Below are 68519 nucleotides of genomic sequence, written 5' to 3'. Positions count from 1 at the left end.
AACTAATTCTATTTTTGCCAAGTAGGTACATGAAAAGAAATTATTTTTAAAAAAAATAAAAAGAGGATATATGAACTTAACATGACTTGTTACTTATTGTTGGAATCTAATTTTAAAACCATTTTCTTTGTTTTTTTAACTGTAAAGCTAATTTACTTCAACCATATTATAAATAAAAAAAAAACTAAACTAAAAGCCATTAGTCAATAAATACAGTTATCATTGAGGATTGAAACAATGAAATGATTATCTTGCTATTTTAAAAAAACTATTCTTCTTAAAAAACACTAACAAAACTTGCAATTGAAAGTGAAAACATCTTTCCTAGGGATCATTAGACATTACAAAACTGACTTGGGAAAAATTAATCTATATTTTGTTGGTATAGTAAATGATTTTGTTGTTCTTAAAAGAAAAAAAAAAAAAAAAAAAGCTTTAGTTCAGGGGATTTTTTTTTTATTTTCAATATTATTTGCATAGCAAAATTATCCTTGTAACTTTAAAAGAAAAAAAGTAATAAACATGCAAAGAGGGAACTTTTTGTCTTTTATTTTTTATATTAGTGAAGTGATAGGATTGCCCTTGAAAAACATTACGGATGGTTCTAAGGGCATTATTGTTTTTTCTTTACCAATCCTTTCAAAAATTAATTATATCCTTTAAATTCTATTTCTATCATTTTCTGCCATTATTTTTTTTATTACTACTTGTTTTGCTTTTAATTTTTTTTAAAATTTTTTTTTTTCAATTTTATCATTAGGCATTATCTAATTTGGTTTTAATTCTTTTGATTGCTCTTTTTTTGTGTTTTACCATTTTCTTAATTTATTTGTTTTTCAATTTCGTTCTTCATCATTTTATTTTTTTATTCAATTTTGGTCTTTATTTTTTTTTATTATTTTCTTATCATGTTTTTTATTTATATATTTTTTATTATTTTGCCCCTCAATATTTTATTTTATTTAGTTTTTTTATTCAATTTTGGTCTTTATTTTTTTTATTGTTATTTTTATTTTTTAAAAAAAAATTTCAATTTAATCTCTAATTATTTTTTTTCATTTAGTTTTCATACTAATTTTAAATAATTCATCACATAACTTGGCTTAAAAGTAAACTTGGCTTGAACCTAGATTTACAAGTCATCAAAAACAACCTGTCGTGCCGTACTTAAAATGAGAAACCTAATGCAAGGGCAAAGTTGACAAATGGGCCTAAATCAACAATTGTTTTGTAATTGGTTGTTTATCTATTACACAGTCTATATCAAGTGTCTAGCTTGTTTTACAATTATTTGGTCAAGTTATTCTTTTTCTTTTCTATATTATTATTTATTAGTTAGTATATATAGAAAAAGAAAAAAATAATGTATTTTTTTTCATATGTTTAATTTATTATATTTAAAAAAATCCAAGTTTTTTATAATTCACAAAAAATAAATAGAATTTTATATTTTAAACAAACCATTCTTTATGTATACTTACAAACGCTTCTCTATCTTGATCTTGACATTTTATCTCAATCGTTTCTCTTTTAGATGAGAGGGTATGGCTTAGAATTTTTAACTCTAGGAGATTATTATTTCCCAAAATAATTCAATTAAAGTTTTACTATACAGTTGGACGACTAATTTACGATTTGCCTTGATGCAGTATTAAGTAGAAAAGATTGAAATAAAATAATTATAGGACATGTAGGCGATCCACTCATGTTGCGCTTAGGGCAATATGAAGAGTGTTAGGATTAGATTTCTGAACTACTGTGGTTTGAAATTGTAATGAATAACAAGATATTATCAAACTGTTAATATTATATGCTTGAATATTGTAATTGTCTTTTAAAACAAGCATTAAATAAAATAAAAATGCTAAAAAAACCAAAAAAAAAAAAATGCGGACAAAACATCAAGAGATTTCTTGTTCTTATTGATTCAAGTGGCACGTTTCCGAAGATAGTGCTCTTGGTTCTTTGATATCCCGGGGCTAAAATTTATCCAAAAACGAGATTGACTTTATATAACCTATCAGCCAGGGATACATGCTGGCTAGCATGTTAGCTTATAGATTTTGACCAATTAAAACTAATGTTAGTCGCTGCATGCCTGTTCTTTGGCCTTGACGTCTAGCATTCCATGAGCTATGCTAATTTGTTGTACTAGGTGTTTTTTTGTCTTGTTCATCGAAGGTTTTTCTTCAAGAATCCTCTGGGAGCTGCTCTACTTCTTGCCAAAAGCTGTTTCTACTCACGGACTAGTACTGTTTCTGCAAATAGCTAGGCTTTTGTCATATAGTTTCAGTATTAGAGTAAATATGTTATTTCTCATTTGAAATATGTTACTCCAGGTCAAAACAAGATTGACATTACAGATGCGGAACATGCCCATGATACGACTCCAAACCTCTAACATCATATTATCTTTCCTAGGATGTTTTTTCAGTGCGCCAAACCAAAGTGGCAACAGAAGGGCTGCCGGTAACTGGGCATTGGCTTATCGAAATGTTCTCAACCATACATTTCACAGGAAATTAAATAAATCTCCTTCTGAATTGCAAAACACAACAAACAAGATTAAAATAAAACGCACTCGCATATGTCAAATATAGGTTTTGAAAATATAAATATATCGTCAGCTATCCATTCGAGGGAGGAGACGCTCAAGAATAATCATTTGGTGCTTCAAGTAATAAGAAGCAAAATAATGGGAAACATGGAAACTCAAACTTAGATTTCAGATAAAAAAAAATAAAAATTAAGTACTATGACCATGAAGTTGGCATGCACAAGGAGGGGAGAGTGTTCCATGATAAGTAGTAAAACAATCCACAACTTGAATCTCATCATCCTAAATTTTATTACTAAAGAAGAATGATGCAGAAAAAAATGAACCTCGTAAGACTATAGAATCGGGTAAGCATATACAAGACACAGTTTATGTTGACATTATTGTAGAGCAAGTCATTATCAAAATGTGTATATACATCTAAATCCCAACTTAAAAAGATTTTCTTTAAATACCAATTAATATAAAAAATAAATGGCTGCTATGGTCCCCTGCAAGTTGATAAAAACCCATATCACTGAAACTTTCCATCTACATCACCAAGACATCTTAAAACTTATCATAATCATAAGTCAAGACATCTGCTCGGGGATTATTTAAACACATCTGATGTTGTTCGATAGATACCTAGACTGGCTGTTAACTAACATCTGATCCAATATCATGTTCGATGAAACGGTGATAGGAGGCATTCAAGATACCAAACCAGACATTTCTCCGCAGATGTGGAAATAAGAAAAACAGCTTTACACGGGAAACAACTACTGAGCATTTCTAGGACACTTATGCATTGACCTCATTGTACGGTTTTCTGGATTAATACTTTTGTAGATTTGTTCTCTCGAGCATCTTGAGCAACGGAATCTTAACTGAACTTCCAATCAATATTTCAGGGCATTAATGACAGAAATATGACACTTAAACTCCCAAGATCCTTTCATGTAGTGGTGTGGATAATGCCACTTGCTACCTAGGAACATTTTCAATTTCTTGAAATATTGTCAGGATTGACAGAGAGTGACCTTATGGCAAATGTAAAACCACTACCGCAGTAAACATTCAAGGAGGCTTCTTTATTCTGAATATCAGGGCTTAGACTGACTGTTTGCGGGATAGTTTGATCATTTGTATTCCCCAGGCCAAGTTGACCGTGTTCACCCCAACCCCATGTCTTTATTGCTCCATCCACTGTGAACAAAAATTTAAAATGTCATCAACAAAATGAAATGGCACAATGACTCCGTAAAGAAAAAGAAGATGGGTAGCCCTTCATAGTAAATAAGCTTGCCTGTCACTAAAGCAGAGTGCTCAGCTCCGGCCGCAATCTTCACAACTTTAACCCCATCAAGACCGATTACTTCATTCAAAGCAGTTCCAGGTGAATCTTCTGGAACATGAAACAGAGAGGTGGTGACATGACAACTAACAGTAACTAATACATGAGATGAATATTTGGTGTGCATAGCTTAAGTGGTTTGATAATGAAAGTTCAGAGTAACAGGAGCATTGGGAATTAGCCATCTACACTATAGAAACTGAAGCTCCTTACCCATCGTAAACACAAGGAAACCCAAAAGGTTCTTTCTTCCAGTTTTGGAAGTGGTATAGAGCAATCATCATCACTTCATCACATGTATTTGAACAACAATGCTAATGCAGGTTGAATATCTAAATGCTTACCAGGACGATGCTTCACTGCACTCATTTTCTCAAGATCACAAAGAACCCCATGGTAATTACCGCCAAGCATAAGTACCTCCTCGTCACCTGTTCGAGATATCCCATCATCATTAAAATCTTAAGAAGACAGGAGCGGGATGAGGGGTTGTTAAACCACAAACAAAGAAATTGGATATGAAAAGAAATGCATTTACCTGTCAACAGTAAGCCATGATTCCATCCAAGAGCAGCTTTGGTGCACCGCAAAGATGAAAGTGATAGCTGAGGAAAGTTAGCATCTGAAGCGCCAGCAAAACCCCTTCCCCACGTGTATAAATGACCATCAGCTGATGTGAACAGTACGAGGCAACATCAACAAGAATGATAAACGGCTTGAGACTAGATGCTATGAATTGCCAACAATAGATTCAACTTGCAATACGAAAATAATTCACAAGTCTTTGAAGATTTCATGTTAAGTTATCTCAAACCATTTCCATTACAAAAGTTTATGAATGGTTTTCTGTTCTATACGTATATGAACCTATGGTCCAAAATGTTTATGCTAGAAACTTTCTTCCTGCCTTCATTGCAATAGTCAGAAATAGAAAGTATGTCAGTCCCTCACCAGATATTGCAGCACTGTGATCTCCATTTGCACTGATGCTAACGATTTGGACATCTTCTAACCCACAAGTGACTTGAGGAAGATTAATTGATTTGATTTTATCTCTGGAGATACCCAGTTGACCACGCTTTCCAGAACCAAAACCATAAACTTGATTTCCTGGTACAATCCAGATTGCAATATCACAAATGAAATTAAGCTCCTTCTAAAAACAACGAACCTTAGTGATTTAAGCATATGTTAAAGCGATATTAACTTCGCAGCACAGATGCATCTCTGCATTATAACATTGTGATTAGCAATGAAGGAAGAGGTTTGCCACAGCAGTTACCATTAAGCAATACAAGTGAATGGCGCATGCCACAAGCAATCTGATTAACAAAATTATTAGTGAAGTAGTCGACTTTAACAGGAGTACTCTGCGACCTGTAATCCCCTTGCCCAAGCTGGCCAAATGAGCCATCCCCGCAAGTAAAAAGCAAGCCTATGTCTGAGAATTGGCAAAGACCAAAAAAACCTTAAAACAGAGTTTTAAAACAAAGATGGAAGAAAAAATTATAATCATGAATGAGAAAGAACCTGAGACAAACCCAGAATGGCTCCATCCAGCTGAGACCTGAGTAATGACATAACTCTGCAAGGAGCTGACCGGCTTTGGGTGTAAGCTGTTGAGCATCTCTCCATGGCCCAACTGACCAGTTGTGCCCCTGCCCCATGTGAACACTCTCCCACCTACAAACAAGAATTTGATTAATTGTGATTTGATAACAAGAATTCAAAGGGAAAATGCAGAAGTCAACGAGGGTACCAGAGGTTAAGGCAATAACATGAGCACCGCCGCAAGCAAGAGTGGAAATGGATTCAGCAGAGGAGAGAAAGGGAAGGTGAAGGAGTTGAGGGAGATACTCATCTTCAAGCTTCCCTGTGCCTAGCTGTCCCTCCGTTCCTGCCCCCCAACTCCATATCTGTTGCTGTTTTGATTCTTCTTCATCCCTTTTAGCTTCTTCCATTATTTTACACTCTTTGCTTTCCTATAGTGGATTAACAAAAATTAAACCCTAAAATATGCAAATTCTTCTATTTTTCATTTGATTAAATAACTAAGCATTTTGAATTGCAAAAATAATTATTAAAAGTAATAATTCATTTTGTCTTCATTGTTTTGTAAATTTTTTAAAAAAATCTCTATTAACAAAAAAAAAAAATTTCAAATCACGCCAAATAATAAAACTAATGTTATTTATTATATCAAAAAAAAAAAAAACTAACAAGAGACAAACACAACTCTATCCTCCTAGCAATTTTTTAATGTAAACAAAAGCTCGTTATAATTTATAAAAATTTGGATTAAATTTAAAATCCAACGAAATCAAAGTTTTAGGAGTTTATATTCGATCCTCTTTGTATCTGTTCGTATTATTAGATAATGAAATCTATTTTTGTATTATTGTTTTTAAGAATGAAAAAATAAAAAAAATATCATTTTATTTATTTTCTCGAATTAAAACTTAAATAACCAAGATAATAAGTGTGGTTGTTTAATTGTTATTATTTCATTAGAAAATTGTTTAGCTTACAAGATTAAACATAAAGAAATAGCATAAAACTTGGGTTAATGTGAAGCTTGTGGATTTCTAAGTTGATTTTTGTTCAATCTTCAATGTTCTACTCAAATGGGTTTATAAGAGTATGGAGACAATCTAGATTGTTTTCGAGAAAATCTAAAAAATCCACACATTAAAAATTAGTGTTATTATTCATTTAACTCTAACTTTGTATTCTTTTACTATAACAAGTTTAATTAGTGTTTTAATTTTGTAAGAAATAAAATGCTTATCATTATTTTACATCAAGGAATTGTTTCATATGTTATGACAAATTGCTTTTATGAGTATGTTTTGCATGGAGCCATTGTTCATTTGCAAGCAAGTTTATGACGTGGACTTACATTAGTTGAGTATAAAAAGTGATAATGGTAATAAAATAGTTGTTGATATATCGACAATGCATATCTTGAATATGCATGAAGTAAAAGAAGTTGAAGAAATTCATGTTTATATTAATGTTTATCATAATGTTGCACCATTACAAATAAAAATATCAAAGTGTTATTTATGCAAATCAAATGATGTTAATAAATTTCTCAAAAATAAAATATTTTTCAAACAATAATGATAATGAAATTATACTGATTGTTTAAGAAAAATATTTAGATTTCAATAAAGGTGGTTGTGGTGGTGGTGGTGATAACAGCACAACTATAACTATGAGTACTAGTTATTGTGAAGGTGTTAATGTGGGTGTTAATAATTCTAGTGTGAGTGGTGGAAATTCATATTAAAATATGAGAAGTGATAAGGTACTAAATAATTATAAGTTTAAACAATCATAACTTATTTTTTCAATCACACAAATTTTCAAATTAACATATTGAAATCAAAAGAATTTCTTTAACAAAACCTATTCATCAAAACAATTCTCAAACACAACTTCTATAGGACTTTAGGACTTTAATTAAACACTATATATGCATCTCTAAACCATTCTTATCCAGCACTTTAAAGCACATCGTCTCTCAATCATTAAAAAAAAAATTAATTTCCCAATCTTATTAAGATCTTCTAAATAAACCAATTATCAACTCATTCAAACACTAATTTGGATAAATATGCAATAGATTATAGATTCAACAGAACATTTATTGCAATAAGAGCACGCGCACAATCCATAATAGAATTTTAAACTCTAAGCAATTTCATTTAAATGGAACTACATATTAAAATATCAAGTAACCCTTATACACAGTTTTAATTTTGAGGGTTTTTTTTTGGGAAAAAAAAAACAAACATAAAGAAACATAGCGAATTTTGAATTCTAAGCAAACCGTTATGCATTTTTTGAACCCACTTATAATATCCGTTTATTTGTTGTTGTTTTTTTTTTTTGGGATTTCAAATCTCTTAGTTTTAAGAATTTATTTAGAAGTTTGCTCTTTATCTTATTTTTTTTTAAGTTTGGAACCTAAAACTAACAATATTCAAGAGAATTTATTTTTTTTAATATTGACCCATGTGATAGTATGCCTTTAAGATTATTTATGATTGAGATTTAGTTTTAGTTTTTGTTTTAGTTGATGCATATGCTAATTTGAAAATATCTTTAGGTTTTAAAATGATTTTTTTTCATACATGATGTCAAATAAAATAGTGTTTAAGATTCGCTCAAAACCTTCTCATTTTCCATCTTCTTAATTTTTTCCCTTTCCCTTTTAATTTATTTAGTTTAGGGTGCGTTAATATATAATCCATGTTTTGTTGTTTAATGCATTATGTTTCATTTCTTTTTATCTATTTCCTATGATATTTTAAATGTTAAATTAGGTGTGAATAAGCCAAATACTAGTGTTATCTTTTTAATTTTAGTTTTTTTCTCCTTCGATATAAACAACAACGTCAACAAAAACAAATTAAAAAATTTTATTCTTTAACATATTTGATGTTGTAATCCTAAATCATAATCTAAATAATTACAGTATTGAATGATGGCCATTCGAAAGGGAGAAAAGAGAATTGTGAACTGATAATAAATTCTACACTAGTTAAAAAGTACAAAAAGAATTACGAACACATTTCCATCGAAGAAAATAATTTGCAATGCCTTTAATTCTAAAGAAGCCAAAAAGAAAAATATGAAAAATCTCAATTTAAAAAATAATATATATATATATATATATATATGCAATTAATTATTAACTAATAAAATATAATTTTTATCCCATATTAACACAACAACAAAAATTATTTCCTAGACTAGCACAGCTAGGAAAACAATTCCCACAATAACACACAAATAATCATATTTTGGCATGAACCACCAACCAGTTATCTTTTTTTTTTCTTCTTCTTTTATCATGACAATTAACAACATGCATGTCATCAAGTGTGTCAATATTATTAAGTATGTGTTGATGCAATCCAAACAAACACATTACCCAATCAAGACAATGCACCTTAACAATGACAAAACAGTGTATAAAGATCACCGTTATCCATAAATTTCCGTGCATAATGGATATGCACTTTTAATTAAATCGCCGATGTACGGTATTCATATGAAACTATAAAAACATATACATTTATAACACTTATTACACTTATAACAAAAAAAATAAAGTTAAAAAAATGAATAACTTAGTTCACACATACCTAGTGATGCTCATGTTGAATTCAACCCATGAACTTAAGTATGATTTTGTGTATAACGCTTATGCCTTTTCCCAACCCAACTAACATGTTCAAGACAATTACATTGAAATTTTTTTTTTTATTGAAATTTTAAATTTAACAATGTGTTCATAATTATTATTACCGAGCTCCAATTGAAAGTTATCTTCCTGTAATTATATCGAGCATCTGATTTCTCTAAACATCAAGACGACTAATATGAAGATGCTCCCATGACCATAACTTTATATTTAGAATATAAAAAATTAGTTAATATTTAAATTAACTATGTTTAATATTTAATAGGATATAATATCAAATTTTATTTGTAGAAATATTAATAAACATTTGCCAATTTGTTTCCCGTATAATCAATACCATATAATTCATTGATTTTTCTTACTAAATAAAACAATATACACACTAAATTTCATATCTAATTAATCTTCAATTAAAAAAAAAATTCTAACCTAAACCCTAAAATTTTTATCCTAAAAACCAAGTAAAATAACAACATATAGATGCTGTGAGTTAATGACCAGAAAAGGAAGCAACGGTTGAAAGAAAAAGAAAGGTCAAGTCTGTCATAGACATGAGAGGGAAAAGTTTTTTGTTCTGAAGACTTAGATGATGTTGCTTAAGTTGAGAGCATCGCATAAGGATGGAGAGGTAGTGGGGGGCAAAAAAAAGATTAGGGAAAAAAAAAAGGGAAATTACAGAACTAATTAATTCAAAGGTCATGCTAATACTAAATGCACAACTAAGAGGTCACACATATCTCTTTTTGTTTTTATATTTTAAAAATATTTTAAAAAAAAGCTAAAAAAAATTTATATTTTTTTTTGCTTTAAATTAGTATTTTTTTTAGTATTTTTAAATTATTGATATACTGAAATTAAAAATAATTTTTAAATAATAAAAAAATTATTTTAATATATTTTTAAGTAAAAATATTTTAAAAATAATAGTAATTACTTTAAAAATAATATTAACGCGACCAATAATTACACATAATTGCATAATTTAGTACATACAAAATATAGGTTGTGAATATATTACATGCGCTGTATGTGTTATTGTGATAATTATTTTCATAAGTGTGTTAGTTTGAGAAATAAGTTTTTGAAATTTGGAAGAAAAAAAATTAAGAGGAAGGACGAAGTAAAAGGAAGGGTACTTGATAATTGTCCAACCCAGACTGAACAACTGACCCATAGCTAGAATCCAGCAGAGACTTGACGTGTCACTACTGGATTGGCAAGTCCCAGTACTCTCCAGGTTGACCAAAGTTTTCCCGATTCTGAAAAGAAGATAAAGATACAATTATTTGTCACACATCCTGATTGGAAATTATTTACATCACTCAAGGTGTTAAATCCCCAACCACTGCAGAGTCGACACGTAGAAGAAAGTAGCTGCAAAACGCAGAGTCGAGCCACACATGTTGATCTGAAATGTTGAAGGAAGTAGACATGGGAGCATTTGATTACGACACATAATGAAAGAATTATGTGTCGTGTTGTTTTTATCAAAGTACGAAGCAGCCTTTTTCCAGGGAGGGAAAGAGAGACCTTCGACAACTGATTCAGCTGTAGCCTCACCTGCGTGGTTCTTGTACTTGCCTTCTTTTTCATTAAAAAACAACTTTGGCCCATGATGAACAGTGATGCACTGTTCCATTAGTGTCCTTTTATCGCCTAGATTGACTGAGGTGCCCCGCCCCCTCGAGAAACTTGGCTGGCAATGAAGGCTGCAGGTTTTCCAGGCTTCAGTCACACAGCGAGGCCTTTTCAGAGGCTACGCTTAGCCTGAACCTGAGGGTTCTTCGTACTCTTTGTTACTGTTGGGATTCAATGTGAGTGAGATAGTGAATGTGAATCCTTTCGCTATGGTTCGTGGAGGAGAGCATCTAATCATCCTGGCGGAAGAAGCTCCGATCTCAATATTGATGATGCAAGATAGAATAATTTATGTTTTAATTTAATTACTCCAGTTTAGATGGATCAACAGCTTATCCCTGTGGTTCTTAGGACAAACAATGAAGACCATTTATTTCTTTTAGATGTTGTCTTAATAGTTAGTTCTTGAGCCAGGATTTCATCTTGAATCTTCAGTTTTCTATAGGAGATATTTGTCAAACACCTTGTAGGCATCTTCAATAATTGTTAAAGATATCACTAGGAGTGGAAATAGAAATTTAGGGTCGAGGGTGCAAATACATGTTTTTTTTTCAGGGGTGCAAACGTGCTTTTTTCTATAGAATAAGCTTTAAATAGAAGGGTATAATTATAATTTTTTAAAATCTTAGGATGTGAAGGTAAATTTGTTTCAAATTTTAGTTATGGGAGTACTCACATCACTATCTTTTATCAATTATCATCAGTAACCTCTCCACCATATCGTGGAAAAGAATCACGCAATCCCAATTAATCAACTAGCTACTCTAGCAAAATCCACATAAAAAAATATGAATTTATATATTAAAAAAAAACAAGAAAACAACGAAAACAACAAAGCTTCGATTACAAAATCCAAACTAATTAGGTCAGCATAAATAATTTTTTTTAAAACAACATAATTTAAAAAATATTACAGTTGACCAGAAATTATGATATTTTAAAAAAATTATAGTTGTAATTTTATAGTATTTTAATTTTCACAATCAACAAACATTAAATAAAAAAAAAAAATAATAAACAAATAAAACTTTGTAACAAAATTATGTTAATGATATTTTTTATGATTAAAAAGAAATTTTAGATACTAATTCATGAACATTAAACAAAGCTAGCATATGGAGTGAGCCATCCGTCATTTTTATGTGGCTCGCATGGCTCACGTCATTCACTAGCTTTCTTTGATGTCTGTGATTTAATTTTGTAGAGCTTTTTTTTAATGATCTATAGTGTGTTTTTATTTGAGTTTTGGTTTGACTTTGATATTTTATTTTATTTTATTTCCTATTTATTATTCATAAAAACTAAAATAACCTCGTTTTCCATTGTGATATTTAAAAATTATTTTTTCCAACTACACTAGTTTTCAATTTTTATGTTTTTTTCTTTGTTAAGATATACCAATATTTTTTTTTAAAAAAAAAACAATTTTCTAACCATGCAAGCAAAAAATTTGAAACTCTTGACAAGCCGCCATGTTTGTCAAGAAAGACATGCCACCGGCCTATTTTCACTGTAGTCATGCGTATACATTCACTACAATCATTACGCCCACTAGATCATCACCAATTCATAGCCAACAGCGCAACAAGTTTGTTGAATTTGGCTTGTTTTCTTTCTTTGTTTTTTTTTTTTTTTGGCTTGTTGAATTTGGCTTCTTTTCTTGATATTTGAAGAAAGATTATATAAATGAAATAATGAAATTAAGATTTTGGTACGTTATTATATTTTTGGAGAAAAAGGTGTAGATTTTCCTTTGTCTAGTTCAATAGAAACTAAAGAATCTGTTTAATATGTTGTTGTTGTTCAGAAACTAACAAGTAAAATTAGACAAATAATAAAAACATATTTAGTTTATAATTATGCATATATATAACCATTCAATCATCACAAAAATCTAGTATATATACTAAATAAATATATAAACCCATAACAAATACAGGAAAAATAATCATAACATGCAAACTAAACAAAACATTAAAATAATACTTAAACAAAACTAATCTAGAATATTTACTCGTTGAAATTTTTAAAAGATAATTATGACATAACCATGAGACACTCTATAAACCTTTCTAAGCTTTAAATTGATGCCAAAACATTTTATTTTTTATTGCATCATTAAAGAATTCAAATGCATCTTTTATTTTTTTGTAAAAAAATAATAACAGAAAAGCAAGTTTGTAGAAAAATCAACAAAAAAAAAACTCAGGAAAATTCTTGGATCCATTGCCACCCATCAAAACAATTACAAGGATCCTTCGTGTTTAGGCTAAACAATTAATCCCAATATTACGGGGATCAAATTATTTAATTCTTAACAACACGAAAACTAAAGTATAATTCACTCTGCAAAATGTAATTACAAGGATCCTTCGTGTTTAGGCTAGTTTGAAGATGTCTGTGGTTGAAGACCGGAGAGATAAAATTACTGTTTTTTTACAGTAACATGTGCTCAAGTTGCATGCATTTTTCGTACCAACAAAATACATGTAATTATATCATCATCCATTAATCAAATTGCAATGATTCATAGCATATGCATAACGCATGTGTCTGTGCATGTCTTAGCTGGTTCATTTCTTCCAGATTGTACTGCTAAATGTACGTCCTAGCACCTCAAATCACAGTGACCTCCCAAATATTGCACAGACCTCTTTGTTTACAATTTTCAAGCATCCTAATCTCCCAAGTGACATCTGGTGGCCGTGTTGCGGCCCTGACAAGCAGCTGAGAAATTCTCCAACATTAGAGGGATTCAATGTTCTGTTCAATGTTTAGACTTTAGATACATTGATTGTGCATCGCTACGCTAATCGCGATCTGTTCTCCGGCGAGGGGGAAAAGAAACAATGGTCAGGGATAAGGCAGCGAATGTCTGGTGAAAACAAGGGTATTTTCATACTTTTCTTCCAGGTTCGTGTGTGTAGTCAGCAATGAACGAAACCAGGCAAATCCAACCAAGTAGAAAAACCTCATGAGTAACGAGAAAGTCGAGGAGACAGTATCTGGCACCCTCAGATGCATCATACCTTGCGATGAGCCAGAAACTAAGATGATTCTGGTGACGTCTAAATCATCAATCCCACGGTTAAAAGGACACCATAACCCAAGCCACTAGAATATCTGCTTACGCAGTAACCACACTGCAAAGCCACGACGAAAGAACTACAAAGATACGGATATAACATGATATAAATATATTAATACTTAATTCTTCAAGGTCTTGGATAATGATCTTTTTTGTTCATATTTATTTTATTATATTGAAAAACTCGAGATAAATAAGACGATTATTATAAGAATTCTTAAATTATGTTTTTCAAATTTTGTTATATGCTATCCATGATATTATATAACACTAGTTTGATATTTTAAAATTAAAATATACATAAACTATTAAAAACAATTTTCAAGTCTTTCCACTTAAAGAGCTATGATTTAATAATAAATCGATCCATTAATTGTGTGCGGATTAATTCACCAAAAACTTAAACGAAAATTAGTAAGTTTATCAAAAGGAGCTCAATTACCCTTGATGATAAAAATTGGACGGCAAAAAATATTTTGAATGTTGAAGTAAAAAAGTGAAAGGGAGGTAGTAAAACAATACACGACCTAACAGCAGAGGAGTCCAATCAAGTAGATCATGTGTCAAGAGATGAGTGGATAGAAGAACTTCAAGTGAAGAATGTATGCAGGGAACCAAATGTGTGAATGACACAAAGATCTGACTAGTTCGATTTCAACTGTCCAGTTCCGAAGAAACATCAAAACCCTTTAATTCTGTTAGCTTCCTAATACATACAAAAAAGAAAAAAAGACAAAAAACTTGTCCTGTTAAGGGCAGTTTTGGTATATAAATAAAACAAGAAGCTCACTTGTCTTTATATATCTACCAAATCCAAGACATGCACCAGTGAAAGATCACAGAGAGAGAGACAAGGGGGCAGATAGATATGGATCCGGAGGCTTTCACGGCGAGTTTGTTCAAATGGGACACGAGAGCAATGGTGCCACATCCTAACCGTCTGCTTGAAATGGTGCCCCCGCCTCAGCAGCCACCGGCTGCGGCGTTTGCTGTAAGGCCAAGGGAGCTATGTGGGCTAGAGGAGTTGTTTCAAGCTTATGGTATTAGGTACTACACGGCAGCGAAAATAGCTGAACTCGGGTTCACAGTGAACACCCTTTTGGACATGAAAGACGAGGAGCTTGATGAAATGATGAATAGTTTGTCTCAGATCTTTAGGTGGGATCTTCTTGTTGGTGAGAGGTATGGTATTAAAGCTGCTGTTAGAGCTGAAAGAAGAAGGCTTGATGAGGAGGATCCTAGGCGTAGGCAATTGCTCTCTGGTGATAATAATACAAATACTCTTGATGCTCTCTCCCAAGAAGGTTTGGTTAGCATTGATTCTACCTTTTAGTGTAATTAAGCTAAGCTCATACTATTACTAGCTATAGGAGGCCATGGCCGTTTTATATTTCCCTTTTGGTTGTAGTTTTATAGAGTAAATTAATTCTATGTATACTTGGATAAGATAATTAGCTTATTATAAGTTGTTACTTGCCAGCTTATAATTTCCATATACAACAATCATTTTCATTCCCTTTTCTTTTTCTTATATATGGAATTTAGTTCAAGTATAAGTGCTTGTAAACCATTGTATGTTTACTCTAGTCATATCAATTCTACTTTGCAGGGTTGGTTTCTTGCTAATTAATCACCATGCTCAATATTAGAGTAGTAATTCTCTTAACTAAGTCCAGGTTAGCTAGCTTTTGGTTTCTTGTTAATTGCCATACATACTTAGCTTAAATCAGTTCTCAAGGTAATAGTTAGGTTAATAGCTTTGAGCTCATGCTGGTTTCTAGAAAATAAATGAACAAAATCTGATTGTTTCGAAAAATTAAATAACATGAACTTATTAAACTTATTTTCCTTTCCTTAATTTTTTATTTTTGCTTGTTTGATCTTGGGTGGTTGCGTGTTCAGGTTTCTCTGAGGAGCCAGTACAGCAAGACAAGGAGGCAGCAGGGAGCGGTGGAAGAGGGACATGGGAGGCAGTGGCAGCGGGGGAGAGGAAGAAACAGCCAGGGCGGAAGAAAGGCCAAAGAAAGGTGGTGGACCTTGATGGAGATGATGAACATGGCGGTGCTATCTGTGAGAGACAGCGAGAGCACCCATTCATTGTAACAGAGCCTGGTGAAGTGGCACGTGGCAAAAAGAACGGTCTTGATTACCTCTTCCATTTATATGAACAGTGTCGTGATTTCTTGATCCAAGTCCAAAGCATTGCCAAGGAGAGAGGAGAAAAATGCCCCACCAAGGTATGAAGAATCCGCTTGGTTCGTTTTTTATTTAGAAGTAATATTTTTATTATTTTTTAAAATTTATTTTTAATACTAATATATTAAAATAATATATATCAATACTGAAAAATAATTTTTTTCAAAAATATTTACAAAACAAACTGTCTAAAGAACACATTTAGACCGTTAATTTCTGCAAATCTAAACATTTCAATGGTTCTTGTCTTGGACCCACATAGACCAGCCATAGTATTCTGGACTGGACTGGAGTTATGCCCCCACCTGAATTTGCCTTTCACAGCTGTCCCGATAAAAACGTGACAACTCATGTACTGGTTTCTGGTCCCTGTCATTTTTGACCTGCAATTTGCAGTGGGATACTTATTGGTTTCTCTTACTAGTTGATCATCGTTATTTGAATATTTCAAATATTCTGATTTTGGAAGTTCGTACGATGTCGTGTCACGTGGATCTTGTGAAACCTGGTTGATGTCAACTATGGTCGAACTGGACCAAAATCCATTACATTCTGAGTTTCTCAAGTGTTTTCCTGCCATGGAACCTGAAAGCCCATGTTGATGGTTAGGACTTAGAATCTGATTAGCCCTAAATGGAACAGTGAGTAATTATGCTAAGAAAAATGGTTTTTTTTTTTTTTTGTGTGTTTGGTTATAGGTGACAAATCAGGTGTTTAGGTATGCCAAGAAGGCAGGAGCAAGCTACATCAACAAGCCCAAAATGAGACACTACGTGCACTGCTATGCTTTACATTGCCTCGATGAGGACGCATCTAATGCACTTAGGAGAGCGTTCAAGGAGAGAGGAGAGAATGTTGGGGCATGGAGACAGGCTTGTTACAAGCCCCTTGTAGCCATCGCCTCTCGCCAAGGCTGGGACATAGACTCCATTTTCAATGCTCATCCTCGGCTTGCCATTTGGTATGTTCCGACCAAGCTCCGTCAACTTTGTTATGCAGAGCGCAATAGTGCCACCTCTTCAAGCTCTGTCTCTGGTACTGGAGCTCACCTGCCGTTTTGAGTTTTTAATTATGCCAAGATAAATACTCCTATCTCTATAAAATTGTCAAAATGTATGTTTTAGCAGGTCAGGACAAAGTATTGGTTGATGGAGGATGGTTCATTAAATCTCACATCCTTGAGTATTTATATATCATGATATGCTTAAAGGCTCTAATCATTGTTTACGTCGATGGAACTATTATATTTCTAATTTAGTTTTCAGGGAAGTCTAGGCTGCCGGTGCCTACAGTGTCCAGAAATTTGAGCAAAATGGCCAAAAGGGGCCAATTGGGACCCACTAAATTAATTTGGTGGTGCAGTCCCCCTTACAATACTACTGCATGTAATACTTGTCCAAAATTTGAGTACAGTTCATAGGCTGTTACTTTAAACAGACAAACACATGATGACAAGATAGAAGGCATGGATAATTCTTGTCTTCTTGAGGTGCCAACATGCAAAATGCCATGTCAGGTTGTTGATTTGATTTCTAATTGCTAACCATTACTGTTTTTTTTTGCCATAACCATGCAATGGTGCTAAAGTTAGATGCTATAAAAGATGTATCATGGCAGCCTGCAATGCAAAATAAAAACGGGGAAACAATGGAAAGTTGCCAGAAATTTCAATTACTAAAAAAACACAAGGATGCATGCTTAACAAATGGCTTCTCCTTTGTAACTAAAAAAACAAACAACCAAATGGATGCACAAAAAGGGCAATGGCTAAAAAAACATCTGGCGTCCGGTGGAATAATATTGGAAATTGGGCGTGACAGCATTCCTATGGTGCTTAAACCAGAGCTTAACCTTTGAAATTCAATCTTCTTTCGAAGCTTGATTATCTGCAGGCAGAGAAACTGTAGTAGGCATATAGCATATTGGCCCTTGTGCTTTGGCCATCAGAGACCTCTTTTACTACACTTGATGCTTCCTCCACATCAACATGGATCTGAACTTTGCTGTCCTTCTCTCGGACGGTAACAGATGAAGTTGAATCCACTGTTCTTGCATTTCGATTTCCTATTGATGTACGTGCTAGGAAACTTGACACGTGAGCATAACTTTCTTCTGGACTAACCTCGAAGCCATAGCAGGATTTCTCCGCACCACAGCACTGGTTCTATAGTAATTCATAAGATATCAAAACATAGAAAAATGCAAGAGCAGCCAAATGTGCATTAATTCACCTCCCATTTTATAGGTGCCACGCGATTGGAGGGAAACGGAAAGCATTCAACTGCTCATCGCCTGACTTACTAGGCCTAGGGTAGAAAGAATGTTCATAAAGACAGTAAATGATCCGCCCAATACCAAAAGATGGCTCAAGCACTGCATATGGCATTTGTGTATGTTGAACAAAAGAGTTGCTTATAGCTGTAGAAGAGGCTTGCTTACGTGGTTATGGGCTCTTTTGCCTGTTATCTTAGTGTCGTAAACTGTATGAAAATAGTGTAAAATTGAGCTTCTTAACTTTTTTTGTTACAATGTTTTTCTTAATAGTATGAAACTATTAAACTTCAATATTCATATAGAGTGAGCACGATTATTTTACAGGTGAAATTTGCTAATGTTATCCAGTCCTGAACATTCTATAATTATCCAGAGAATTAATTGCAAGTTTGTAAATAGAGTATCTATGGTGATGTTGCATGACAAACCTGAGAGTATGGCATTGCTGTTAAGTTCACTATGTTGCTGGCTGCTGCATCACATGGATAGGACTGTGATAACAGATCCTATAACTATGTTCAATTAATACTATGGTATTTTGTGATAAGAATAATGTTCAAGAGAAGAATTCTGCAACTCCCTTTTTTTTATTATATATTTCTCATTCCATATTCTTTTTTAATAGCCTTTGTGAGTATAGTCTTGTGACCGTATGTGAGAAATCTCAATAATCTCTGCTTCCAGTTTCTCCTTGATAAAGTGTCGGGTTGATTTCAGCATGCTTCATTGGATCATGTTGTACTAGATTTATGTGCTATATCACATGCTGCCTTGTTATCATAATATAACATCATGGGATGTACCTCTGCAATTTGTAGTTCATGTATAGTTTTAAGGATGAGAGTTTTAGACAAATGTTTTAAGTTTAACATCTTAACTAACCTAAATGAAACAATTTAGATGAACTCTCCAACCGTAAAACTTGCTGGAAATTTAGCCAGTACATTAGAAAATCCAAGAGTCCAGACAAACATTCTTTATTTCCTAGAACATCTATAATGTTTGTTTTATTTCTCTAGAACTTTCTAAACTTAGCTTGACACTAATTTATAATTTATAGTATTTTCTAGAATTAGTCTATGAATCTTCTTTAAGTACATTAATAATTTAACACTCTTTCTTAATGCACTTAACTAGTTCTTCAAGTTGATCTCATAGTACTTTCAACTTGACTCGTGAAAGCGCTTTCATAAAATATCTTTTAATTATTCTTCAACCTTACAACACTCGAACTCGATTTCTTTGTTGCTAATTACTTGTAGAAAATGATATTTAATTGATATATGCTTAGTCTTGCTATGGAATATAAGATTTTTCATCATAGAAATCATTGATTTATTATCACATAATATCATTATAGGTCTTTATTGGCTTTCTTCCATATCTTATAATATCCTTCTAATCCATATAGCTTAACTTGTTACTCCAGCAATCCTGCAATTGTCAAGTACTATGTTTCAACTTATAAATGTGCTACAAACTCTTGCTTTTTAAATGCCTAAGAAAATATTCCAAAATCAAGTGAAAATATATAGCTTGAAATGTTTCTCATATCATCAACCGATTCAACTCAATCAATCAATCATTATTTGTGTATTCAAGTATTCTTGTTTTTGTATTTGGTTTGCACCATATGTCATACTTCTTTGTTCTCTGTAATTATCTAAGTATTTTTTTAGCAACTCCACAATAGATTTAGGTTGGACTTTGCAAGAGCCTCGATAATAAACTTGTTGCATATATTATATTTAGTCTTGTTGTTGTTAAATATAATAAGCTACCATTTAAACTTTTGAATGTTGATGCATTTACTTTTTTTTTATCCATCTTCCTTTTGTAATTTCTCATTAGTAATGAGCGGAGTAGCAACTGCTTTGCATCATTTCATCTTAAATTTTTTCAGGAAGTTCTTAATGTATTTTTTTTAGATAAATATTCCTTTATTTTCTTGACTTATTTATATTGTAAAGAAACAATGCATCAAACCCATATCTATCTTTTTAAAAGTCTTCATCATATTTTTTTTGAACTCTTGAATCATCTCCTTGTTGTTTCCCGTATAGATAAGATCATCAACATACAAAAAGATAATGGGAGTGTCAAAGTTACCTTGGGTCTTGATGTAGAGTGTTGGCCAACTTTTACTTTTCCTGAATCCTTATTTGTTGAAGTAATTGTCGATTTTGTTATACCAGGTCGTTGGTGCTTGCTTAAACCCATACAATACTTTTTTCAATTTTAATACTTTATCTTTGTTACTTTTTACTACAAAGTTGAGTACTTGCTCCCCATAGATTTCTTCTTCTAAAACTCCATTCAAAAAAACAAACTTCACATCAAGTTGATAAATTCTTCATTTATTTTGAGCAGCTAAAGCAATTAATACTCAAATAGTATCTAGCCGAGCAACTAGAGCAAATGTTTCATTATAATTGATCCTAGATAGTTAAGAGCAACCTTTTGCTAATAGTCTTGCTTTTATATTTTTTAATTGAGCTATAAAAGTTAAGCTTTGTTTTATAGATCCACTTAATTATAATGACTCTTTTATCTTTTGGTTAATCCATTAGCTCTCATATCTCATTTTTCTTAATCATTTTAATTTTTTCTTCTATTATCATCATCAAACTTCTTCTTTAGATGCAGTTTCATAGCTTTCAAGCTCTATAACTATGAAGTTGTAACTTTATAAATGTCAATTAGCGATCTTATTTTATTAACTGGTGAATTGGAAGATTTTTTTCCTTACCCTATAGTTAATGGCGATGTAGGTGAACTTGGAGAGGTTAATGATTAGCTTGTTAATGAAGAGAATCTTTGTGGTGATGATGGATTTCTAATTTCTTCAACATCTCCTCCATCAGCTTGAGTTTGGTGAAAATTGATCATTCTTTTTTCAACTTTTTCTTCATGCTAATTCTACTTAGCATTCTTATCAAACTTGATACCTTGACTGATAATTAGCTTCTTGGTTTACAGATTAGATACTAAATAGCCTTTTAATGTTGAACTATAGCTAAGAAATATTCATTACTTAGTCTTGTCATCTAACTTACTCCTTTTTTCATATGGATTATGAGTGTAACATATACTACCATAAATTTTGAGATGTTTTTCTTAAGGCTTTCTTTACGAGCATGCTTCAACTTGTGTTAATTTTATCTATCACTGCTTTTGTTGGACATCTATTTAGTATATATACAATAATGGATATTGTCTCCGCTCAAAATTTATTTGGAAGATCTTTCTCCTTTATCATTGATCTTGTCATCTATATTACAGTCATATTCTTTCTTTTTAATACTCCATTTTATTCGGGAGCATATATGACGGTAAGTTATCGTTTGACGTCTTCTTCTTTATAGAATTTTGTGAGCTCTTTTGAGTTGTATTTCATACCTTTATCACTCCTTAACACTTTGATACATCAGCCACTTTTTTTTAGCATATTTTTAAGATTTTTTTAATAAATGGAAAACTTTATGTAAAAAAAAATTTGTTAGAGGAGAGTGAGTATTCTCCTACAAAACTTGCAAGAAAAACATTATAATACTTAAGTCAATTTAGTGTTTGTACAGGTGACGAGAAAAGTGAGTATTCTCTAAACTTAAATGTTACTTAAGCCTTGTTAATACTTCTAGAAATATATTTATATAGACTTGTTTAAGATAAATATTTTAAGTTTCTCAATTATAAGATATTTAATATAAGTATTTTATAAATATCTAGGATATTTATATATAAAAAAATTATAAAGATGTGTATATTGTATAAAATACTATGTAGGTTTGATTGTACTAGGCCCAAAAATTAATATTACTATGTAGTTTTTTAATGTATTGTAAGAAAAAAATTGATAATATCTCATTTTTCCATCCCTCCGAAGTTCACAGGCCTAGAGGAAAACCAGGCAAAAGATGACAAGCTATTGTGGGAGATACTGAAGAAGAAAAAGAAAATATTGAGTACAAAAGAGCCCGTTGGACCTGAAGTGCCTTTGTTTTTTGGTTCCACTAGGGAGCACTAGAAGTCCAAAGGGGTGAGCCCACTGTTCAATAACAGGCCAAGTAGAAGGAGCCGCATAACGAGGCTGAGTCCACAAAGTCCATTCTTGAATGCTCTGATACCTTTGGGCTCATTGCCTTCAGCGGTAAATAACCAGAGGCTTCATCGATGCACATTTCATAAAAATGTTTTAGATTAATCCAATTAACCCGTCTACCTTTGAAGTTTTGATTTAGTGTTTGTTTTACAGGGTGTTTTAAAAATAATTATAAAAAAATTTAAATTTTTTTATTTTTATTTTAAATTAATATGTATTTTATATTTTTAAATTATTTTAATATATTGATTATAAAAATAGTTTTTAAAAAATAAAAAATATTTTAAAAAATAATAACAATCAGACTCTGCTGTAAAGAATATTAAATATAGTCTTAGATTAAATTGATGATCATGATTTATGACCTAATCAATTTAATTACATTGATGTTGACCATGATTTAGTCAAGATTTATCCTAGTTAAAAGAAAAAAGAAATTCCATAAAATCTTAACCTGATAATCGGGGTCATTTTCTACGAGCAAGCAACGAATCTCAAACAAGAAAAAAATAAAAGAATAAAAAAAATATTTAGTTAAAATGATAGAGATAACATGGCCAGGGAATAAGAACAAACATAATTAGTGTATAGATTAATTGGAATCTTACCAAAGACATACAAGAAATTATTGAGCTGATTAAAGATCAAATCAGGGCATTTTAACAGGTAGGGAGACTATAATAAACTCAACCAGAATTGTTATTTTGCAAATATAAACAAGAAAGATCCCAATAAAACTTATTTATATAACGATAAAACTAGGGATCATTCTACATCGTGATCAGATCATTATTTAAGAGACACCTAAGCGAGGACGACGATGATGGTGATTGTAGTCAAACAGTCTGGATCTCTTCTGGGTCTTCAAAGTTAGGGTCCTTCACGTCCACAGCTTCCTTCCCGAACCCAATCTCAGCATTAGAGTAGCCATCACCAACCCAAGTGAACTTGCCTCCATGGCCTCCTTTCTTAGGCGATCCACTCATTCCAGTCCCTGATTTCCTATCTTTCCTCGCGTCGGACTTTGGATTGTTGTTGCTGCTGCTTTTGCTGCTCCTCTTCATTCTCTCAGGGATTTCTCTCTTCTTTCAACAAGTGTGGCCTCTAGAGTGTGAAAAATGGTGGGTTTTACAGTGAAGGTGATCTAGGTTAGAAGTTGGGGTGTAAGATTTTGATTTGTGAATAGGAAATAGATAAGATCGAATAATGATCGATCGTGTAAAAAATATTATAATATCACGCAAATTTGTGGGTCTCTATCGATTGATCTGATAGCCCATGATCATGGCTACGGGAGATTCTTATATTTTGCCAAAACTTTAAATACCATCTTCGGCCCAAATTTATTAAACTTCATTCCAGTCTATCAAGTTAGACACAACTGAGGTTTTAAATTGAATCAATTTGATATTGACTCCCTTAAATTAATTTGAATGCTCTACTTCAACTCGAATAAATATTATTTAAATATAATTACTGAAAATCAAGAATATGTTTTTGAAAAAACTACATTTTGATAAATAATAATAATAATAATAAAGCGGACTCGAGTTGGTACGGTGACTCCCAAGTTAATCTAATGAACAGTGACACGAGGTTTTCCTCAAATTCATGCCTTTTTATTTCACGAAGCACACAATTAGAAGGATTTTATTAACTTATCGAAGAAAATATGAGACTTTAGGGATCCAATCGATAAATTTCATACACTAGTGACTCAAATGAGAATTTGTGGATATCTGGAGGACTAGTTTAAGATTCTCTATTTCCTAACACCTTTTCTCGACCCTAAAGTTTGGGCCCAAAGTAACCGCCACACTGGCGGACCTGGCGGTTACTTTGACCCGGCCTTTTTTTAGCGTTCTGGAAAGATTTGTTTTTATCGAGACTTTAAGACCCTGATTTTTAATCTCCCTTCAGCAAGAAACCAAACAACCTCAAACGAGACAACCTGCTTTGTCGCAGCTTCAAATTCTCTCCTGTAAGAATTTCTGCTTCTTCTATCTAATCCAGCTTTTAAAAAAAAAAAATTCTTGGCTCAATCAGCTGAATCTTTATGTATACTTTACACGGTAATGATTATTTCAATTCTAAATGCTTCAGGAGGCCGCTTGGATTGGTTTAGCTTCCTGGGCTGCTTTTAGAATTGGTTTTCTCTGCGAGACAATTAATCGTAACAATATCTTTGTGGGTTATTGTCCTTGTTTTGTTTTTTCATTGTCATTCAAGGAATTTTTTATAATTATGTGCAAAGCAGTGTAAAAGGATATGTTTTGTGGTGTATTTTCAGTTTTACACACTCTTCTTATCTTGAGAGAATTATTGTTGGTAATTTGAGTTTTTACTTTTTAGAGAAATGACTTGTTTTGTCAAATTTTGATTTTGCTCTTCTAGTTTATTGACGATGTTTGTCATTTATGGTTTATTTAAGGTTAATGATAAAATCTATTGCATAACTACATTGGTTTTTTTTTTTTTTATGGTTAACTGTTTATCTTCTTAGAAAATATTTGTTTTTTTTTTTTTTATCTTCTTTTATGGTTTGATTGTTTTCTCTTAAATATGCAAACGTTTATTAGCATGGAAAGCCTTTACATTCCACCTTGCTTGAGGAAATACATCTGTGTTTTGACTGCTTGCTATGGCATTGTAGGTTTGTTGAATTCTTAAATAATCTTTCTAGCCTTTCCTGTTCCTGGAATTGTACATCTTCTCAACTGATGGTACGTTTTCTATGATCATGTTATTCTTTTTTTCTTTCTTATCTTCTTGCATGCATTATATTGTTCTCGTAGATAGGTATAACGGGGTTTGTTACAAGTTAAAACCTTCAAAGACCAAGAACACCGTAACATAACTTTGGGGGGACTCCCAAATATTTAGTTTTTATTCCTCGGTATCTCCACTTACCAAATAACTATTACAATTTTTTATATGGAAAAAACTATAAAACCCTAGTAATACTGAATTGGAAAAATAAACTAGGAAAAGTTTTCATTCAAATAGGAAGAAAAAAACTAGAAAAGCATAATAATAAATAATAGGAAAAAATAAAATTAGCTGAGGAGGATTTTTATTTTTTCTAAAAAAGCTCCTACATCATGTTTTCACATTTTGTTTCCCTATCCATCCTTGACTGTTGATAACTTTATTGTGGTATTAGCCTGTTGATAAGCAAGTGAATGACTTGCTGACAAGAGCCTGGTTCGAGCACCTTAGCTGCTGCTTCCTAGAGTCGCCTAGCCAAATCCACTATCTAGTTATCGAGGAAAGATGGCCTGCAGCAGTAGGTTAGGCCATATACCTGTATTTATACTTTAAGCTAATACATTACAAGCCCAATGTACGTGTCCAGTAGGGTAATACTCCTCTTATAGATACAATTGTATAATCAGTTTGTAAATATAATAGACAATTGCACACATTAACATCTAGAGATGTTACCAAACTTTGGTGTCTATTTTGTGTTCTCTAGTTTAACATAATATCAGAGCTTTAATAACAAAACGGTCAGGAATCTAAATCTCACCACCTTCATTCTATATAAAGTTAACTTTTGGTGCAGGGTTTTTTTTTGGTGAGAGATAGAAGGCTCCCTTATGGAAACTTCTTGGTAATTGGCATGGCACTTTGGAAATAACTTGAAAAATATAGATGCTTTGAGATTGAATGCATGTGATATGTTGCTAAATGTTTTACTTCACTCGAAGCATAGACACCAGATATCGTAGGGTTATGTTAGCTGCAAATGAAGCCTTCAATTCCCTTGATAATCTCATCTCAGTAAATGATATAACATCCAGTTTGTGATTGGTGTTGCATGTAGTTTGTGCTAGGTTGAGATGGACCCTCTTGCCTTTTTGTAATTGTTATATGTTGACATCATTTAGGTATTTTAATCACTTTAATCACTGTACAGTCAGATAAGACAGGTTCCTTGTGCTTCAATTTGATAGTCTGTTGCAGAAACCAAGAGATGATTTGATTTGATTTGATTATGCTATTTAACTGATATATGCCTGGTCTAAATTTTGGATAATGCTGAAGGCCTCATTGTTCACAGCAAGACTGGTTGCTGGTTTATTATTGTAAGCCAATGTTGTATGCCGTTTGCATGGAGAACAGTAGTAGAGATTGCTATGTGGTTCATTAGACAATTCTGATTGGCAGGGATCTTTTGCCCAGTACGCCTCAAGTGAAATTGAAAAGGGGATTATTAAAGAGAAATGATCATGAAGCTAACATACCTTTATGTGTTTATTCAGGCTGCCAGGCTGCTTGCTAATTTACTTGTTATGGGCTCTGGAATTATGGTGAGGGCATTTGCCCAAGCATACCGTCAGGCACTTGCAAGTATGGTTTTCTTTCCAGATTCAGCACTTGGAGATGCTTAGATTAGGGGTCACCAACTTCCAAAAGCCTCACTTTTAATTATTTTCATAATTTATTTAGCTGCCTTGATATCTGGTTCACAACTTCTTTGACCAATTGCAGATGCTTCAAAATCTGGTGTTGCCCACGAAACAGTGCAGAATATTAGAAGAGGAAGTAAAATGATGGCTGAACCAGAGGCCAGGCAAGTTCTAGGCATCACTGAGCATTCAACATGGGAGGAGATCTTGCAGGTATGTTTTCAGCCCCTAGGAATGCATGTCCTTGGTGGAAAACAATACTAGTAACCATAACACTATAAGTAGATATTATTTGTGAACAATATGTATTCTAGGAAGTTTAGAAATCCTATTTCAATCTCTTTGTTCCGCATTACATGTCCATTTCTGAGAAAGCAAATCCATTTGGATCAAGCATTTAAGATGGTTAAAAAGAAGTGTTATTTGTATCTTAGTTTAGCTTTTATATGTTGCATGGAACCTAATCTCCTGGAAATATATATGAGCATCATAGGATATTAGTGCTTTTTAAATGTAATGTTCCAAAATTCTTATGACACAGTGAAAATTAGGGAATTAACATACAAGTTAGATATCATGCCTGGTTCTCCACCAAGACATGAAATATTAGGAATCAATATTTAGATCAAACTGTACTCCGACTTTTTGTTGCAGCATCAGATCAGATCTTTCATGATTGCTAACAATATGTCAATTGCTGCTTGCATGTAGAAATATGACAAATTGTTTGAGAATAATGCCAAAAATGGGAGCTTTTATCTGCAGTCAAAGGTTCATAGAGCTAAAGAATGCCTTGAAGAAGTATATCAAAAGAAATCCGAGGGAAATTCATGAATTATTTAGACGTTGCCTTGGTCTTGGCATGATCTTCAATGTGCTGATGCACCCTCCTGAAATTCATTTTAATTTCATAGAATTATCTGCTATGAAGTTTTGTTTTTGACTTCCTTGAGTTAGTCTAGGATCAAATAGACAATGATCCAATTTTTCAATAGATCGTGTACACCATATGCCATTTTGTCAACTTTAATTGTAATCTCACCAGTGCAATAAATCTTTGTGGACATTGTGGTTTCTATTTATTGGATAGGATACTTTTGATAGCCTCGTAGGTAGCTTCTCCAATGCCTCTGGTGAAAAGCCGAGGCAATTAGTCTTCTAATATCTCTTCAACGATTTCCGCTTTGGGACAGCCGTGTTCTTAATGTATTCTGGAATGATCTTGACGTTTTGTGACTGGAAATATCCGGTCGATCGCAACAACTAACGACCAGATATTCAATCAAGGCAATCCCCTATGATTTTCAAACAAGGGCATTGGAATTAGTTTTTGGGATTGACGGGGTGCACACGCTGCTGGAGGTGTTTAGTCTCTATGAATGCTGTTTCATTTTCAAAGTTATTTTTGAAACAGGCCGAGTTTATTTTTTAAAATATTTTTTTTTGTTTAAAAATATATTAAAATATTTATTTTTATTTTTTAAAAAATTATATAAATACATTAAAAAAATTAAAAATAAAAAGATTTTAAAAATTTTTAAAATCATGATTGGAATTTAATACCAAAATCTTGACAATCGAAATTTACGTTTGGAGATGAGGGCAGCAATCGTTGATTTGTGCGTCTGCCTTTTGACCTAGATTTTTGGGGGCCTGCAGCCTTGCACCTTCCACCTTGCAACTGATGTCGAGATGACTTGTTTAAGATAGAATGAATTTGTTGGATTTAGGTAGCTCCCACTGCCATTCACTCTTAGTAAGGAGGACAGAAAAAAAAAACATATAGTTTGAGGGTAAGAACTGATCCGGGTTGGATTTTGTACAGGTGAAGTCATGTATTGGGAAGAATTGGGTTGACTAAAAATATATTTTTTAAAATGATAAAAACAATTTTTTTTCCGTGGGAAAAGGTTTATAAATTTTGATTATGTTTTTTTATGGATCGATTAGATCACTGTCAATTCTAGTTTTTTACATGATCACCAAATCAAAATAAAATATTTTTTTAAACTTGAATCAGTCTAAATCCTGAACTGTTTGGATATCGAATCAACCTGCAATTCAGGTTTTATAATTAATGATTAAGCACGATTATAATTTAAAATTAACAAGTTTTTATGATTTTATCAAAACAATTTCATCCGACAAAAAAACCAAAAAAAAAGTTCTATGAAAATTATTACATGAATCTGTTCTATTCCATCATGGTGTGACTCTCCTACACTGGTCTGAGTCCAACCGATTAAGGATGTATCGTGTTGTTGTTGTTGTTGTTGAGATTTGAGAATGAAGGTTTGCCTGGTTAATGGAGAATACAAGATCAATGGGGAAATACAATGAAATAGTCTAGTTACTTTGGACCGCTTATTGGGCCTTAAACATCAGTCTTTAGCCCAGCCAACTAGGCTGGAGCATTGCAGTATTGGACCTGAGCCAATAATTCTTAGGCCCACATTAAACTCCACTAGGCGTCTCGTTTTGCATTAGGGTTTAAAACCCTAGCTATAGACGCTCTCCCCTCTTCCCCTTTGTCTGCACACCATACACAAACACGGAGACTGAAGAGCTGATCTGAAGATGGTGCAGCGTCTGACTTACCGGAAGCGTCACAGCTACGCCACCAAGTCTAACCAACACCGTGTGGTGAAAACTCCTGGTAAGTTAGCAACATGTCCATTACATCACATGTAATGTTGTTGAATCTGCCTTTTTCTTCTTCTGTTTTTTGTTTATGCTAAAGAAAATAGCGGGTTGGGTAATGAGTTTTTGTTTCTGTTCCGTTTATGGTTTGAAGGTGGGAAATTGATTTACCAAACCACCAAGAAGAGAGCTAGCGGACCCAAGTGCCCAGTTACTGGCAAGAGGATTCAAGGGGTATTGTTTTTCTATCATCTTTTTTTTCTTTCTTTTTATGCATCTAACTGGGATGTTTTTTATTAGATTGAATCTGCTGTTATCACTACATTGGATTGCTAAGTTTATTTGATCTTGTATGGAGATATGTGTACCGTGGATTATTTTGTCCTTCATACTAAGGATTTTGTATGAAATGATACACAGTTGGTGTAGATGCATCAGTTTTTTGTTTTTTTTTTCTAAGGAGTTGGAAATATAATACTTCGGATCATTTTGAATTACTTTCAGTTCTAGCCATAGGTCTGTCAATGCTTGTATCGGGAGAGGAGTAGTTGGCTAGGAGTTTAGGATTTAGAGATGAATTTTTTTGTCGTGTTGGTTGGTTTCCCCCAGAAATTTGGGGTTGCAGATTACTGCGGTCCCTATCTTGCAAGTGTTAAAAATTAAATGCTGAGTTTTTACTATACTTTGTGGCGAGCAGTTTCTAAGTCTTTTCTTGAAGCCAGCCCTGCTTAAATGCACTTCATTGCTATTTTCCATTTGCTTGAGAATTTAAGCTACTTCGTCTAGTTGTCTAATAAGATGAATTGCTGTAATCTTGATGATGATTTTTGCTGGTATATAAAGTTGTTATTGCTTATTTGATACACGGTTTCCATTTATATGTGATTGGTTAATGGTTTCATCCATATTGTGAAAGCTTTCTTTGTGAGCTATGAATGATTGTGTTGGCTGCAGTGTTTTAAACTCTGCTTCTCTTTACAAAGCTCAATCCAGTGGTGCTCGTTTTGATGGAATCTTTACTTTCATTTCAGATCCCTCACTTGAGACCTGCTGAATACAAGAGGTCTAGATTGTCTAGGAACCGCAGGACTGTGAACCGTGCCTATGGAGGAGTCTTGTCTGGAAGCGCTGTTCGGGAGAGGTACGATACCCTGATGGTTTCTTTCTTTTATTCTTTTTTTTTTAGGCAATGAGACCCGCTTTAAGTGGTTTTGGTGTGTTTATTATGCAGAATAATCCGAGCCTTCTTGGTGGAGGAGCAAAAGATTGTGAAGAAGGTTTTGAAGATCCAGAAGTCGAAAGAAAAACAAGCCTCGAAGAGCTAGATGAGAGGTGTATGAAGTGGAGTTTTCCTACTTAGAGGATGTTCCAGTAAACTTTTGTTATTGCTTAATGGCCAGTCAAATGTGGAATTGATTATTAGCTTGCTTGATACTCTCATGACTTGGATATGTTAATTTTACTTATTGTCAATTTGATTTCCTTGCCTATATTTGGATGGTTTTGCCAATTTCCTTTCATTCCATGTTCTTGCATAGGGCCTAAATATATCTAAAATCAGCATGTCTCCAGCAAGTCTGAATTCTTCCAATTGCTCCCAGTCTCATCATGATCTCTCATCTCATTTTTTTGCCACAACAATTTGACAATACTTTTCAGTCCTGCATATTTAACATATAATTTTAATAATAGATCATAAGTGAAGTTCTTGTTTCTGTCATCTTTAGCACTTTTAAAGTCAATTTTATTACTGAATTCTTATGAAAATTAAAATTTTAGGGGGCAATCCCCTTTGATTTTCAAACAAGGGCAGTGGAATTATTTTAGGATTGACGGGTGCTCATGCCGCTGGAGTTGTTAGTCTCTATGAATGCTGTTTCAAGGTATTTACATATTTTGAAATCTTAAAATATTTTTTTTAAAAAATATATATTAAAATAATACTTTTTATTTTTTAAAAAAATATTTGTAATATCAATTCATCAAAATTATTTAGATAAATTAAAAAGAAATTAAAACTAAAAAAAAAATGATTGGAATTTAATACCAAAATCTTGACAATTGAAATTTATATTTGGAGAGCAAGCATTGATTCAATGATTTGTGCTTCTGCCTCCCAGATTGTGAGGGCCTGCAGCCCTGCACCTTGCAACTGACGTCGAGATAATTTGTATAAGATAGAATGAATTTGTTTGATTTAGGTAGCTTCTAGTGCTATTCACTCTTAGCAAGGAGGATGGACGGGGGAAAAAAAACATACAGCTTGAGGCATACATTTAAAACTTGACCTCGGCTAGATCTAGTACAAGGTACAACTCATGTATTGAGAGGGGTGGGTTGATTAAAAAAATATTTTTTAAAATAATAAAAATAAGTTTTTATTTCATTAAAAATAATAATTTGTGATCATATTTTTATGTAGATCGATCAAGTCATAGCTAATCCTAGTATTTTACCGGGTCAAGATGAGTTATTTATTTACTTTCTTTATTTGAATCAGTTTAGATCTTGAATTGGCTACATCTCAACCGGACTTGCAGTTCAAGTTTTATAATTAGTGATTGAGTACAATCATAGAGTGAAGTAACAAGTTTATATGATTTTATCAAAATAATTTGATGTGATAAAAAAACCAAAAAAAGAAATTCTATGAAAATTATTACATGAATCTGTTCTATTCCATCATGGTGTCTCTCCTACACTGAGTTCTAAGATCTGCGGTTTAATCTGTGTTTTGTAAAATTTTATTTTTTTTTTGATTAATTATGGTTTGAGTTCTGATATCAAAAATGATTTTTAAAAATGAAAAAAATATCATTAGCATGTATTTTGACACGTTTAACTCAAGGTTGTATCATGTTGTTGCTGTTGAGATTTGAGAATGAAGGTTTGCCACAAGATCAATGGGAAAATACAATGAAATTGTCAAATTAGTTTGAACCGGTTATTGGACCTTAAACTCCAGTCTTTAGCCCAGTCTACTAGACTGGAGCATTGCAATCTTGGACCCGCCCAATGATTCTTAGGCCCATCTTAAACTCCATTGAGTGTATCGTTTTGCATTAGGGTTTCAAAGAAAACCCTAGCTATAAACGTTCTCTCTTCTTCCCCTTTGTCTCCACACCATACACAAACACGGAGACTGAAGAGCTGATCCGAAGATGGTGCAGCGTCTGACTTACCGGAAGCGTCACAGCTACGCCACCAAGTCTAACCAACACCGTGTGGTGAAAACTCCTGGTAAGTTAGCAACATGTCCATTAAATCACATGTAATGTTGTTGAATCTGCCCTTTTCTTCTCCTGTTTTTTGTTTATGCTAAAGAAAATATCGAATTGGGTAATGAGTTTTTGTTGCTGTTCCGTTTATGGTTTGAAGGTGGGAAATTGATTTACCAAACCACCAAGAAGAGAGCTAGCGGACCCAAGTGCCCAGTTACTGGCAAGAGGATTCAAGGGGTATTGTTTTTGTATCATCTTTTTTTTTTCTTTTTATGCATCTAACTGGGATGTTATTTATTAGATTGAATCTGCTGTTATTGCTACATTGGATTGCTAAGTTTATTTGATCTTGTATGGAGATTTGTGTACCCTGGATTATTTTGTCCTTCATACTAAGGATTTCGTATGAAATGATACACAGTTGGTGTAGATGCATCAGTTTTTTAGTTTTTTTTTTTTGGTTATGAGTTGGAAATATAATATTTCGGATCATTTTGAATTACTTTTACAGTTCTAGCCATAGGTCTGCTAATGCCTGTATCGGGAGAGGAGTGTTTTGCTGGGAGTTTAGGATTTAGATATGACTTTTTCTGTCGTGTTGGCTGGTTTCCCCCAGAAATTTGGGGTTGCAGGTTACTGCAATCACTATCTTGCAAATGTTAAAAATTAAAGGGGTGAGTTTTAACTATACTTTGTTGCTTTGTGGCGAGCAGTTTCCAAGTCTTCCCTTGAAGCCAGCCCTGCTTAAATGCACTTCATTGCCATTTTCCATTTCCTTGAGAATTTAAGTTACTCTAGTTGTTTAATATGATGAATTACAGTAATCTTGATAATGATTTTTGCTGGTATATAAATTTGTTATTGCTTATTTGATACAAGGTTTCCATTTATACGTGATTGGTTGATGGTTTCCTCCATATTGTGAAAGATTTATTTCTGAGCTAAGAATGATTCTTGGCTGCAGTGCTTTTAACTGTTCTTTTCTTTACAAAGCTCAATCTAGTGGTGCTGGTTTTGATGGAATCTTTACTTTCTTTTCAGATCCCTCACTTGAGACCTGCCGAATACAAGAGGTCTAGATTGTCTAGGAACCGCAGGACTGTGAACCGTGCCTATGGAGGAGTCTTGTCTGGAAGTGCTGTTCGGGAGAGGTACGATACCCGGATGGTTTCTTTTTTGTTTTGTTTTTTGAAGTGATGAAGACACGCTTTAAGTGGTTTTGGTGTGTTTATTATGCAGAATAATCCGAGCCTTCTTGGTGGAGGAGCAAAAGATTGTGAAGAAGGTTTTGAAGATCCAGAAGTCAAAAGAAAAACAAGCCTCAAAGAGCTAAATGAGAGGTGTATGAAGTGGAGTTTTCCTACTTAGAGGATGTTTCAGCAAAATTTTGTTATTGCTTAATGGCCAGTCAAATGTGGATTTGATTATTAGCTTGCTTGATACTCTCATGACTTGGATATGTTAATTTTACATTATGTCAATTTGATTTCGTTGCCTATATTTGGATGGTTTGCCAATTTCCTTTGATTTCATGTTCTTTGATAGGGCCTAAATATATCTAAAATCCAGCGTTTTTCCAACAAGTTTTAATTCTTTCAATTTCTCCCAGTTTCATCATGTTCTCTTATCTCATTTTTTTGCCACATCAATTTGACAGTACTTTTTAAGTCATGCATATTTAACATATAATTTTAATAATAGATCATAAGTGAAGTTCTTGTTTCTGTCATCCTTAGCACTTTTAAAGTCAATTTTATCACTGAATTCTTATGAAAATTAAAATTTTAGGGGGGTAAAGCTACCCGGAAACCTCCTTGTTGAAACTTTAGGATGGCCAGCTGATGAAAAGGTAGGAATAAAATGGGAAAGGAAAAGCATATTTAGATGGTAGAAGCTTCTTATAATTCTCACACCAAATGATGTTAGGTCTTCTCTGATGACCATAGATCCCAAATGGGATCCACGATGAACATATTTAGATAACAGTTGTGACCTTGTTCATTGCATGTCCTTCGGTTTTGCAAAAGCATGCTCATGATTAGGGTCTTCACTCTTCACTGAAATTATCCTAGTTGGTTCCTATGTATCAATTCTTCAGCAATATGGTTGAATCTTCCATTAATCCTTCAAAACGAGTGAAAAAGCTCCACTATTTCAAGCTGGGAATCAACGTAGATTTTTTTCATTTCCTTGCCAATAACTCTCATATTCAACGAGGTTTGGACGGTTTGCAAATTTCCTTGCACCCCATGTTATTGCTTAGTGTTTAACAACAGCGACAACAATGCTTAAATCCCGAACTAGGTGGGATGCTCAAAAACCGGCGTGTCTTGGAATAAGCCTAATTTTGTTCTATCTGTTTGCTGTTTTTAATGATGTTTGTGTTTGATCATTATTTTGGGATAGAAGGAAGATAGGAGACAGTGGAGAGGAAAAATATCTTCATGTACATTAAATTATTTCTGTCGTGGGAATTTATCATTTTAACAATGTGATTGACAATACCCTACGTTCCCATGTATTTAGCAAATCCGCCTAATAGAGGATCATGACGTCCTGTTTCTTTAGCGTTTTCAAAGCGACGCTTTCGACGGCAAAACCACCGAGCACCTTTTGTTTTTGACTAGCCAGATGATGAAAAAGGAATAAATCGGCCAAATAATTCTCACACCAAACAGTGTTATTACACTTGCATCGAGTCCAAGATCAAGAAGCACAAAGTGGCTTGAAAACAATCGTGTCAAATAATGAAGATATGACTGTTACAATCATGACATAGTTCCTCGCATGTCCTTCAGCTGATATGGTTGAATTGGATTAGTTCGTTCTCCCATCTGCCTAAGTAGGACTGGTTGGTTCCGGAATCCATGAAAAGTTCTTCATCAATCCTCTCAAACATGTTTCAAAGTCGTGAAACGCCACTGTTTCAAGCTGGGAAAAACCTTGGAACTTGTCCAGCCAATGAGCGTGGCGAAGAACGCGCTGCCCAACTTCTGCTGTTGATAAATCTTTAAGCTCAAGTATGGGAACGCATTTCTTACTACCTCTTCTAGCAAGATGAACAAGGCCTAATCACCTAAGAGCCAAGATGCATTTGGCACCATTTGGCCTACGCAGGAAAACTCGTAGCATGAATCCACAAATAGAAAATTATATGTACACTTGTTTACATAATCAAATGTTTGGTTGGATGTCGTCTCTGGATCGCATGTAGGATAAAAACTGGGTAGGCAGTTCTGCCAAAAGTGCTTGAACAACAGCAATCTCTCCACCTGCAAATATTATTTATGTTACCACCCAAAAAAATATCATTGAAGGTTCCATCTCAAATCGATTTACAAGATATATACTTACTTTGTACATCCCGAAATGGCATAAACTGGACTATATCACGTGAAGCAACACGTCCACTTGAACTTTCTAGTCTCTCTCCTTTATCAGCATCTAAAATCTGGGCAGCAATAATTAAACTTCAGAAAATCGGAGGTGGTCGATAAAATAACTGAGGTTTACACAATCAAATATTTCCACTATGGAGAGGTATTGATGTTAAGAAAGATACCTCCATTTCTTTGAAGTCAGCTCCTCCAACTCCAACTATGAGGATTGATAACGGTAGGTCAGATGCTTTCACTATGGCATCTTTGGTTTCCTGAAGATCAGTTACAACTCCATCCTGAGACGGTCACGTTTCAGTGCAAAAAAAAAAAAAAAATTATAGATATTAAACACGAAAGTCATATTCCTCTGAGAATATGCTAAATCCATCCCGAAAAACAAATAATTAAATTCTACATCAAAATGGAATGATATTACATTACAGAATCGGAATAAGCAATTCCTGAATAGAATGTTTAGAAAGGAAAAGGGTGCTAAATTGTGAAATTGGTGAACTGATCAGCATAGCATGTCTGACAGACAAAACCAGCTAGAATTTCAGTGTCATTCTTACCGTAATTATTAGCAAAACAAAGTATTTTTTTCCTCCATTTGCAGGAGACTGGCTAGCAATTAGTGCAGCATTACTGATCACAGGTCCAAAAAGTGTTGGCCCTGCCAGAGAAACATTATGGAGAGCACTGGTATATGCTGTCATAATTCCCTGGATTCCGTCTACCTGGAAGAGTGGCATACGCTTAAAACACAGACATTGTAAGTAAAGTAGGAACATCTGACTTCTGATTTCAAAGAATTTCACCTCACAGTGATTATTGCTTCCATTCAAGTTAAAACAATGTGAGACCGGACCATCAATTGGTCGTGCCCCAAATCCCCAGGCCGGAAAGTGGTTATCTGAATCATAAAATTTTAACACCTCTCCAACCTCTATGATTGCCTGGAAAACAAATTGGCCGGTGAGGTGATATATGTACATTGTAAAAAGAAGATAAAAGGAAGTAAAGAATACAGCAGAGAGCAATTTTCTTACTCTTTGGTATGCATTTAGCCGTCCAGATGGATCAAGGTAATGCAAGGAATCAGGGAGGCGGGGATTTCCATTTGAAGCTGTAAGAAGAAAATGAAAGGTAGAAGGATACATTAGAGTTCTTAAAACATATAGATTATGGTGTTATTTATTTATTTTTATGAACAATTGTTTCAAAGGAAACCTCCAACAGTGAAATAAGAATAAATGTGTAAGCAATTTATCCTAAATGCCATAAACTCCTCAAAACATGACTCTGCTTCCAACTAAAAAGCTCCAGCCTCTTATGCTTTGTATATCACAAAAACACAAATTATTCAGAGATATCTTTAATAAGAGAGAAATTCTGCTTCCTTTTTTTTCCTTTTACAGGTCTGTAGATCAAAATAAAAATTCCTACATGTCATGATAACTTTTGTAGATAGCTAAAAACATAATCGTGCCTTCTGTATTTAAAATGAAAGACAGGAGAAAACGTCAAGAAATTGGCAGAACTAGAATGAGAACAAGGATACACATTAATTCAAGGACATTAATAAATATTGATGTAGAATCACAAACTAAATCATCAAACCAAAAACAAATAATAATTTCCATTGCACTCCAAATGTTATTGAGAGAAAAGGAGTTTGGTCCATAGGGGAAAAAAATCACCCATTGTAGCTAAAGTTAAAATTTGTAAACTGTTACCCGTGAAATCAACTGCCACCATGAAGTTCAGTTCCCATCCCCCAGCCAAGTAATCCAAAAATGTCCACTGACTGCTTTGGGAAAACTTGTCCACAAATAGCTGGCTCTTTAACACCTGCATTAAAATAAGCAAATTAGGCATGCAACAGCGAAAAGAGACAAATTCATCATTCAAGTCAATTTGATTCACATAATCAGACCTTATTCTGATGATTATGTCCAACAGTTGTGGGTAAAAATAAATTCTCTCCTTCGCCATTAGAATGAAGCTTTTCCAACTCAACTAATGATTTTTTAACTTTTCTGATAAATCAACAATGAAGAAGATTTATCAACATGCCAGTTATGGAGGTAAGGTAAAAAATAAAAAATGAAGAAGAAGAGATCACCGTTTACCCAATTAAATCATGCTTGCCACTGCCATTGAAGTTAAAGCACTCAATCATTAATGGATTTTCCTGCAGTTTCAATTAGAAAGGTAACATTGCCCTGGAAGGCCATGGTGGGTATTGGACTCGAATAAAAAAACAAAACATGGACAGCTCATGGAGCTTGTTTTTACCTTGCTTCCAACTTGTTGAATGCTCAAATAGATTGGTTTCCACACTGGGTTGTGATCATTTTTTAAGACTTCTGTTTTACACACAGGAATGGGGAGCCCAACCTCAACAATTTTTGAGATTAGCAAAAAAGGGTCCTGCAGATACATAACAAAACAATTATTTATGTTTCTCATGAAATGCCTAACAAAACAACAAGAAACAAGATCTCAATAGCCCATACACTTTTTGAGAACAGATCCTTATGTTCCAAATCCGAACACCTTAATACCATCTCCATTGTAGTCTTTGAGCTTATGCATTCCTCGGCATGCACAATAAGCTGTCCACAATGTCGAGGATTGCCTGACATGGTAGGATCTTCTCTAAATAAAAGATCTAAAGTCAATGACCTACTTGGCCTGGTTACAACCTGTGCCAACAGAAACAAGACTGGTTCAGTAATTAAAAATTTAACTGCAAACAAGTCTCTCAAGGTCATTTAATTTGTACACCTGTATCCTTCTTACAGAAGAACACAATATATTTGGTCTAAATTTAGATCTTAGGTTTCATCATAGTTACTATAAGGTCCCTCTGGCTAGGATTAGAGTAAGAAGAATTCCCTCCTTTGAATAAAAAAACCAAGATTCACATTCTTTAATAATTACTACACAGAAAAAAGTGAAGGAGAGTGGCATTCAAATCATACCTCAGATAATACACAAGATGCTTCGCCAAGAAATTGGAGCTCTTCTAGCTTAAGCATCTGCATTTGTTGAATCATTAATTATCAATAGGGCAGCTTCTATTCATTCCAATGACAAAAACTTCTGATAAACATTCTGCACTGTTTCTTGAAAACATTTTTCTAAGCACTGGACAATATCCATGTAATATCCAAACAGTGTGGCATGTTTACATTCATTTTACAAATGAACCAGAGAACACCTTTGATATGGAAAGCATACGCCAGAGAAACAGCCAACAATTCCCTCAAAATGTTATCATGGAAAATCTATTTATGAACAAGTTCCTCTCCCCTGTTTGCACAGAAATACCTCATCAGCCATAAATATGTGGTATAGCTAAATTCCAACACCCCCACCCACCCAACTGCCAAAAATAAAAAGCAACCCAGTTTACAAAAAAATTTATCCCGGGACCATTCTCACCTTTCATGATAACAGAGATCTTTTACTGACCGAGGAAAGGTAATTTATAGAATTGAGTGCTATAAATGAACAATCAACACTTCCATTTATTTTCTTGGTTTGAATCCATATCATTCTTAAAAAATCAATGGTCCTGAATCTCTTGACAAATAAATTAAAAACTTTTTAGACTACAATGTCACTGTCATGTACTGTATCTAGAGACAATATTAGCCACCTCCAAAATAGTCCCTCATAAAATACCAATAAGGATAAAACCAGTCCCTAATGGGGTTGAAACTCAAATACAGGGATGAGAGGCCAGAAATTTAAATGATGAGGGAAGGTTTACTCCAATCATGAAGCCCAAAGGTTTCTCAATCTCCCAATGTGCCAAAGAACCAAAAGCAAAAGAGGAAAAAAAAAGTAATATGAAGGACAGGCAGTTTATGGAACCTCTTTAAAAACGTGCAATTACAGATTTCTTTTCCTTATTTTCCTCTGAGTTGCATAGTACTTTTTTAACATTATGAAAACTATAATTATTTGACCATCCATCTCTGTTATTAATTTCATGCTGTAAACTAGGTCTTGCAGTTCCAACCAAGACTTCAATAGAATAGCAAGAATGGTGAGATATTTTAACATGTTCCATACAGAGAGCTATTATTGAACAAACCTATTGATCTTGGAAAGAGAACCGAGTTTGTTAGGGAGATTATTCGACAATATACTATTGATAAGAAAATCACAATATAACCAAATTTGCCATTAATAAAGGGAAGCAACAAAGGAAACAGCAATCAGACTATAGAAGGATACCTTAACATCTATGTTGTGAAATTGAGTGTCAACGTCATATGCATGGAACCTGTGGTAAATGACACAGATCACAATATAGTGAAACCAACAGAACTTGTATTTGGTTGAAAAGAACATGGAGATACAAGCATAGAACTTACACCAACGTTTGAACAGCTTCAAACTGGAATGTAATCATGTGTTTTGTAATCCATGTTGGATTTAATGAATTAAGAACTACTTCTGTTCGAAAAACTTCAGCAAGTGTTCCGTCTTTTCCTTTCGTATAACCAATCAATATAGGATCGCTCTAAAGCAGATAAAACTTATATGATAAGAAACAGAAGAAAAGAAATCTGAAACAGTTGAAATTATCAGGTTATTGCACAAGAACTTAAAATATCAAAAGTAACTAAACATACCCCCCTGATCCCCTAATTGAAATTTTTTTTACCGCAACGCTTAAAAAAAGGTAAAGCCACCAACCTTGGAAAGTACATCCCGGTCACGCAAGTTCGTAGCAGAAAATGATAACTGCATAGAAATGGTTTTCACAAAGAAGATTCAGTGTGGAGAACGAAAAGGGTAAGCTAGACATGAAAATGCAATAACAAATAATCTCATTTAATTGCAACACGTATACTCACCTGTAACATTCTTTTCGAGCAATAACTAACCTATACTAGGATTATAATAATGAATTGAATAACTATAATCATAGAAATGGTTTGCATAATTCATGATCATTACCAGATGCCTAATCATTCAAAATGAATTGAATTATCAACAGTTAACAATTCTAAATCAAATTTAATCAAAAAATTCATTAACCTAATTAATAATCAACCAACTCTGCTTCTGGCAACAGCTTCTATTTAATCAGAAAGTTTTTGCATCTTAACACTAATTAAAAGCTGGAAAAAACTTACTCCAGAAATCAATCTAAATAAATAATGCCACGCCTAACATTATCATATCATAGCTTCCATCCAAAATTATCAACACTCAACAACTCTAAATCATATTTATTTACTGTACTAACAACAAAAACAATCGAGGACCGACCGACCGACCTCCATCTGAGAGCCGTACATGCCACGAGACTTGAGGAAATGATCGACAGCGTCATTTCCAGCGGCGGCGCCGCTGCCACCAACTGCCGCCCTACCGCCGGCCACGTCAGAGCAGCAATTCCCCATTATACTCCGCCAGCAGCTAACAGAGTCTACTAAGTAGCAGCTAATACACGTTTTTCTCTCGAAAACAAAAAAATTCAGATTCCGAAACAGAAATCGAGAAACGGAAAAATGAATAAAAAGAGAAGACAGAAAACAGAGTCTGATTTTCCTATTAATAATAATAATATCTGGAAAGGAGGAGTAAGTGCAGTGAGTTGATACGTTTGTGGGCCCTCTCTGCTTCCTTCCTATAAATACACAAATCCGTTTCTGTGATAACGCGTTTTAAAATTAAACTACATTTTGATCCCTATAAATGCAGACACGTGACATATTTATCCATTTTTTAAGTATTTGTAATATTACTCTTATAGTTTTTTCAAAGTATCAGTTTCACCCTTTAAAGTCAAATATAATAAATGATCCTTTTTGCTTTTTTATTCTTACTTTCTTAGTTCTCTCTCTCATCTCCGTTATGTTACCACAAAAAAATAATAATTAAAAATTAACTTGCTTTATAAATTCGTTTGAACTAGTGTAGTTACGTTAACATAATTAAAAAACTATTTTAATAAAAAATTTACTTAATCTAAATACAAATATTTTGCTTCTGAGTTTATTATTATAATAATAATAAACCACTTATAAGCTACAAAATTCAAAAACTAGATTCAAAAGGTAGTAGATATTCAATTATCAAGGATAACATAAGAACTTCCTTGGAACTAGAAGGATAACATTGGAAACGTTTACGCTATGCAGGGGTGGGAATAGAGCTTTGGTAAATCTATAGGGGCAAAGATGAAGTTTACCGTCTATTTCTTGGGGGTCTACTAAAGTGAGCAGGACTTATTTTGTAGCTAACTAACTCACCAATCAATCTTTGCCATGGTTTTTTCTAGAAGTATAACTGGGTTTGAGATGAGCTGAATTTACTGTGATGCCATTGAGATCGGGTTATGAGCAAGTGGTTGGGTGTTGAACAAGGTATGGTAGAGTCTTAACATTTTAAAAGTCGTTGGTTTGGAATTTGAATTTGAGAAATTCAGCCAATGAACGCGGAGAGGCGGCATTCAGAGTGTCATGTCGTGGACTCCGCTATGAATTTGAAACTCTAAAAATACGACCACGACTACATCCAATTTTGGAAGGCAATTGCTTTGTTAATTCGACCAAAGGATCTCAAATCCGTTGACCATAGTGTTTAAAAAAATCATGATTTTTCTCCTGATCGAAACTGAAAAATGAAGTTAGAATTTCAACTCTCCGATTGTATGGTTAATTCGAGAAAATTGAGAGTTAGATCTTCATCAGAATTAGCTTTTTAATTAAATTTAACTAAATTTATTCACTATTATTGAGTTTTTAGTAAACTTATTGATTTGATCAGACTCGAATTAAATTCATTTATATCAATATGTTGTAAAATTCAGATTAAGATATTGTGAAAAATCAAAATATTAATATTTTAAAAAATTATTTGATCTATAAGATGACTTCAAGATTTATAAATTGACTTGATGATTTATATATTCTTCAAATTAGTTATCGTATTAAATCTAATAACTATAGTTTTAAATTCTTAACTATAATATGATAAGGTTTGAATTTAATACGTTTCAACTAAAAATTTCAATTCTAATTATTGGGATGTATTTTTTTTTTAATTTATTCCAAGCAGCTTAAACTTTTGATATTTACCATTTTCTTCATCCTCAATACGCGCACAAGTTAAATCTCTTGTTAAATGTGCACATGATATTTAAAAAAAACAAAAACGTTAGTTATTTCTATTTTCTTCACAATGGGTGCTTGATGTTGTGTTTACATTTGTGTTTTATAGTGTTTTTTATTTTAAAATATATTAAATAAATAAATTTTTAAATATTCTTTTAATTATTTTAACATGTTATTGTAAAAAAAAATTATTGTAATGTATTTTAAAAAATAACATATATTTCAATACTAAATAGGTTGGAACATAAAAACTCGGGATATAAATATAAAATCATATAGGAATAATTTTAAAAGATAACTTGATCGGTCAGTATTGGATTTATTATTCAATAATTATTAATTTGAGTTTTTTTTAAAGACACTGAGATTTATATAATTATTAATTTTATAATTTATAAAATTAATTGAGTTACATACAATTTAATTTGAACAATTATATTAATTTTACAAAATCATATTAGGATTTTTCAAAAGTTCGAATAGAAGTCAAATTCATCACATGCCCCCTTCTCCATTGCAGTATCAAATTGTATTTTTATTTTTACTAGAAATAATAATATTAATAATAATAATAACCAGTGGGTCCATCACCTGGAAAAATAACCAATTACTTAATCATTTTAATAAAGAACATAAGGACATAATACAGATTTAAAGGTAACATTTTTGAGGACCTAAGGTTGTAATCTCACAACTTTTTGATCAAGTCTATAAAAAGTGTGTAAAACATTAAAAAGGGTGTAATGTCTTGTACGAAACATCACTTATGATGTCTATTAGAGTGTTAGAACATTAATAATTTGTCCTTGTTAGCTTAAAAAACAAGTGTCTGTGATGGTTACCCGCCCAGCAATCCTTTCTTGTACTCGTGTGTGTTCAACAATGTTGAACTTTTTTTCTTTCTCATGATCTAAAATCTTGTGTTGCGAGTCCATTTTAGTAATTGTCGAATCCTTGCTTGTTACTCCAACGCTCACGAATCACGCCTAGACAAGGGGAGAATCTTATGTTTGCCCTTCTCAATAAACAATGACATGTAGAAAAGAATTTGCAATAATCAATTATTTACAAATATTTATATGTTAATAATTTTTCTAATAATATTTTTTCATCATAAAATTGTATATTTTCAATTATATCAATTGAAAATAATTTTCATGTGTTATAAAAATTATTCAATATACAAGATAAAGACAACAACGACATTTACTTTTATTTAAGTTATTCATTTATTTGAAAAGTGAAGCGAATTTTTATTTTATGTAAAATTAAAAAAAAGGTACATTTATAAATTATATTTTATCATTTTGTAGTAAATCAACAAGATTTCTTTAAGAAATATTTCTTTTAAGATTGTTAAATCAACCAGGTCAATGACCAGGACGTTCCGACCAAAAACTCGATCAAAAATAGACCTCGAATCACTGTTTTTCCAGTATGCCTGCTTGACCACGTTTTACGATGTCCCATCTCAGATTGTCTGATAACACTGCAAGTGAATTCACGAGCCAGGCTAGCTATAACTCAGATCAGACGAACTAAATACCGATTAGATGAAATATATTGGAAAATACTCTTCAACGATGCTAGCAGCCACTATTCAATGCTGCCAACTGGTAACCATTGAAAGCAAATTATATAAACATACCAGCTCAAAGGGTGCTGCTGCCTGGTTTGGAAAAATTGGGGAGTAATCATGGTTTTGAGAAAATGGGCAGCAATCATGGTTTGCGTTTGACTTTTATGGGAAGCTGTTGTGGTGCAAGTAGGAATAATTAATCAGAAATGTTTATTATTCATCCTAACTCAAGAACATCCCGCTGGGATTCAATAAGTTTAAGTTGGGATACATGAAGCCATTATGGGAGAAGAGTAAGTGGGGCCCCAAGCAGAAAAAAGAAGCTAGCTGGAGCTTCACAAGAAAAACAGGGACACCGGAAATGGCAAACTAAAGGCAAAAGCCATGCATGTCCCTTGCTATATGGCATGGACAGGGCTTCAATCAGCGGCTTGCTTCCTCTTATCCCCTAAAAGCAAGACACGATCACTAGACCCCATGCCCACTAAACAATAATGTTGCATGGTGACATAATTAGAGTAGAAAAACGAAGAATCATCGCTTCAATCAGAAGCATTGCTTCCGGTATAAAGTAGAAGTTCAGGCCCACAAGGAAATATAATCCAACTACAGTGGTTTTAGTGCTTTCTGTATGGCAAAACATGGAGAATCCATCCAGGTAGAGTTCTTTTATGGAAATACTGTATTATAATTATAGCAAATCAAAGAGGGTTAAGATAATGGAAGTGAATGCATTTGAAGAGCACAAAGATTGATCTGATGTTAAAAAAAAATGTGGAGGAGTCAACCAGCACAAAGACCAGGAGGTCAACCACTGGAGGATGGACGGCAGTGGGTGAAGATATAGACCTGCAACGTGTCCTGAGGTGGTCTAGTGGCCAATCTTCGTCTATTGTTAGGATTAGAACGCTAGTGAATCCATTTCAAATTTCAAGGTTTCCCCACGGGGAGAAGATCCAAGATAGAAATCTTCACGCGTTAAATGGAAATCAAGACATTGGGGTCAAGTGCTTAATCTTCATCCTTGAACAAGAAAATTGTTCCTGTTTTGTTATTAGTGGGTCTGCCAGGTCAAGTCCATGGTTGCACTACATTGATTCTCACTAGCATATCCACGAATATCTTCCCGGGAAAAGAGTCACGGCAGTGACGAGGGAACATGAATATCAAGGTTCCAAGATGTAGACAACAGCTGCCACCACTTGAAAATTGACTGTTTTACAAGAGAAAGTAGTTCAGCCATTGAAATTGCAAGCTTGCAGAGGACCTTCTAGAATCCAAGATGAAAATTATGCATGAAAATATAGTAAAAATAATTTTTATTTGGAAATATATTAAAACAATATTTTTTATATGCAAAATTATTTTTAACATTAATATATATAATTAAACCACAATGTTACTGATTGTTAGACCACAAAGCAAAAAATGCAGGATTAGGCTGGAGCACAATGCTTGAAACCAGCCGTATGCTCATCCAGTCTAGCCCATCATAGGACAAAACTTCGAACCAAGAACATCCCTTGCCATGATTGAAAATGGCAAGATTGGACCAGTGGAAAGCATCCTGAACTTACAAACCAAGCTTCTAAGTTCATACCTATAGACTGCATTTTTGTCTTTCAATCTTGCATTCTTCAGGAATCAACATGCGTTATTGACTATTCACATTTATAACATATGTTATAAGATAAAACGACCACCGTTCAATTAAGGGGTTTTGTGCCAACAATTTCAGATGAACATAATCAAGTTTCCACAATGCCTCTAGTGTGCATCGCCTTATATATGCCATCAAGCCAATTTGATCTTTGCAGGTAATAAATCACTGTAGAATTATATAAAAAAAAAACCTCACTGTAGACAAATGCAGAACATAAGTAGAAAATTGAATATGATAACACTCGAACAAATTGAATGGGTTTGGGGAGTGGAGGCTGTTGCCTCCAACAGTGAGGACAAAAAGAAACGAGTTTCACTGCTGTTTCATTTCGAATCATAAGACCAACTATAACATGTATCAAGGCCCCAGGTAAAATCTATCCATTTGGAAATTATTTGCTCATCCCCCCAGAGTTCTGTCTCTCTCACAATCCAATGGCAAAATTTGTGTCAACCCAAAAATGATCTTAAGATAAGCTTGTCCCTCTTCAAAAGAAGTTACATAATTCCGCTCAAGGCAAAATGAGGAGCACAGCCAGCATGACCAACAAAAGGAATTGCATAAAATGTATGAAACAAAGCTTCCAAGGCTAGATGATCTTATGTAACCCGATGTGCAGATCAGAAGATATGGAAATCAGAAGTGGGAGAGAGTAATGCCATACTGCTTTAAAGACTCGTTTCTGGTGAGCTTTTATGGACTGGGATGGCTTGTCATAATTATACCTGATATCAAAGATATGGATCACAGGATCTACTGAACCAGATGTGAGGTACAGACCATCAGGAGACCAAGCTTGATTGATCAGAGCTGATTGAGAGTCGCTACTTTCTTGTTTAAACCCGAAAGAATGAATTTCCATTTGCTTCAGTCTTATATCAAACAGCCTAAGTTGGTTCCCATGAGTCCTGAATATGAGATCTTCTATTTTAACATTCAAATAGCTTATAAAAAATATGAAACTATAGTGAAAACAAAGCTCTTGTTAGGAAAGATGAACAAGAAACTTAGTTCTATCAACATGCCTCCCAGGTGACAGCTGGAGTTTTCTGCAACTGCAATGTACCTTTAGTACTGTTTTTATGCTTCAAAGTCCTCATAAAGTGATATTAATTTAAAAATACTGTAGTTTATCTCGAAAGTAGAAACCAAATGGAAGAGTTGAAAGTGCGTGAAACAACATCAAACTTAGTTAACCGAGTAGATTTCTAAAAGCATAATAAGGAGATTATTAATACTAATAAACAGATGAGTTGATGAGGACTCGTGTCAGAAAGAGAAAAGGAGAGATAATTCTTACCCTGTTTGAACCATGAATAAATTGAAATCACATGGATTTGGCAGAACACTCATGCACTTGCTGTCGAGTTGATGCTTGAAGTCAGCTCTCCCAACTTGCACATCAAACCCAACAATTCTCTTGTCTGCGCCAGCAGACAGTACAATCTGCTTTTGCTGCATCCCGGCAACCCCCATGACAGCAGAAGAATGCAAATTCCTGTGCAATATCTTTGGCTTCCACGAGTTCTCATCATCTTTCTCATTCCAAAGAACAACACCATGATCACTGCAGCCAGTAACAAAACAGATATTTTCCCAGGGCATGAACTCTATGCTGTTAATAGTACCCTTAATATGAGGCTTGTCATCCAAGAATGTTACACGTGCTCTCTGTCAATGCAAAAAGATATAAAATTAAAGATTATTGATCCAAAAAACCCTACATTTTAAATGGAAGTGCATGATCCTATCCTATAGTATGATGGCATGTGCACAGAGTATGCTAACTCCACTGCTGTGAAATCCATGCTATACATACGCAATTGAGACATATCTATACAAGCAGCACTGACATATTAATTCAGAAAGTATATTTCAACCATGATCCATACCCCTTGCATTTTATTCAAATTCAGAATTGATATCTGAGAATCCCCACTGTCTGCAGTGTAAGCAGAAAATAAGCTATTTCCCAGTGGGTGCCAGGCTATATCTTCTGGCCATCGACGTTGCAATGGAGACACACAATCAGTGGTGCTAAGTATAGAGGCACCTGACCTGAAATTTAAGAGGGGGGAAACAAGATGCTAGATGAGCACCTTCACATTACAGAACTGAAGATTAAGCGATGAAACTGCATGTTATTGATACAAACAGAAAAATTAGTTCGTGCTTCAACCAACTAAAATGGAAGCAACTGAGGATTATTTCTCTTCCATAATCAATAGCACCTGCACATCTGTTCTTTGTCAACGCAATAGCAAATAAATGTGAAACATTTTTTTGCCTGAATAGCAAATGGATGCTCATAATTTGAAGGAAGCTGGTTGTTCAAACCAAAGAAATATTGATCTTCTGAGGTCTTCTCTAGAAGTAATCATTAATGTTCATGGACACAAATCTGCAGTTAAATAGCATTGGCCAGGAGGGTTGTGAATTTGAAGAAGTTGGTGGCAATTTTTGTACGTAGGTGCGGGCACAATACTTTTCTTTCTTTGAAAAAAAAACTAATTTGACAAAAATCAAGAGTACACATGAAGCATGCATGGGACACCACCCTTGTCAAAATCTTTATCAAAGTGATCTTGGGAAACATGATATTACTTTTCATTAACCAGTGAATAGCACCCATAAAAAATTTCCATGACTCATCATCTCTTGTAGTTCAAACACATATACAAGAGGAGCGTCCATCCTCCCTCTCTCGTCCACCAAAAAAAAAGGCAAATAAGGACAAATCTTAGTAAAGCGCCTTAACTGGAAAACACAGAAAAAGTCACCAAGAACGCAGGCCTGGAAGGGAATCATATTCCCGCATCCATCCTCAACTACTCATGGAATTGCAAACAAGCCTAGCAATTTCTCAGCCAAAATGCAACCCTCAAGTTCATATTTGTTGAAGTGGTTCAAATACAGAGCATTGATTCTTGAAATTATTCAGACATTACAGACCACCTGTTTCTATTAAATTACTCTTGGAATAAGTTAGCATCTATGGAAGGCTTTTCACACCCTAATCTTGCCAAAAATCTGGCAAAATCCCTCTTCTAATAGCAGGCCAATGTCAATCCATAAAACTTACACTCAAACAATTCCAGGATAGCAACTACATTCCTGTTTCATGACATGACAGAATGAAGTGTGAAGATGTAAAATTGTCTGCACTTATGCACAAAGAATATTCCATACAGCTTCGTAAATGTAAGGAATTGACTGTCCAACAGAAATACCAGTACCAAAGCATCAACCACCTTTTGCAACTCTCCATCTAGCATGTTCATTGTGTTCATAGTTCACCATGTGTAATATCTCTATGAAACTTACAAAATCTCAAAATGATAAGCTTAATGGCATGGTAGGCATGCTCTTCCCATTGTGGATCATCTATCAGCTATTCATGAAAGTTAATGTAATTAAGTTCACACAAACTTTAAGACTTACCCTCGAGCTTGAAGTTGCCATAGGTGGACCATTCCATCCAAAGCACTGTATGTATTCAAGGCATTGGACAAAAGTTAGATTTTGTAGATATTACAAGTGAATACAAGAATACCAATACCATGTCTATTTTACATAACAAACATTACAGATTGGAAAAGCATCGAGTAAAGAAAAACATGCAAGATGAATTTGAGATGAACTTCTCGTATGGCCGCACTCATGCATCTTCTTCCTTAAAACCAATGAACTCATAGCTGGAACAAAAATTCTCCATGCTTCATTCAAGTGCACTCTATGAGTTAGGAACGACAATGTTTTGAGCAATTGTCATAAAGTAAATGCCATCTACCACTTCATTTGGTATTCTTCTCTTTCCCCCCACTAAAAATTTGAGTGCCAAATATTCATCTCCATGCGTGCTTCAGTTGCTCTTCTTTCTACCTGTGGTTGACTAAGTCTACCCCCCCCCCCAACAAACACTAATTTATGATGCTTTATGCTTCTATAGATTTGAAAGAACTAATGTGTTTGATTAAGAAGATAACAATCTTCCTATGGAAAACCACAGTTTAAAATGTCAAAAGGGAAAATAGTGACAACTTATCATCAGGCAAATCAAAACAACATCTCTAGGTGATAGCAGGAATGTTCTTGAAACTATCTTCAACGTAAAAGGATAAAAAATTGCAGGATGAAGTCAAATTTTATGTCATTTTCTGTAGTTCGATTGGTTATCATTTGTAGGTGAAATGAAGGTACAAAAAGTTCTCAAGTCTTCAATCATGTCAAAAGAACATGACTTTCATTTATAACAACTACTTCACTCTCGATGTTAATTAGGTGAATCACCTGGACACAAAAAGCTGATCATTGGCTGGACATACAGCAACACTTCTCAACTTTCTTTTGTGCTGACTAGGGATATGATTACTTGTATGGCAGTGGACTGTGCATGGAGAAGAGCTCCTAGACACCAGTGGAATCAATTCCTTGTGTTCTTTCTGTTCTGAGATTATACAGAAAAATTATGTGAACAGGAAATTAAGTTCCGAGTGAAGTGAAATGCAATCCCAGGCATGAAATTATGAATGAAAAAATACACACGGTATCGAAAAAAAAGGAAAAAAAGAAAGAAAAGAGTTACCAATCTTCCTTTTCGTTCCTCTATCCTGAATTTCAATAACTTCAACATCAGGAGACGAACTTTTGTAAGACCTTTCCACCTTCACATCACTATTAGATTTTTCCACTTTTACATCCGCAACACTATTAAGTTTTTCTACTTTCACATTCGCAACACCATTAGAGGGAGTGGAAGAACTCGGTTGAGCACTGGAACAACTAGAAATTCTCGCACCTGAACCCACCAATGTTAGTGGTTGAGGAACTTTCGGAATCACAAGTTCAGTCCTAGACTGAGGCTGGCTTCCAGGAGAAGCCTCATTTACACGAACCGGACTTGGAGATTTCCTCTCCACCTTCACATTCTTAATTCCATTCTCTACAGAAGGTTTATTAGGCGCTGTTGCATTGCCTTTTCCACTTAGCCGACCCAATTTCACCTGCGATTCCTCTAACCTCTTCTCTGCTTCAACAAGCTGCACACTTTTCCAAACAAATAATCAACCACCGATTTATTTTTTTAAGAAAGCTAATTAAACAACTCATTTCAGTTTTTTTTTCTCCTTTTTTTTAATTAATCTGTAAAACAGAATTAAAAAACAAAGAAACGATCAGTTTTGTTAACCGCTAATCGATGATTAAGAAATTCAAAGAAAAACCCTAGATACTATCATAACTATATAAAAAGAAACTATATTTCATAGAAAAAAAGGGGAAATGAAGAGATATGAAAATTAAAGACAAGAAAGAAAGCAAGCAACCTGAGTTTGATAATAAGAAACGCGTTGCTTAAGATGCTGAAGTTCACGAGAACGATGTTCGATTAGAGCAATCAAAGCGACTTTTTGCTCCTCCATGCTATATTCTTCTTCTTCTCTGCCGTTGTTCTCTTTGCATTCTTGATTTAGTGACACTTCATTATCGTCGTCGTTGTTTTGCTGCTCTACTTTTGGCTTTTTAAGAATCGGAGATGGTTTGCTCATTTTTTTTTTTTTAATTAAGTGCTTTGTCCAGTGCTGTTTTGTGTTTGCTTTGTTTGTCAAGGAGCGCGCGGGAGAGGAAGGAAGGAGGGAAGGAATTTGTAATTTATAGGGATTGGAGAGGAGAAATGAAAAGTTCTCAATAGTTACTGAAGACTGAAGTAGCGTTGTCTACTAAAATAATATTTTTATTTTATTTTTAAAAAAATATTTTTATATTATTATATCAAAATATTAAAAAATATTAATTTAAAATAAAATAATAATAATTCTTTTAAAAAACATAATAAATCACAATACCAAACAAGCTTTAACTGGATGATTTAAAGCTAAAGTGTGACAGTCTTTTTTTCACATGCATTCACAACTAAATTTTAACATGCTAGTATTTTTTTAATTTTTAAAATATATTTTTTTTAAAGCAGATTTTCAAAGTCTTTAAAGTTTTAGATTAATTTATTTTCGATTTTTTAAAATTAAGTATTAAAAAATATCTCCGGATTCTCTCTTTATATCATAAAAAATCTTCATATCTAGACAACAAAAAAAACTATATAAATTCCAAGCTAAAACAAATCAACGCAAAAAGATCAAGTTGGAAAAAAAAAAAAAAAAGGTATAGGTAAAAAAAGAATTGAATCTCTCCCATGAGCATGCAATTCAAGATGATGGCCAAAAAAAAAAAAAAAAAAAAAAGAGCTTAAAAGTTGTTTATTGTTGAAATTAAGTCTCTGTTAGCTTTAATTATTTCAATCTATTTCAATTTCATTTATTTTTTTTTCTTTCGGGACTGATAAATAATTGTGTGTTCAACAATATTCTGAATTTATTTTTATTGAAGTGCAAAAATATTGCTAGAATATTGCAGATAGAAGTTTTAGTTGGATTTCTTTCATTATTTCCAGTGATATATATATATATGTTCCTTTCAATATTTTCAACAATAATACTGTAATGGTTATCATTACAATTATAATTATAAAAAAAACTAAGTAAAATTATGAAAACACTCTACAACCAAAGATAAATAAACATCGTGGATTAAGAAAATGTTTTCTTCTCTCCTTTCTTGAAATATTTTATACTCTAGTCACCAATTTTTTCCAGTTTTATTATTTTATATTGCATTAATTGAAATTTAATCCTAATAATTAATAATTTGTTTTAACTTGCTCAAGGTTTTGAAAAAAAATAATAATATTAAGTTAATGGTCAATTTTAAAAAATAAAATTCGATTTTATTACTTATAAAATACTGAAATTGCAAAGACTAAGATTTGACATTCAAGCAAAAAACCACAAGATTTTTTTGTTCTTTTTAAAAAATATTCTGTCCTTAAATTTTTTATTTTTTTCATTTTCAATATTTTTTTTATTGAGATTTTGACATTTTCATTATCAAACTTTATTTTATGCATTTCAATCCTTGATATATGTGAGGAAAGAAAATAGTTGAAAAACATGATAAAAAGCTGTTAAATATCCTCATTTCAACAACATAGAAAAAGTGAATATTTATATTAATGAGTTTTATTTGATAAAACGAGTTCATTTACAATATTTTGAATCATTTATCTTGCTAAAAAAACTTATTAATGCTTAAATCTTTTTGACATTTGAGTTAATTTTCATTTCTTGACTGATTAAATATTGGATCAAGACCAAAACAAGTTTATTAAGTTTTTTAGATTATCTTTAAAACAGCAAATTGCAAACTGCACCTGCTCCATAATTTCAAGCGCCGTGCCGAAGCTTCGGAACAGAAAAACTCCTGCAAAAAGCTTTTTACAAATAAAATTCAGGATTCTTCCATCGTCATCACGCTGCTTCAGTAGAGAACTGAAGAGTCAATTTCTCCACACCTGACAAAACAACAAACTTTGATGTCTTAAAGAACCAGATGACAGGGAACGCTTAGGACGGAGCAGTCCTTTAGCGATTTAACCCACGAAAACATCATTTAAACTTTAAAAGAGAATGAGAACAGTTAGATTGAAGAAAGCCCACAGAACAATCTTCTTCAGTAGCACAAATATGGGCATTTGGGTGTAAATTAGCAGCGCAAATCTTCATTTAAAAGGGCTACTTTTCAAAAAAATCATGCTTGCAACTCTTCATTCCGATTTCTTGTGACCTCTCTTCGTGCTTGGCTAGCCCCATGAAGTGATTTCTATTTACAAAGTCAATCATAATTTTAAAAAAGAAAAAATTGAAGGGGGAGGCGCCACCACACCAACCCAGCGGCACAACTGCAAGGAGTTGATCTCGCGATATTAAGGAGAACCAACAACCCACTGATAAACCCTGGGCAAAGTTTGACATTTTCCACAAGACAGCAACAGATAACGAAGGGCTGTGGTACACAGACCATGATGCCTAATGAAGCTCTAGCCATGCATCTAAAGATGAAATCTAGTTTTCTTCACCATCCACAGCTTGTCTAGAAGCTAATAAAAAGGGACATCGTTTCAAGCAACAAGATCAACCTCATCACGGTCAGGAGGAACCACATCTAGTCTCATCATGCTTCGATATTGACCTGGAACAGGTGCACCAGCCTGCACACACAGCTCCACTACAGCTGGAGCCTTGCCATAGTACCTCTTCAACTTGTTGTCCAGAGGAAGCCCATTCGTATCTCGAACATGCCAAACATAATTGGGAGCCACAAGATCATCAATAGTTGCTTCTTGCCATGCATGCAGACCATCACGATGCTGATGCTTTGTTGCCTTGCACATCCTCACCTTGTGTCCCTTAGGGCCTACCTGAACTTCAGGACAATATCCGCAGGTTAACACACCATACTGTTCCATGATCTTCTTTGCCCCAGATATCATTTTGAACCATGACTCCATGGTCCCAATGCTTATTTCCCTTAAATCAGTCACTCCCTCATGTGATTCTTCCAATTGATCAGTTTCTTTATCCACTATAAAATTTCTTGCTTCATCAAATTTGGTCCCAAGATCAGAACCTATCAGAGGATCAAGGTTCTCATCATGCAAATTACGCTCATTTTCATCATTTTCCTTTGCTTGCTCAAAGTCTACGATTCTTCCTTCAATAGAGTACACGGGTTTTGTCCTCCTCTTTGTAGGGTGCTTTTCAAGGTCGACACCAGCCTGTATACAGAGCTCTACAATGGCAGGGATACGAGGGACCCTGCGACTCTCGTCATGCACAACTCTTGGCTTGCCAACACGATCATACAGATGATAGGATTTGGGGGAAAAAACCACATCATGCACTCTCCCCTTTCTCCAAACATGAGTGGAACTCCTCATTCCACTTCCAGGACCAGTGCAGGTTCGAATTTCATGGCCCACATGGCCAATATGTAACTCATGGCAGAACCTGGATTAGAGAACCTAATGACAATAAGTAGAGCAACAAACTAAAAATTAATACAATTACACCAAACCATTTCTCAGAAGTTTTAAATTCTCAATCAAAATTGTAAATTTCTTAATTATTCATTATTCAACTGCACTAAGAATAGATTCGAAACAAATACCAAAATGACCACATTTGACTCACTCAGAAATCAAGAGTGAAACAAGACCCCTTTTTCCATTCCTAAAGTAGTATTGTTTGGTTAACCAGTAACACGGATTATAATTCTACAATAAATAATAGATATTATTCTCAGTTAAATACATTATTCCATTCCTTTAATAAATATCCATCACAATAATAAGTAAATTCAAATTCATTGAAATTGAAATTGAAATTGAAATCCTATTCTCCTTCCAATTCCAATCACTTTGAATTTCTAAACAGAAATTCACAAATAGACCCACAACCACAGGCCAAAAACTGAGTCTCCTTTTCATTTAATTTTATCTGAGCTCGATAAATTACCCCATTTCTTTACTAACATTACAATCAACAATAACAAAATTCAAGTTCAAACCAAATTAAAACACAAAACCCATTTAAAATCCAATCTAAACTCACAAAAGGAACCAGACCCACAAATCCAAATCCAATCTTTCAACCATTTCTTACCTGCACTTCTGAACAGGAATAACTTTAACAAGCTTAGAAATCCCAGAAAGCAAAACTTCACGGGCTTCATAAACTTGGTAAGCAACAGGCACAAGTTGAGGGACTAACAAACCATTATCAGGTGGATTCTCCAACATTCTACAAGGTTGTAACTTTCTTGCTTCCTTTTCTTCTTTAGCTCTTTTAATGAGCATTTTCATAGGTGTTACATATGGTTTTCTTTCTGACTTGTCTCTAACAGGTTTTGGTATGTCTTTGTATGATGGGTCATTTGTTTCTGTCCCATAGGGTAAGGGAATGGTTGTTTTTGATGAGAAAAAATGGGTTAGGTTTGGTTTTTTTGAGAGCAGGTGTTGGGGTTTTAGTATTATGTTCATTTTAAGGAAGGATTTGTTAGGGTTTTTGAGGTTAGTGATTTTGTGACTGGAAAAAGTCCAGAGCTTGATTAGTTCAGGAGCAACAAAAAACTGAAGAGGACTAGACTGTAGCAGAAAGATCCCAATTTTTTTCAGTTTTATAAACTTGAGGATGCGACGTCGTTTTCTGACGCACAGAATTTAATCATCAATTTTAGAATTGATTATTATTATTGTTATGAATTAAAAATTGATAAATTTAAATTCACTCCAAAATCTTGGTGATTTAAATAAGTTTCTAGATGATAATTTTTTATAAACTATTAAAATTATGTGTGTATGTAATTTAATCACACGACAGAAATAAAAAATTTTGAGAAAGGGATTTTTTTTTAAAAGATATGAATTGAGATTCATTTAAAGTATTGGAATAAACGAAATATGTTATTAATGAAAATTTATATACAATTATATAGCTATAATTATGATATCTATACAATAGTTTGTATTTATTTATACTCATTAGAAATCTTGATTTCAATTCATCTTAATATAACAAACCAAATTCGGACATAATTAGGACTTGAGCGGATTGTTTCTGATTTTCTGTCTTAAGAAAACTTGAAGGTTTAGCATTTACAAATATTGGTTTTCATTTAAGAGTTTGTTTGGCATGATTTCCGTAAATTATTTTTTTTAATTTTTGATTAAATAAATAGATTAATTTTAAAATTAGAGTAAATTTTTTAAAGATTCTTAACTTATTAATTCTGCCCATATATCTTCATTTTCACAAAAAACTATTCATTTTTTTTATAATTATTTTTATCATGAATTGTTGTGTTGGAGTTTGGTTGAACATGATGGTAAATAAGTGTACAAATGATCATCTTTTACCACCAATAAAGATCTCTAACAACACCCTCAAGCATGAAAACTCTATCAGAGACAGGTCTACTTTACAGCTAACGAGGATAGTATCAGAGTCTTCGAAGCTGGGCATGAGGTGCTTTGTGATGGGAGATAATCATACTCTATTTTTTCCTGATAATTTGATTAGGGTTTTATCGAGGGATGAACATGATCAGTATTACTACACAGGGAAGCACATCAGAGAATCACAAGCAGAATATATAGTTATCCATTAGCAAAGGCTCTAGCAAGGATGCAAGACAGATGTACTGAGAGATATCCTTGCTTACATGGCTCTGATGACAGGATTCATGCTTTCATTATAGTTTTAAAAATTGTCTGGGAGGTAAGATTTAAGTTATGGATAAAAAGGATTAACCTAAATCTAAGCAGGTTAATCTTGATTTGTTTTTTTTTTTAAATCAACATTATATTGCTTTAACCAGAAAATAAATATATTTTAAAAAAAAACTAATAAGTTTTTAAACCGAAAATTTTATCGGATTAATCTGATTATAGATCAACTTTAGTTTTTTATCAATTCAGGTCAGGTCAATTATTATTATTTTTTAAACCTGAACTCGTCTAGGTCTAGGTCAACTAGATTATGGGTTGATTTGTCAGGCTGGTCTGAATTTTATAGATAAAATGATTATATTATTATATAATTTCAAAACTTAATATAAACTAAATTATATATATGCAAGTTTAACACTTATATATGTTAATACTAAAATAGATTATTTTATTTTGTCTTCTTCATATTCATTTATACCTCTATAAAATATAATTGATATAATTTTGTCTCCACGTCATGTATCGTGAACAATGATGTGTTTACTCCTTTTCTTTCTTGCAATGCTTGATCTTTTGACAATCTATTTTTGAAAATTTTTCTTGCCGGAATGATTTCTACGGCGACATATTTGGATTCCTTGCAGTTCATCCTATCACCGCTTTAGTCTCCCTCCACCATTTCAACGACATACAACCCCTCAGAAGAGTAGGTTGCGAATCCTAGAAAAGCTCAGGGCTCCGGCCAAACTAGACCCTGCTGCACTCATGCAAAAACCCATTTGCCATGCCCAAAACACGAAACTGGAGTGTATCTGCATCTTGGGGCTATGCAGTTAAATTATTTCGGGGCATACTTTATCCACGAGAAATATAAATGATAGCCAGAACCTTTTTCATTTGATACCTAACAGTTAATCCTGAAGGTTTCACATTCAGCAACCGACCTTACTACGAGCATGTATGATTCACATTTGTGATTGGGAAATAGGCCGTCCTTTACAAATAGATCGAGTGGAGGTTCATAAGAGACCTAAACCTGACCTTACCTATGGGATGGGGTAAGAAAGTTCTATAACTATAGTTTTATTTGAAGTTCCTAAGAACTAATGTGACAAAGTTATAGTTTTGATTTTCCATTTGTGTTTTGAGTAGGCTCCTAGAAGAACTGTTGCAGAACCTTACCCACAGAGAAAAAATGACACGTTGGAAGTTCAGGTAGCAGAATGCAGAGAAGATGAACTCTTTGAAGTTCGGTGACAGAGATTGAAGAGCTTGTTTTTTAATGTGCCTTGTGTAATTGATTAATTTTTTCCATCAGAGTAGGATACCAGGATTCAGTTGTATAGGTTAGTAATTATTTTATTTTGGACAACCTCAAAATTACCTTTTTCTACAGGAGCAAACCAGCTTCATTGATGAGACTGCATGCTTCCACTCAAAATGCTGGCAGAGGATATGACTCTCTGATTTGTTTGCTTGTGATTTGCTCTAGGCTATCGAATGATGTTCCTTTGTGCTGTAAAAGTGATGTTTTATTAGCTTTTAGACAAGCTGTGGATGGTTAAGCAAGTTAGGTTTAATTGTGTTGGAATTGATCTCTGGAAGCATGGCTACAGCTTCGTTAGGTATTGTGGTCTCTGGACCACAGCTGTGGCCCTCGATGTTTTCTGTTGTTGTCTCATGGACAACGTCAAAGTTTCCCGCCAAGGCATCACCAGGAGCTCTTCAGCTCTCTATAATATTTGCTAGTTTCCTCTTGCACGAGTGCCACCGAATAAGGAATTGCCTCTGCAACTGAAGCAGCAATTTTCGAAGGATATATATATGCTTCTTCTAGTTAATCCTGTTTCACAACTTTCAATTACTTTATCTTCAATCAGCGACCAAAGGCGGGTTATTACTGCACATTTTGTAGTTTCATGACGTCCAAGTTTGGTCTCGAGTTAATAATTGATATATAACTAGAATCAACAAGCAGGCAGATGTCCAAGCTCCCCAGCTCCCTTTGCAAAAAAAACCAAAAAAAAAAAACACAGGAGATGAAATGACAAATAAATAGTATTGTTATTGATAGCATTCTGAGGACTGCAAAAATTTCTACAATCAGGAGGATGCATTAGCGTGCGATAACTCTCCTTGAGCAATCATGCCAGAACAAGGGACTGGAACAAGAAACAGAACCAACAGGGAATCCCAAAACATACAAGGAAAAATGAAATTGCAGAGATACAAAACTGATAAAAAAAAACAGGGAAAATCCCTCCTCTCCTTCACAGATAGAGAGCTTCTGTACATTGAAATTGTTTGATTCAAATATCTGAAACTTGAAGCCTTTGTTAAGCCATCCTCTAAAATCATAATTAGGCTAGATGGGTAAATTTGTGTGGGAACAAAGAAAATTCCGAACCCACTTGATTCTGAAGATACACTCTGGCATTCAGAACTTGGTAAATGGAGTCTCTATAGCCAAAAAGGGAGTTGTCACTTGTCAGGTCACCCCTAATATACAGAATTGGGGTGGATACGACATTTTGCACCCATACAGGGTTGGAGTTAGTATGGCAAAGAAAACTACTCAATCGGAACTGGATGGAGAGTGTATTCCATTTGGAGAGTCCTCTCCATTAGCCAAAGTGGAAGGGCTCCCACTATGGTGGTTCTCCTCATTGCCACTGGATCGAGGTTTACCCAACCTTGATCGAATATGAGTGCCCATTGGGAATGGTTCCTGAAAAGAAAAAAAAATAATTGTTTTAACGACCATTAAAAAAAAAAGGGCGAAACAATCAGTTATTGAAAAGCTAAAATGCTGAATAACACTGAAAATAGTCCTGAAAAATCAATCCTCTTTCATAAATTTTTGTGTACCAAGTATGACTAGCCACAACTACATACTTAAAACTTGTAGTCCAGAGAGAGAGGATAACCAGTAGAAAAATCCTAATCACCAAACACCAGAGTTCGCAACAACTTCAACCTTCCTTGTATTCCTAATTTCTTTGGTGTTTTTTATTCTCATAATGATGTGGGATTTATCATCTATGACATGCTTTCAGTTGATCCACTATTTTCGCTTGTTTTTTGGGAAAAATAAAAATTCTACATTGGTACTATCAGATGAACTAGTAGAAAATAAGTAACAACATGCAAGCATTTGGTTATTAGCCCTAATTAGATATATCACTTCAAAAAGATGCTTGAATCTGAGGCAGTATAATAGCATTCAAAAGATCTCTACCAGCTAATCTGGCAGCACCATTATTTAGGAAGTCATATACCAGAATCGGTATTCAGGAAGTATAACCATGATCAGAAGACATGCAAAGAACTGCCCAAGGTAGCCAGTGATTAGACCTTTTGACAGGCCAACTGAATTTCAAAGTATCTTACCGGATCACCGGCATTGGGACCATCAGAATGAAAGAGTATAGGACGACAGCGTTTATCCTCATTCATCAAGCTTGAATTCTGGAAATGCGCAATAAGAGCAGTTTTTCCCTGAATACGAGCATATGCAAGAGATGCCACTTTCTCACTGTTGAACTTCTCCCACTTTTTTCCATTGAATGCCTACAGAAGACATGTTCAGCCTCTGTTAGCTTCTACATCTCACATGCATGAAGGAGAATTCCTTTCATACCAATGAACATAAATTACTATCATTCCACTCAAGCTAATAACACACCTTATGGAATGGAATGATCTGTTGAGGATCAATCATATTGATGAATGCATAGCCCACATTGCATTTGTTCTGTTAAGTCAGGTTGTAAATCTCAATTAGAGCTTAAAAACAACAAAGCAATAAGTAATCTCATATACGTGTGCATTGTGCACCAAAATATTATATACTAAGGTTGATCCACCAGAAAATTCACTTGCCTTGAAGTCAATTGGCAAGTAAATAAAATCATAGGTTCCTCGACACTGCTCATCAATTGCAGCCAGGAGCATCTTTGAAGTATATCTACAAGAGACACCAAATAAAATGAGAAGACAAAAAAAATATAAAGTGCAAAGAACACAGAAAGTGCACCCAAGGGATTCAAATGCTGTCAGATTCCATAGGAAACCAAGAATAAAAATTGCCAAAAGCAGCAAACTTGACATGCAATGAATGTGAACACCACCTTGTTATGTAATAAGCCCCAGTCTACTAACATGGTTGAATTAGATGGCCTGGACCAAAAACATCCTATTGGTCTGGTGGGGGTGTTCCCACATGCTGTAAGGTTGCTGGCGGTTCCAATCAGAGAAATTGGAAACTAACTCAAAACATTACCAGCATGGATGGAAATCATGAAAAAACAAGCCATACGTAGCAAGTTTGCCACATCAACCAATAACCTTAGCCTTTAAGACATAATTATTTTATTTTTTTTTTTTTTTTTTTTTTTTTTGGAGGGGGGATTCAGATCATGAAGGCAAACAGGAAAAAGGTTGGATGGGCAGGATTTTCACATACTTGTTTGGAATGTTCTTTATCATCAATGTGGTTCGGTTGTCATCGCCACGCAATATGCAGTCAATGTCAAGTTCATATTGTTTCTTATCTGAATGATTCGAATTCGATTCAATTCTACGATGTGAGAAGTTCCGCATGCGCTCATTAGGAGAACCAAAAGAGGCTGGCATTGAAATCATTGGGTTCCTCCCAGGGAACATTTGGCACATCTGCGGAGAAGTGGGTAGGCCAGTGCCTTTAGTCATGTCCATACAACTTCCACCATGAGAGAAAATGTTGTGGGAGGCAATTTCCATTGGATGTGGTGGAGAGCTACCAGGAAAACCCACACTCCCAAGAGCACCCAAGTGAAAACTAGAAGCTTCAGGAGACTCCCCAGAAAATGTGTGCCGCCTATCCCATAGAGAAGGATTGACAGCTGGTGCAGATCCAATGTGATGGGGTGCAGGTGCAGAGTTCAGCATAACTGTATGTCCTCTAGGGAATCCAGGCATGTGTGGAACATGATGAGCGTGAACACCATTGGCAAATGATGGTGAATTTGACCAAATCATGGCACTTGAAGGATGTTGCTGACCTGACTTGGAATTCTTCCATACATAATGATGCCCAGGAAGAGTGCAGCTTCCAGTTCCAGGAGATCCAAAAACTTGAAAAAGATCCCACACAAAAATGAAAATAACAAAACAATCAGTAAATTAAAAATTGAGGAAGCTTTTATAACAAAGGTAAACTAGATTTGAACTTTTGAAGATAATAATAATAATAACTGGTTCAGTTAGCACATGGACCAACAGTACTTGCAGCAAAATGGGTTTTCTCCATTAATGCTTTTATAACAAAGTTAGAACACCATAATTATTCAATACGTCTGAAGCATTAATATAGCTGTTCTTTTATATTTATCTATGAATCGAGGACATATTTTCACATTTACAAGCCCGTCAATATCCAACTTCTAAAAATCCCCAAGCCATCTTCAAAATCAGGAATCTAAAATTCACTCATCATAAAAAAATTCAGTTACTGATTTTCATCCCTCATTGAAAAGATAACAAGAAAAAGAAAGTATAAATGAAATGGTGCATGGCACATGATGATCATCTGAACTTACCCCCTCCATTAAGCTCCATCATGTGCCCGTTTGACCCTACCCCTCGAATATGTAAGCTGTTAATTCCTTCTGTCACTTTGGAAGTGAAACTGCTGGGCATGTCTCTAATAGTGCTTGGAGAGTTGTATGGAATAGTATTGGCAAAACTATCATGGTACTCTGGCAAGGAATGAGGATGAATACTTGGAATACATTTGTTGCCAAACTTCATTTCATCAATGGAGAATTGTTTAGCAGCACTTGCTGTCACTGGAGATGGTAAGTTGTTTGAGACACTAGAACTCCTGTGAAGTTCAGCGAATGCACCCAGCTGTGATGGGATAGCAGAATGTAAAACCTGAGAAGATCCATTAGCCATGTAGCTAGATGCTGATACTCCAGGAGAAAATGTGGCTGTGAAACATGTTTTCAGAGGATGAGAAAAAAAACTCCTTTAAGGAAAACAAGTTCAGCTCATTTAATTGAAACAAATCGTGTCAGACAAGATCCTACCCAATGGTCCAGATGATAAGTCGTTAAAGGGGCTCTGTAAAAGATTACGTTCAGCTTGCTCATGCTCAGGCTGTTGCATCAAGCTGCCAATAAAAAAATTGAATAAATTATCAGCAGCAGATAAAGAGGGAGAAGAACAGTTGGAAATCTGCAAGCAGCATATCAAAGAAACTGAGAATCACCAATCCAAGTTCAAGCAGAAGAAAGATAGAAGCAAAGAGTTGAAAAGGACAGAAGGTAGCAAGCAATTTGTATTATGCCTTTTTAAGACCACATGATAAATATTAGATCCACAAAGCCCCATTAGAAGTTAATTTCAATCTTAACAGGAAACTATGCTGTAGAAACTGTTACATGTGAAGTGAAATACCTTCTAGTGCCCCCTGGGTAACTTGATTCAATCTTGATCTGCTTGCCAGCAACGTCACTCCTATTTAGTGCAGAAAGGGCTGCTTCTGCAGCCCTAATGTCATAGTACTCTACAAATTTGTGATGATGCTTATGTGGGGATTCACGGATCTGCAAACCACATACAAATAACAGTATGAAGCAGGAAATCTTTCATCTTTATGTAAAAACTGAAATAATACTCCGTAAACCAACTACCTCTTTAATCTCCCCATAAACACCAAATATTTGACGAAGCTCATCGATTGTAACAGAAGAATCAAGGTTAATGACCACTAGAGTGCCCTGGTTCATATCTTTCTCTGATGGATTGTCCTGATAGAATAAATAGCCAAAAAGAAACACCAAGCTAAAAAAGGTCAAATGAGCAGGTACAGCAATCAAATATGTACACAGAAATCAGACAAACAAACATAATCAAGCCCATAAGTTCAAGATAAAAATATAATACTGACGCACTTTTGGAATTGAATAATGTATGTCAAGATTCCTATGCTTCAATGGCTTATTTTGAAGTGCACTCATTGCATTTCGAGCTGCTCTTATATCATAATAAGAAATCATCACAAAGCCACGGTGCTTGCAGGCTGTATAGAGAGTTCGAATATCTCCATATTGCTGACAGAACAAAACACAATGTCAGATGACATGCAAGATAAACTGGATGGACTAGCTGATGCAAAAGTCAAATAAATTACTGCAGAATGTAGAATGATATGCACCTCAAAAAGAGCCTTCAATTCAGAAACTTCAACGTTGCTATTGATGTTTCTGACAAAAAGTGTTCTAGAAGGATGCCCAACAACAATTGAACCATTAGAGTCCCCTTGAACATTGGAAACTCCCCTGAGGAGACCAGAATTTCCTCGGGCCACATCCCCTTCTAATTCCATGCCTCCACCGCTGCCGAACAGGTCAAAATCTTCCAGATCATCCAAGTTATTGATCTGAGCATCACGCCCAAATTCAGTAGTCACTCCAGAAAACAGGTTATCTTCAGTGGGGAGGAGATTTCCTATAGTTTTCGCCTCAAGTTCTTCAAGTGATTCAAAAGGCTCTTCTTCCTCATGGGAAGAAGTGATGGTCTTAGCAGGTTGATGAGATTGAATGTCATTTCTTGATGACCTCACTGCAAATATGCAGAGTGGATTTTGTCAATTGTATGGCAATTGGTAACTTTAAATCTTTTAGATAAGGCTGGAAGCAAGGAAAAAAAGAATCAACCGATAAAATGCATTGCTGAAAAGATATAAGATCACAAAATTTAAACATGTTCAAAGATTTATCCCAAAAAAATAGAGGGTGCAATTTACATATACATTCACTTGATGATAACAAGACATCCATTACAAAAGCTCTCCTCGACACATGGTATGGTAAGGAATGCCATAAGAGAATACGTGATAAAAAAAACAATTAGATGTATGTTGTACAGAGGAGGCTTACACTTTCTATTGAATATTTCAGAAAATGAGCTCGAGAAGAGACTGCTTTCCCACTGGGTCCCACTGATATCAACCCTACTTCTCCCTGTACTATAGGATGCAGGTTGCATTGACAAACTTGACCAGGATTTTGGATGATGATCCATGGAACTCCATGCATGCTTGGATGTATTAGCACTTCCTTCACTAATGAGTGACTTCTCTTTTTGATCTCTGGCTAGAATTGATCGTGATAACTCCGCATGATGCATTAGAATTGGTCCACCGGGTGAAATTTTTTCCAAAGGAAAAGAAGCTACACAGTTGCCGCTGGGAATAGGTATCTTTCCATCCATTCCAACTGAGGGACAAGATTATACAATAATTAAAACAGAGATATCCTCTAGGCAAATCCGGTGAGAAATTAAATAGTTCTTAGAAACTTCACATGTTGTCCCAGAACAAAACCAGGCAGATTCATTTAAAAGATTTGAACATATACGTCACTAAGATGTTAATTAAGAATTGTTAGACAATGAAGCAGGAACACGATGCCAGTGATTACATTATGAGAACTTTCACTGTTGTTTCACAACACTAACAAGAAGGGGAAAAAAAGATTGAAAAAAAGATCTGAACCTGAGTGGAGTAAGATATAAATCTCCATATACAACAAACATGAAATCTAAACAGCCATAGAAATACCAGCGACAGGTATGGAAAGCTACTGATGATGTTAATTCAGTTTAAAATGACATAAATCATTCACTCAATGTATGTGCTCAAACATTCACTCCATTTGGAGCACTCCAATTCTCCAATGACTTGACTTTCACATAAAACAGGTCCAAGTTAAGCCATGTTAGCTACGGCCCACTACAAAAGGCAACTCCATCGAAGGAGACTTTTAAAGAACACTAATTAGCAGATTGGAGTAGTTCAAAAGGCAAATAAATAAATGGCACCAACCTTGGTGATCAGGCATTACATTAGGCTTCCAAAACCCAATTTGTCTCTGTCCAATACAAATTGCAAACAAATTACTTAAATAACAAACAAAAAGATTATCACTGTACCACTTCTTTTACAATGAGGGCCACCAAGTCATAAACAGAAAGATAATCCAAATACAGCTCACGTTAATACAATACAATCTCAAGGGTCACCAGATATATATATTTGAATTTACCTCAGCAGGAAAATGGACGTCATCGAAATAGTGGGAGGATGCAGCAGTACTACCCCTATGATCCATAACTTCAAACGGCATGGTGCAGCTTTAGAGACACCAGAAACTCTCAACAAAAATCTCTTTTACAATCAAAATTGTTGGCTCTGTCCGCTGCTCATTGCTTGCCCTTCTTCTGTAGAGAACTCAAAAACGTCAAAAGTCAGTTTCTTCAAACAAAACAAACAGCCAAGAGACTTTGATATCTTTTAAATTGTTACAAAAAGGGAAGGGGGGGGGGGCGTTTTAAAGCCCACATCATTTTAAATTATAAACAGTGGAAAACAGTTATCAAAATTAAAGATGCATGAACCCATAAAACAACTACTTGTTCAGTGAAACGAAAAGGTTGGTGCTTTCTTGTCAAGTTAGCAAACCCAAACGAGATTATGCCAAAAAAAAAAAAACCTATATGAAAAGGACTCTTACATTCAGTATAGTCGTGTGTGTGTGTGTGTGTGTGTGTGTGTAAGGAAAAAAAACAGTTGCTAACCCACCAACAACCAAATCATTAATGCAAATGCTTTGATTTCTGAAAACAGAATTATAATTATAATAACTTCCTAATTACTTTTAACTAAAAATAAAATATTAAAACCTTAATGGCTTTGTAGAAAACAAAGGAGTGCATTTTCCCATTTTTAGAAAAATCAAAGACAGAAAGGAAATGTAACAGATCAAGCAAGAAGAAAAGGTAGCAAGCAAGCTCCAGTTTTGAAGGAATTGTAATTACTTAAAATTAACCATTTTTAAGACAAACTATCAAAAGCTAAAACACAAAAAAAGCTCAATTTTTTACAAAAAAAATTTCCCTATCTGACCGGCCTAAAGGAACCAGAACAAAAAAAATTCAAACTTTGAAATTGATTATAAACTTAAACCTCAAAATTAAGCTAAAAAATCCCAATTTTAAAAAAACAGTAATCACTAAAAAAAAGTCCAATTCCTTATGACCAGAATTTGACCTAGTCTAATAAAACAGAAAAAAACCCACCTTTCCAGAAAAACAAAAAGCTAAACCACCTTCATCATCTCCAATTTCCCTCTCTTTCCCTCTCTCCCCGAGAATTGTGAATATTACGAGGAGAAAATAAGAAGAAGAGGAAGAAAAACACAATTAAATAAGAAGGATCGAAGAGAGAAAGAGAAAATGAAATTTCAATCTTGTGATCTACAAGAGACTCATTTTTCTTTTCTATTTGCCAGCACAAGCTTTTTGGAATGAAGAGAGAGAGGGAGGGGGAGAGAGAGATACAAATTAAGGGAAAGAAACAACAAAAAGGAAAGAAACAGAATATACTTTTGTTATGACATAATTTGGAATCCGGAAGTAAAAAGAGTGAAAATTCCGGCGAGAATTGGTGGTCGCCGGTGACTCAGTGAGTTTTAGAGAGAGAAACAGAGGAGTTGTTAGAGAGAGGGAGAGATGTTTGTTGAGGGAGGTTTGGTTTGAAATGAAGACAAGGCAGAAAAGAAACAGGCGGGTGTGGGTAAGTATAATGTAAGACTCTGATCTGATGGCAATGATTTTTTCTTTTCTTTTTTTCTTTTTCTTTTTTCTTTTTTCTTTTGTGTGTGTGGATAACACGGAACGGATTAATGCAAGACTGGCATTGGACTTTGATTCGGGGAATAAAAAGGGCATCTTTGGTTTGTGCCATGTAATTATGGTGACTTTGTGATTACAGTTGAATCGTCTTAAAAAAAAAATTATTGATTTAAAACTATTTTTATATTTTATTATTATTTTGATGTATCGGTGTTAAAATTAATTTTTTTTAAATATTATTTTAATTTATTTTCAAATAAAAATATACTTTAAA

General features: G+C 34.0%; 9 protein-coding genes across 16 annotated transcripts; 4 read left to right on the top strand and 5 right to left on the bottom strand.

The window, feature by feature from the left end:
* Window positions 1-3149: 3149 nt before the first annotated feature.
* On the bottom strand, window positions 3150-5960 carry LOC118037754 (ultraviolet-B receptor UVR8). 2 transcript variants are annotated; one of them, XM_035043847.2, is made up of 9 exons: window positions 5653-5960; window positions 5424-5576; window positions 5176-5334; window positions 4845-5003; window positions 4432-4563; window positions 4238-4324; window positions 3846-3944; window positions 3528-3745; window positions 3150-3491 (listed from the first exon to the last, which is right to left on the bottom strand). In XM_035043847.2, exons 1-8 carry the CDS (start codon window positions 5852-5854, stop codon window positions 3540-3542), a joined length of 1197 nt encoding a protein of 398 aa, XP_034899738.1. In that variant the 5' UTR covers window positions 5855-5960; the 3' UTR covers window positions 3150-3491; window positions 3528-3539. The 2 variants fall into 2 exon arrangements, with proteins under 2 accessions (XP_034899738.1, XP_073260920.1); XM_073404819.1 differs by having other exon boundaries at window positions 3846-3941.
* An 8681-nt stretch (window positions 5961-14641) lies between these two features.
* Window positions 14642-17245, top strand: LOC118037752 (floricaula/leafy homolog). The gene is made up of 3 exons (XM_035043844.2): window positions 14642-15138; window positions 15737-16071; window positions 16729-17245. The coding sequence occupies exons 1-3, from the start codon at window positions 14703-14705 to the stop codon at window positions 17089-17091; spliced, it is 1134 nt and encodes a 377-aa protein (XP_034899735.1). The 5' UTR covers window positions 14642-14702; the 3' UTR covers window positions 17092-17245.
* A 7006-nt stretch (window positions 17246-24251) lies between these two features.
* LOC118037756 (mitochondrial import inner membrane translocase subunit PAM16 like 2) lies at window positions 24252-27896 on the top strand. Of its 5 annotated transcripts, XM_035043855.2 has the most exons (7): window positions 24320-24387; window positions 24510-24593; window positions 25060-25129; window positions 25570-25696; window positions 26672-26759; window positions 26901-27031; window positions 27530-27896. In XM_035043855.2, exons 5-7 carry the CDS (start codon window positions 26702-26704, stop codon window positions 27650-27652), a joined length of 312 nt encoding a protein of 103 aa, XP_034899746.1. In that variant the 5' UTR covers window positions 24320-24387; window positions 24510-24593; window positions 25060-25129; window positions 25570-25696; window positions 26672-26701; the 3' UTR covers window positions 27653-27896. The 5 variants fall into 5 exon arrangements, with proteins under 5 accessions (XP_034899745.1, XP_034899740.1, XP_034899746.1 ...); XM_035043854.2 differs by lacking the exon at window positions 24510-24593 and having other exon boundaries at window positions 24252-24387; XM_035043851.2 differs by lacking the exon at window positions 25570-25696.
* A 1419-nt stretch (window positions 27897-29315) lies between these two features.
* Window positions 29316-30950, top strand: LOC118037750 (large ribosomal subunit protein eL34). The gene is made up of 4 exons (XM_035043842.2): window positions 29316-29474; window positions 29613-29692; window positions 30490-30599; window positions 30690-30950. The coding sequence occupies exons 1-4, from the start codon at window positions 29396-29398 to the stop codon at window positions 30781-30783; spliced, it is 363 nt and encodes a 120-aa protein (XP_034899733.1). The 5' UTR covers window positions 29316-29395; the 3' UTR covers window positions 30784-30950.
* A 1578-nt stretch (window positions 30951-32528) lies between these two features.
* On the top strand, window positions 32529-34179 carry LOC118037751 (large ribosomal subunit protein eL34). The gene is made up of 4 exons (XM_035043843.2): window positions 32529-32698; window positions 32837-32916; window positions 33721-33830; window positions 33919-34179. The coding sequence occupies exons 1-4, from the start codon at window positions 32620-32622 to the stop codon at window positions 34010-34012; spliced, it is 363 nt and encodes a 120-aa protein (XP_034899734.1). The 5' UTR covers window positions 32529-32619; the 3' UTR covers window positions 34013-34179.
* A 1135-nt stretch (window positions 34180-35314) lies between these two features.
* On the bottom strand, window positions 35315-41682 carry LOC118037753 (protein BONZAI 1). Its single transcript, XM_035043845.2, has 16 exons — window positions 41363-41682; window positions 40776-40823; window positions 40451-40599; window positions 40311-40359; window positions 39047-39103; window positions 38579-38767; window positions 38358-38492; window positions 38192-38253; window positions 37996-38098; window positions 37796-37910; window positions 37109-37185; window positions 36878-37015; window positions 36632-36796; window positions 36242-36355; window positions 36034-36130; window positions 35315-35951 (listed from the first exon to the last, which is right to left on the bottom strand). Exons 1-16 carry the CDS (start codon window positions 41486-41488, stop codon window positions 35854-35856), a joined length of 1722 nt encoding a protein of 573 aa, XP_034899736.1. The 5' UTR covers window positions 41489-41682; the 3' UTR covers window positions 35315-35853.
* Window positions 41683-46196: 4514 nt separating this feature from the next.
* LOC118037749 (uncharacterized) lies at window positions 46197-52086 on the bottom strand. 2 transcript variants are annotated; one of them, XM_035043841.2, is made up of 8 exons: window positions 51771-52086; window positions 51032-51485; window positions 50737-50893; window positions 49888-49932; window positions 48339-48504; window positions 47747-48117; window positions 47172-47354; window positions 46197-46611 (listed from the first exon to the last, which is right to left on the bottom strand). In XM_035043841.2, the coding sequence occupies exons 1-8, from the start codon at window positions 51990-51992 to the stop codon at window positions 46578-46580; spliced, it is 1632 nt and encodes a 543-aa protein (XP_034899732.1). In that variant the 5' UTR covers window positions 51993-52086; the 3' UTR covers window positions 46197-46577. The 2 variants fall into 2 exon arrangements, with proteins under 2 accessions (XP_034899732.1, XP_034899730.1); XM_035043839.2 differs by lacking the exon at window positions 46197-46611 and having other exon boundaries at window positions 46656-47354.
* A 2176-nt stretch (window positions 52087-54262) lies between these two features.
* On the bottom strand, window positions 54263-56492 carry LOC118037748 (APO protein 3, mitochondrial). The gene is made up of 2 exons (XM_035043838.2): window positions 56001-56492; window positions 54263-55346 (listed from the first exon to the last, which is right to left on the bottom strand). The coding sequence occupies exons 1-2, from the start codon at window positions 56375-56377 to the stop codon at window positions 54458-54460; spliced, it is 1266 nt and encodes a 421-aa protein (XP_034899729.1). The 5' UTR covers window positions 56378-56492; the 3' UTR covers window positions 54263-54457.
* Window positions 56493-59605: 3113 nt separating this feature from the next.
* LOC118037747 (protein MEI2-like 1) lies at window positions 59606-68230 on the bottom strand. 2 transcript variants are annotated; one of them, XM_035043836.2, is made up of 15 exons: window positions 67691-68230; window positions 66658-66832; window positions 66438-66483; window positions 65491-65829; window positions 64767-65173; window positions 64504-64662; window positions 64243-64359; window positions 64007-64155; window positions 63637-63719; window positions 63145-63537; window positions 62031-62679; window positions 61448-61532; window positions 61251-61319; window positions 60956-61135; window positions 59606-60293 (listed from the first exon to the last, which is right to left on the bottom strand). In XM_035043836.2, exons 2-15 carry the CDS (start codon window positions 66736-66738, stop codon window positions 60141-60143), a joined length of 2910 nt encoding a protein of 969 aa, XP_034899727.1. In that variant the 5' UTR covers window positions 66739-66832; window positions 67691-68230; the 3' UTR covers window positions 59606-60140. The 2 variants fall into 2 exon arrangements, with proteins under 2 accessions (XP_034899727.1, XP_073260925.1); XM_073404824.1 differs by lacking the exons at window positions 66438-66483; window positions 67691-68230 and having other exon boundaries at window positions 66658-66812.
* Window positions 68231-68519: the final 289 nt, after the last annotated feature.

This window comes from Populus alba, chromosome 15 (assembly GCF_005239225.2).
Source record: "Populus alba chromosome 15, ASM523922v2, whole genome shotgun sequence".
Lineage (NCBI taxonomy): Eukaryota > Viridiplantae > Streptophyta > Magnoliopsida > Malpighiales > Salicaceae > Populus > Populus alba.
This window is presented reverse-complemented; position numbering and strand designations above follow the sequence as displayed.

Excerpts from the sequence above, each read along its gene's own strand:
- LOC118037754 (XM_035043847.2), bottom strand. The coding sequence starts at position 5,854 with ATGGAAGAAGCTAAAAGGGATGAAGAAGAATCAAAACAGCAACAGATA. Across the intron at positions 4,325-4,431 it reads TCATGGCTTACTGTTGACAG|GTGACGAGGAGGTACTTATG; the intron begins GTAAATGCATTT and ends TATCTCGAACAG. Across the intron at positions 3,746-3,845 it reads GCACTCTGCTTTAGTGACAG|TGGATGGAGCAATAAAGACA; the intron begins GCAAGCTTATTT and ends TTTTGTTCACAG.
- LOC118037752 (XM_035043844.2), top strand. The coding sequence starts at position 14,703 with ATGGATCCGGAGGCTTTCACGGCGAGTTTGTTCAAATGGGACACGAGA. Across the intron at positions 15,139-15,736 it reads TGATGCTCTCTCCCAAGAAG|GTTTCTCTGAGGAGCCAGTA; the intron begins GTTTGGTTAGCA and ends TTGCGTGTTCAG. Across the intron at positions 16,072-16,728 it reads GAGAAAAATGCCCCACCAAG|GTGACAAATCAGGTGTTTAG; the intron begins GTATGAAGAATC and ends GTTTGGTTATAG.
- LOC118037756 (XM_073404780.1), top strand. The coding sequence starts at position 26,633 with ATGATCATGAAGCTAACATACCTTTATGTGTTTATTCAGGCTGCCAGG. Across the intron at positions 26,760-26,900 it reads ATACCGTCAGGCACTTGCAA|ATGCTTCAAAATCTGGTGTT; the intron begins GTATGGTTTTCT and ends GACCAATTGCAG. Across the intron at positions 27,032-27,529 it reads CATGGGAGGAGATCTTGCAG|AAATATGACAAATTGTTTGA; the intron begins GTATGTTTTCAG and ends GCTTGCATGTAG.
- LOC118037750 (XM_035043842.2), top strand. The coding sequence starts at position 29,396 with ATGGTGCAGCGTCTGACTTACCGGAAGCGTCACAGCTACGCCACCAAG. Across the intron at positions 29,475-29,612 it reads CCGTGTGGTGAAAACTCCTG|GTGGGAAATTGATTTACCAA; the intron begins GTAAGTTAGCAA and ends TATGGTTTGAAG. Across the intron at positions 29,693-30,489 it reads CTGGCAAGAGGATTCAAGGG|ATCCCTCACTTGAGACCTGC; the intron begins GTATTGTTTTTC and ends CTTTCATTTCAG.
- LOC118037751 (XM_035043843.2), top strand. The coding sequence starts at position 32,620 with ATGGTGCAGCGTCTGACTTACCGGAAGCGTCACAGCTACGCCACCAAG. Across the intron at positions 32,699-32,836 it reads CCGTGTGGTGAAAACTCCTG|GTGGGAAATTGATTTACCAA; the intron begins GTAAGTTAGCAA and ends TATGGTTTGAAG. Across the intron at positions 33,831-33,918 it reads GGAAGTGCTGTTCGGGAGAG|AATAATCCGAGCCTTCTTGG; the intron begins GTACGATACCCG and ends TTTATTATGCAG.
- LOC118037753 (XM_035043845.2), bottom strand. The coding sequence starts at position 41,488 with ATGGGGAATTGCTGCTCTGACGTGGCCGGCGGTAGGGCGGCAGTTGGT. Across the intron at positions 38,768-39,046 it reads CATCTTGTGTATTATCTGAG|GTTGTAACCAGGCCAAGTAG; the intron begins GTATGATTTGAA and ends CTGTTGGCACAG. Across the intron at positions 38,254-38,357 it reads TTCAACAAGTTGGAAGCAAG|GAAAATCCATTAATGATTGA; the intron begins GTAAAAACAAGC and ends TTGAAACTGCAG.
- LOC118037749 (XM_035043839.2), bottom strand. The coding sequence starts at position 51,992 with ATGAGCAAACCATCTCCGATTCTTAAAAAGCCAAAAGTAGAGCAGCAA. Across the intron at positions 51,486-51,770 it reads TTTCTTATTATCAAACTCAG|CTTGTTGAAGCAGAGAAGAG; the intron begins GTTGCTTGCTTT and ends AAAAGTGTGCAG. Across the intron at positions 50,894-51,031 it reads AGGAACGAAAAGGAAGATTG|AACAGAAAGAACACAAGGAA; the intron begins GTAACTCTTTTC and ends GTATAATCTCAG.
- LOC118037748 (XM_035043838.2), bottom strand. The coding sequence starts at position 56,377 with ATGAACATAATACTAAAACCCCAACACCTGCTCTCAAAAAAACCAAAC. Across the intron at positions 55,347-56,000 it reads ATTCCTGTTCAGAAGTGCAG|GTTCTGCCATGAGTTACATA; the intron begins GTAAGAAATGGT and ends TCTCTAATCCAG.
- LOC118037747 (XM_035043836.2), bottom strand. The coding sequence starts at position 66,738 with ATGCCGTTTGAAGTTATGGATCATAGGGGTAGTACTGCTGCATCCTCC. Across the intron at positions 65,174-65,490 it reads TGAAATATTCAATAGAAAGT|TGAGGTCATCAAGAAATGAC; the intron begins GTAAGCCTCCTC and ends GCATATTTGCAG. Across the intron at positions 62,680-63,144 it reads GATGGAGCTTAATGGAGGGG|TTTTTGGATCTCCTGGAACT; the intron begins GTAAGTTCAGAT and ends ATCTTTTTCAAG.